The 57,307-nt window shown below is 58.2% G+C and overlaps 5 protein-coding genes across 6 annotated transcripts in view; 1 reads left to right on the top strand and 4 right to left on the bottom strand.

Moving 5' to 3' along the window:
- The window catches only part of SULT2B1 (sulfotransferase family 2B member 1), a 20,659-nt gene extending 3,112 nt beyond the window's left edge, over positions 1-17,547 (bottom strand). The window contains 5 exon segments of the mRNA XM_074302656.1: positions 437-772; positions 1,336-1,364; positions 1,367-1,543; positions 1,860-2,002; positions 17,361-17,547. Coding sequence (XP_074158757.1) covers positions 437-772; positions 1,336-1,364; positions 1,367-1,543; positions 1,860-2,002; positions 17,361-17,419 — 744 coding nt within the window. The 5' untranslated portion in view covers positions 17,420-17,547.
- An 8,820-nt stretch (positions 17,548-26,367) lies between these two features.
- On the top strand, positions 26,368-40,006 carry LMTK3 (lemur tyrosine kinase 3). Its single transcript, XM_074308132.1, is given in 19 exon segments — positions 26,368-26,739; positions 27,758-27,891; positions 28,056-28,206; positions 28,377-28,453; positions 29,219-29,337; positions 29,589-29,676; positions 29,931-30,079; positions 30,306-30,390; positions 30,688-30,809; positions 30,891-31,040; positions 31,510-31,615; positions 31,618-31,674; positions 31,677-32,357; positions 32,359-32,639; positions 32,671-33,998; positions 38,258-38,676; positions 38,972-39,101; positions 39,219-39,359; positions 39,841-40,006. Coding segments are annotated over 19 exon segments (4,305 nt in total). The 5' UTR covers positions 26,368-26,669; the 3' UTR covers positions 39,858-40,006.
- A 1,163-nt stretch (positions 40,007-41,169) lies between these two features.
- Positions 41,170-45,142, bottom strand: CYTH2 (cytohesin 2). 2 transcript variants are annotated; one of them, XM_074308131.1, is made up of 12 exons: positions 44,865-45,142; positions 44,264-44,411; positions 43,953-44,019; positions 43,761-43,879; positions 43,611-43,691; positions 43,373-43,485; positions 43,141-43,289; positions 42,693-42,804; positions 42,022-42,098; positions 41,857-41,928; positions 41,569-41,722; positions 41,170-41,501 (listed from the first exon to the last, which is right to left on the bottom strand). In XM_074308131.1, exons 1-12 carry the CDS (start codon positions 44,881-44,883, stop codon positions 41,413-41,415), a joined length of 1,200 nt encoding a protein of 399 aa, XP_074164232.1. In that variant the 5' UTR covers positions 44,884-45,142; the 3' UTR covers positions 41,170-41,412. The 2 variants fall into 2 exon arrangements, with proteins under 2 accessions (XP_074164232.1, XP_074164231.1); XM_074308130.1 differs by having other exon boundaries at positions 41,170-41,499; positions 41,568-41,722; positions 43,953-44,050; positions 44,238-44,411; positions 44,865-45,039.
- A 2,443-nt stretch (positions 45,143-47,585) lies between these two features.
- Positions 47,586-51,222, bottom strand: KCNJ14 (potassium inwardly rectifying channel subfamily J member 14). The gene is made up of 3 exons (XM_074307383.1): positions 51,140-51,222; positions 48,845-49,576; positions 47,586-48,308 (listed from the first exon to the last, which is right to left on the bottom strand). The coding sequence occupies exons 2-3, from the start codon at positions 49,550-49,552 to the stop codon at positions 47,706-47,708; spliced, it is 1,311 nt and encodes a 436-aa protein (XP_074163484.1). The 5' UTR covers positions 49,553-49,576; positions 51,140-51,222; the 3' UTR covers positions 47,586-47,705.
- A 740-nt stretch (positions 51,223-51,962) lies between these two features.
- GRWD1 (glutamate rich WD repeat containing 1) lies at positions 51,963-55,089 on the bottom strand. Its single transcript, XM_074307381.1, has 7 exons — positions 54,803-55,089; positions 54,566-54,683; positions 53,800-53,959; positions 53,496-53,709; positions 53,237-53,379; positions 52,794-52,994; positions 51,963-52,434 (listed from the first exon to the last, which is right to left on the bottom strand). Exons 1-7 carry the CDS (start codon positions 54,963-54,965, stop codon positions 52,114-52,116), a joined length of 1,320 nt encoding a protein of 439 aa, XP_074163482.1. The 5' UTR covers positions 54,966-55,089; the 3' UTR covers positions 51,963-52,113.
- Between the last annotated feature and the right edge of the window lie 2,218 nt (positions 55,090-57,307).

Genomic DNA, 57,307 nt, shown 5'->3' with positions numbered 1-57,307 from the left:
TCTCCTTCTCCTCCTTCTTCTTCTTCTTCTCCTCCTCCTTCTCCTCCTCCTCCTCCTCCTCCTCCTCCTCTTCCTCCTCCTCCTCCTACTCCTCCTCCTTCTTCTTCTCCTTCTTCTCCTTCTCCTTCTCCTCCTTCTTCTTCTTCTTTTCCTCCTCCTTCTCCTCCTCCTCTTCCTCTTCCTCCTCCTCCTCCTCCTCCTCCTCCTCCTCCTCCTCCTCTTTCTTCTTCTTCTTCTTCTTCTTCTTCTTCTTCTTCTTCTTCTTCTTCTTCTTCTTCTTCTTCTTCTTCTTCTTCTTCTTCTTCTTCTTCTTCTTCTTCTTCTTCTTCTTCTTCTTCTTCTTTTTCTTCTTCTTCTTTTTCTTTTTCTCCTTCTTTCTCCTCCCTCCCTCCTTCTCTTTCTTCCTCCCTCCCTCTCTTCTCTCTTTCTACCTCCTCCCTCCTTTCCACTTGTTTCCCCATCTTTCTCTTTTCTGGTCTCTGGGTACAGCTTTGTCTCTCTGAGGGGCCTGACCCACTTTTCCTCTCCGTTTTCCATCTCCTCCTCTGGGTCTCTCTGTCTTCCCGTGACTTTCCTCCCATCTCTGTGCCCAGTGGCTGCCCTCCAGCCTTCTGACCCACGTCCCCTGCCCTGTTAGTTCCTCACATTCTCCATTGAGAAAATTTTGCAGGAATTGGTCCAGGGTCCCCGGGTCCTTGAGGTGCCCAGCAATCTTGGAGTAGTGGTAGAGGGAGACCAGAACATCTCGGGGATTGCGACTTATGTAGATCACCTAAGGGAAGCAATGGGGCTGGGTCACAGAGCAGCCCCCACTCCCATCTCTGGAAGTTGTGGGAGTCGGGGGTGGGGCAACTTGGAGCAGTCAGATCTGGGGTCGGAGCCCTTCATCTTCACCTGCCCAATTGTCTCAGCCACCTCTAGCCATTATTGGGACTCCTACATGGGCCAGGGAAACAAAAACTCTTGTATCATTGGGATGAACTGGCATCCCCAGCCTGGAAGCCAGGGGAATAAGAATTAGGGCCCCCTGGGAAGACCGAGAAGGGAAGGAATGGAGCTCAAGATTGGGACGGCCACTGAGGAGATCGTGGGACCTTGGGGGATGGACCTTGGACTTCCTCCCCGGCTGCTTCAGACCCTCTCCAGGCTCCCCAGAGCACCCTGGCATTTTTGACGGACATGAGATGCTTCGCGGGCCCCTCACGACCCTCACAGTGCACCATGGAGGCCAGAGAACTGAAATGGCCCACTGCTAGTAAGGGTCTGAAGCAGACTTTGAATGTGGCTCTCTAGGATTCCACGGGGCTTCGCTTATGCTCGCTGGTCCGGGCTTACCTTGGCTTTGGAGTTGAAGAAGTCCCGGGGAAGAGCTGAATGGGAAGGTGGGAGCTGATGAGGCGAGGGTTGGTCATCTGCATAATGGACAAGGACCCTGGGATGGTCTCACACCAGGGCGCCCGCTCCCAGTTGGGGACTGTGCGAGCCCAGGAGGGATCCCCATCCTTCAGCATTATGCTCAGAATCTCAATCATCCAAGTGGTACCTACAGGGAAAAGATGGCGGCAGGATGGGTCAGGAAGAAAGGAAACAGAAGGGGGTCAGAGGAAAAGTCTAGGACAGTGAGGGAGGAGATCAAGGCTGGTCATAGGGGACACTGGGGGAGGTCAAAGAGGACATAGGGAACTCAGAAGGAACCCCAAGGGAAGTCAGAGGGGACATAGGGAACTTAGGGGGACCCTGAAGCAGGTCAGAGGGGACACAGGGAGGTCAGGGGACAAAGAGAGCAGATGAGTATGGAGCCTTTGGAGTCTGTGTCCTTACTCTGGAGGCCCAGGACAGGACCAAGTTCTTCTTCCTACCTGATTTGGGGTAGGTGACAATGAAGATGTCCTCATCCCTGACCTTGAAGTCCTTCTCAACATAGCTTATAGTCTCTGGAGAGTAGAGGCCCATGGGGAATTTGATGCCCTTGTATGTGAAGTATGCTCTGGTCATCTTCTCTCTGAAAGGAGAATTTGAGGGTGCTTCCTGTTGCCCCACCCAGCCCCCCTTCTACTGCCTTGGCCTCCGACTGGATGTGCAACTCTGGAAAAGTCATTTCTCTGCCCCCTGCATTCTGCCATCTCTGAAATAAAGGGCTTGAATCAGAGGGTCTCGAGGGACTCTTGGGAGTCTGAGTTTTGGGAGGTTTGTGAGGCTGCGGGAGGATGGGGGGGAGGGGCCAAAGGGCACAAGTCGAGGCTCGGACAGGGTAATGAGGGCCCCCAAGAAACAAAGCCCACGGAAGGGGCTCTTGGGCTGACCCACGGAGTGGGGTGGGCAGTGGGACCTTGGAGAGCTCCTTCTCTTCCCTCTGTCTCTCTGGTCTCCGCCAGAAGCTGAGCCCTTTTTGACTTGCCTTAGGGCCAAGTCATTCTTCAAGCCACAGGGGAGGGAGTAGGGCTCTATTCTGGATCAGGGTGAAGAGGGTGGGACGCCTTCCAGGGGGGACTCTGGGCATAGGGAAGGCAGAGAAATAAACGTTTGTTCAGCACCTACTATGTGTCAGCCGCCATGCTTTCTGATGATTACCTCATTTGATCCCCACAAGAACCCTGAGGAGGCCGGAGCTATTGTGATACCCATTTTACAGATAAAGAAATGGAGGCAACAGAAGCTAACTGACAGTGCTTCTAACTGCCTCTGAATAAGCTAACCTGAACACTTGATTTAGGAAAAAAAAATTCCAAAGATTCAGAGGAAAGAAAGATATGATTCCCAACTCTACAATGTGATGGGGAAGTCAGCTTAGGAGGGATGAGAAGTGCTCAAGAACGCCACTGGCAGGACAGAGGGAAATAATTCCCAGGAGGAGGAATCGTTACTCCTCACAAAACGTGGCATCTATCTGAAGAGATGTACGTGGATGAGCAGGGAATGCCCCAATCAACTGGATTTTAAACTGAAAAAATCAAATGACGGAAGCAAGATCGGGTGGTAACAGAAGATGACTATGAGGCCATGGCTTATATTTAATCTTACAAAAGTAGCATCCGAAGTAAAACCCACAACTAGCTGAAAATGCTAAGTGAAGCTGAGTCATTTTTTAAAATCTAAAAAAAAAAAAAAAAGCTACGTTAGTAGAAAAAGGAGGATTCAAAAAGGAACTTTATTTATGGTGGATGGGACTGCTCAATTCTTTATTTTTGTAAAGAAGAATGGCCTTGGCGGTGGAAAGACCAGGAAAAAAAAAAAAAAAAAGACTCAAAAGGAGATGATACCATAGAGATGTGAGGAGATAGCAAGAGAGTCCTTCGTTTCCTTTAAGGAACTCAAGTCTCAGCCCTGATGAGTTACATCCCCCTCATTCACCCCCCCTCCCCTCAAAATTGGTGTTATTTACTGAACTATTGATGGCGATAGTTGAAGGATCATGTATAATGAGGGAGAAACGACTGTTTCCAGAAGAAAGAGAGCAGAAGCTGCCAGTTTTAGGTCAATGAACTTGACTTCGAATTCTGACAAAATTCTGGAAGAGATGATCATTAGAGAGATGCTGCTAACCTTTGGAAAGGGAAGCAGTGATTTCAAAGAGTCAGCCCAGGGGGCAGCTAGATGGCGCTATAGTGGATACAGCACCAGCACTGAAGTCAGAGGACCTGAGTTCAAATGTACCTCAGAAACTTTTAACTCTTACTAGCTGTGTGACCTTAGGCAAGTTACTCAGCCCCACTTTGCCTAGCCAAAAAAAAAAAAAAAAAAAAAAAAAAGGTAAAGAAAAATAAACAAAGAGCCATCCTTGCTTCATCAAGCACAGGTTATGCTCAGCCAACCTCATTTCCTTTTTTGGGACTGAATTATTAACCTGACAAATGAGGAGAGTGCTATGAATACAGTTCATTTAGATTTTAATAAAGCTTTTGATATAGTGTCTTCAACCTATTCTTGTGAAAAAGATGGGGAAAAGTCAACAATAGATGGATTCAGCAATGGTTGGATAACCAGATTCAAAGAGCTTAATGGTTAATGATTAGTGGTTCACAGATTTTTCCAAGAGTGCCCCGGGGATGTCTATTTGTCTCTGTGCTGTTTAACAGTTATTGCTTACTTGGGAAAAGGTACAAGTGGAATATTCATCAAAATGGCAGATGGCACAAAACTGGAAGAAATATTTAGCAGATTGGATGACAAAGTCAGAATCAAAAGGGTCTTAAAACGAAATTCAATAGAAATCAGCAGATTTCAAAGTAGGAAGAAATCTCATAACTGCTCCAATAAAGCTTAAGGACAAAGTAGTGATTGGGAAATACAAGAAAACTGGTTGAAGAATCTCCCTTTAATAAATAATTTTTCTAGCCAAGGTCAGCAAAAGTATGTAGCCGGAGGCTTAGGATTAATGGGAAGAGTTCAGTCAGGAAGACACATATCTGCATGCTTCCATCCAGCATGGTGACTGGGCTGGGATCACTGATCCAGCACAGTGATCTAAGGCTGTGCAGCTGGGTCCGTTGACCCAGAAGCTGGGTCACTAGTATAAACTGCACTGAGAAAAAGGTCACAGATGAGTACAAATCAAGTACAAATACAATGAACAAAGAGCAGGAAAAGGAGGCAACTACTGCTGTTTGGTTCTGACTTCTGACGGGGTTTGCACATTCAGCCCGAAGGACCACAGCTGAGGAAGCAGGGGACCTAGCAAAGACGAAGACTAGCTTGGAATCTGTCACTTGCTCCTGAAAACCCTTCTAGCTAAGCTAGCAGAGCCTGGCCAGGGGCCAGCAGTAGCTTACTAGTGCTCCAGCTCTGGGCCAGGCTAAAGAAGTTTCAACCAGACCCAAAGTGGGAGCAAGAGTCTATAAAACTCAGTGGAGGAAAATAGCAATCAAACATTCAGGCTGCTTAGGGTGCCCTGAAAGCTTGAAGGTTTCTAAGCCACCCCTTTTATCCTTGGAAAATACAGAAATCAATACCTGGCAAAAGGATCCAAGAGAATAAATTTAGGATCCATCAAGGTTTAGACATTGCTTTCATAAAAGCTCAGAGTGTAGCCCTAACACAAACTCTCAATTCTGGAATTAAGGGTGAAAGAAAGGGTAACTAAAAAAGACACTCACTGTGGACCACAACATAGCATTTACACTTTTTCTGTTATTGTTTGCTCGCATTTTTTCTTCTCAGGTTATTTTTTTTAACCTTCTTTCTAAACCCAATTTTTTGTATATCAAGATAACTGTATAAATATGTGTACACATATTGTATTTAACATATACTTAAATAAATTTAACAGGTATGGGACTGCCTGCCATCTAGGGGACGGGGTGGAGGGAAGGGGGGGGGGAAGTTGGAAACAGAAGTTTTTGCAAGGGTCAGTGTTGAAAAATTACTCATGCATATATTTTATCAATAAAAAGCTATAATAAAAGAATAATAAAATAAAAAGACACTCATGTAAGAGCTGTTATGGAGCTAGGAATTCCCAATAAATGAAATGAGATCTCTTGTGGAAAAAATCTGAAAAGGAAGAATTACTCTGGAGGAAAGTCTTGGAAGGAAATTGAACAGTTTATGTACAAAATCTAAATCATGCAATAGATTTCCCCAAAATTTGAATGAATAAGACAAGTGAGTGGCTTCATGGACCTAGGATATATGTTAGAAGAAAGCCAAAAACCTTTTTTAAAAAGGAAAGAAAATATAAGATATTTTATATCAAAACAACTGATTTGGAAAACAGGTCACTGAGAAAAAAAGTTTTTTTAAATTATTGGACTACATGATAGCCAAAACCAAAAAAGTTTGTTTGGATGCCACATTTTAAGATATAATTGAAAGCTTCTCTGACCTATTAGAAACAGAAAGCCAAGTGAAAAATATGATTAATTCACCGATCAATTCCTGAAAGAAATTCTAAAATGAAAAGTTCTCAGAACATTATCACCAAAATCTAGACTTTCCAGGTCAAAGAAAAAAAAATGATGCAAGCATCCAGAAAAGAAAAAAATTAGGTCACATATCAAGAAGCTGTTTTCAGAATCACACAAGATTTGATGGCTTTTGTACTAAAAGAGAGAAGAGCTTGGAAAAACAATAGACCAAAGGCAGAACATATAGATTTAGAACAAAGACTATCTACCCAGGCAAACAAAAAGGCAAATACATTTGAGCCTATAGAAATAATTATTTACTTAATTTTTCTTTGTTCAGTTTCCCGCATCTGTAAAGTGGGGGAAATATTATCTTCTTCATAGAATTTTTATGATGATCAAATGAGATAAAATATAAAAACATCGCAAAATTTAAGGTGCTATGTAAATGCTAGTTAATAGTGTTTGGAGAAACAGCATAGATCATTGTGGTAGACATAAGATGGGGCTGGGAAATAGTTTATAATGTTCTGATGCTTTTAAAAGAAGAAAGAAAAGGGAAGGAAAAGGAATATTCTACATAAGGGTATGTATGTGTGTGTATGTTTATTTACAATTTCATATAATCTAGATGAACAAGTAGAAGACTATACAAAAAAAGGAGAAAGGAATTGGGGATAGGCTTTACTTGAACCTCGTATATGAACTTGTCAAAGGTCATAATATGTATACACATATACAGAGTATGGTGTAGAAATACAATTCAACGCAAAAATAGAGAAGATTGGGGTCGTGAAGAAGGGAAATGGGGACATTTCAGGGAAGATAAATTCAGAGACACATTAGTCATAACTAAAAACAGAAAACCTCCAGCCTTGGGAGGGCTTAAAGGAAAAGAAAGAAAAAGTAAGATATGTGATTAGTTGTTTGGGGGGAAAGGAGGTGCAAGAAGATTATAGCAAGCAAAATTCATTAGTGCTGCTCATTGCTCACCTCCCCTCTTCTTTATAAAGTTATAGCTGAGGGGAAAAGAGAGGAAAAGGTTTGAGAAAAGGCTAGAGGGTTGTATTATAACTATATGTGAGAGGGATTAACCCACCCATAAAATGGAAAGGGATATTAGAATAGATTAGAAATCAAAATATCATAATATATCATTTACAGGAAAGACATTGGAATCATAAAAATTCATACAGAGTTAAAATAAGGGGTTATTATTCCTCACCTCAATTGTTTAAAAAAGCCAGAAATAGTAATCATGATCTCAGATGAGGCAAATGTAAAACTTGGTTAAAAAGATGTAAACAAGAAAACTAGAGGTACCAAAGACAATAAATTAATATTGTTATATGACATACTAAATTATAATTGTTCTATTTCTCCCTGCAAATTTATTTAGCTTAAATACAGGATATCCCCAAAGTCTCCAGTTTTAAGTTTTGAATGACAGAAGTCTAGTGAGACTTTGGGGATATCAAGACTCAAAGAAAAAGTTAAATGAATTTCAGAGAAAAATAGACAGTAAAATGATAATAGTGGAAAATTGCAATATGTCCCTTTCTGACTTAGAGAAAACAAACAAAAAGCAACAAGAATGAAATTAAGGATCTGAACCGAAGTTTTAAAAAATAAAATATGAAGGATCTAGCCATATTTCTCAATTTCACATGACACCTTTACAAAAAATTGAATGGGTATTAGGGCATAAAAACACAAACAATTTCAGAAAAATTAAAAATTTCCTTTCCTACTTAAAGAGTAATAAAATTATATTTATGGGAAAAATATTAAAACTTATTAGAGAATAATAAGAGATGATGAAGTTAAAATTTTTGAGATGAAGCCAAAGCAGGGTATAAGAGAAATATAGAGAAACTCTCAATACAAAGGAAAAACAGATTAATGAATTGGGCATGCAACAAAAAAAAACCTAAAATTCACTAAACTAAAAAATCCCATTAAAAAAAAAAAAACAAACCTGAAATTGGAAGCAAAAGAACAAAAGAACAAAAAGAAAAATAAATAAAACTAAGAAAAAAAAATTGGAAACATCAATAAAATATGTAAATCATTAGTTAATTTGATATCCCATACTTAAGTTAAAAAAAATTTCAGAGAGAAATAGAAAAACTATAATTCAGTATGCTTAGTGTCAACATTAATTTATGTCTTTGATACATGTAACTTTCTTGTTTACATCTTTTAGCCAAGTCTAATTTTACATTTGCCTTGTCTGAGAACAAGAAAAACAAGATTACCAAAAAAAAAAAAAAGAAAGAAAGAAAAAAAAGGAGAATTCACAACAGCTGTCCACAGTAGAATACACAGTAGCTAAGAGTGCTGGTCCTGAAGTCAGAAAGAAGATCTGAGCTAAAATCCAGCCTCAGTTACATAAAAGCCATGTGACCCTGGGAAGATTGCTTACTTGTTGCTTGTCTCAGTTTCTTCAACTTAAAATGAGAGTAAAAATAGTGTCAATCATCTCCCATGTTTTTGTAAGAATTCTTAAAAAGAATTTAGCACACTTCCAGGGCCCACAGTAGATGCTATATAAATGCTTTCCCTCACAATACATGAAAAGGAGATTAAAAAAATTTAGAAACTATTCTACCCAAATATATATCAATAAAACCAACAACTTAAATGAAATGAAAATTTTTTTATAAAAATGCAAAATATCTAGAAAAACAGAGCAAAAACATATTTAGTTTATATAACCTAATTTTGGATGTGAGGGGAAGGGAAAGAGATTGCCCAATTCATAAGTAAACTCTCAATGAAGAAATCCCCCAAATAATTGAATTTACAAATAAATTATTGAAGATTCACAGAAAAATCTATTCCACTATTACAGAAACTTTTTTTTTTTTTTTTTTTTTTTTTTTTTTTTTTTTTTTTGCACTGAGGCAATTGGGATTAAGTGATTTGCCCAGGGTCACACAGCTAGGAAGTTTTAAGTGTCTGAGGCCAGATCAGATTTCAACTCAGGTCCTCCTGACTTCAGGGCTGGTGCTCTATCCTCTGTGTCACCTAGCTGCTCCCATTACAGAAACTATTTGCAAAAATGAGAATAAACATCACATATCAATAGATGCAGAAAAAAAAAAACTTTTGACAAAAATACAAGTTTAATACCTGTTTCTTTTCATAACATTAAAATACCCATGAATAAAAAGACCTTTCCTTAATAGAGTAAATACTATCTATTAAAAACTGAGCCTGTATCATATATAACTAGGAAAAACTAAAAACCTTTCTAAAAAGATCAGGGGTAAAGTCAAGATGTCCAATAACACAACTATCATTTGATACAGGACTAGATAGGCTATAGAAAAAAGACACGAAAAAGAAATTGAGGGGCTAGCAACTGGCAAGGGAGAACATGATCATTTTTTGTTGATGATGTTATGGCTTACTCAGAGAACCCTAAAAAATCAAATAAAATTCATTTAAATAATAACCAGTAAAATTAAAGGGTACAAAATAAATCAGAACACATTATCAACACTTCCATATATTATCAACAAAACTCAGAGGAAGGGACTAGAAAGAGAAATTCCATTTCATATAACTATAGAAATTATTTTTTAAAAATTTGGTTCTACTTACTAAAACATACAAGGATGACATGAAAACAATTAGAAAGTTTTATTTGGGGAAAAAGGCAAACCTAAATAACTGGAGAAATATTGTTTGTGTAAGCTGAGCCAATATAATAAAATGACAATATCATCTAAATTAATAGATTACTAATATACTACCAATCAAACTACCAAATGATTATATGACAGAACTAAAAAATATAATAAAATCCATATGGAGGCAAAAGTATTCAAGATATTCAAGATAAATAACAAAAAAGGGGGGGAATAAAGGGGATCTAGCTTTCAAACTATACTATAAAGTAGTAATCAAAATTAATTGGTACTGATCAAAAAATAAAAAGATGGACAATGGAGCAGATTAGGTACATGACATATAGAAGCAAATGTACCCAGTAATCTTGTGTTTGATGAATCCAAGGACTCCAAATCTTGAAGTAAATATTCACTATTTGACAGAAACTACTGGAAAAAATGGAAAGCAGTCTGGCAGAAATTAGAATTAGATCAACACTTCACACCAGATGCCAAGACAATCTACAAATAGATTAGTGACTTAGATATAAAAGGTCACATCATATGCAAGTTAGAGGAACAAGGAAGAAATTAACTTTCAGATATATGGATGAAAAAAGAGTTTGTAACCAAACAAGGAATAGAGAGAAGCACAGAAAATAATAGTTTTGATTTTGTAAAAATTGTTTGCACAAATAAAGTCAATTCATTTAAAAATAGAAGAGAAACAGTTAATTGGGGGGAGGGATCATTTGTGGTTTTTCTGAACTGAAAAAAAATCTAATTTCTTTTTATTTTTTTGCTGAGGCAATTGGGGTAAGTGACTGGCTGAAAGTCACACAGCTAGGAAGTGTTAAGTGTCTGAGGTCCTCCTGATTTCAGGGCTGGTGCTCTATCCATTGCACCACTTAGCTGCCCAAAAGTCTCTTTTCTAAGATAAAAATAACGGCTGGTTCAAGAACTAGAGTCACCCCCCAATTAATAAATGTCATAAGAATAAGAAAAGGTAGTGTGCTAAAGAAGAAATTCAAACTATCGATAGCTATCTTAAACATGATGCACCCAATTGCCTCAGCAAAAATAAATTAATAAACACAATTCAAATTACTAAAATTAGATAAATGCAAGTTAAAGCAACTCTCAGAAACTTACACCCATCAAATTGACAATGATGACAAAAAAGGAAAATGATTAATATTGGAGAGACTACAGGAACAGGCACATTGATGCACTATTGAAGGAGCTATGAATTGGTCTACATATTCTGAAAAGCAATGTGTAATTATGTCCTGCAAAGAATGGCTGAATAAATTGTTGGAATATTATTATGCTGCCAAAAATTATGAAAGGGTGATTTCAGAGAAACCTGCAAAGACTTGCATGAACTGATGCAAAGTGAAATAAGTGGAATAATTTATAACATGTCAACAAACAATTTGGAAAGGCTTCAGAACTTTATCCAAACCAATCTTCCAGATGATGAATGATGAACCATGTTGCCCACCTCCTAAAAAAGAGGGATGAAACACACATTTTTCAATATGGCCAATGTGTGATTTTTTTTTTCTTTTAATATAAACTTGGACTTCATTAGGAAGCTTCTAGGAATACGGAAGTGATAGTCCCACTGTACATGGGAGTCTTTCAACCTCTTTTGGAGTATTGCACTAAGTTCTGGGCGCCATGATTAATGAAGAACATTCATAAGCTGGGGAGTTCCAGAGGCAGGAAACCCATGGAGTGAAGGGTCTTAAGGCCTTATCTTGTGTGGAAGTGGAAGAAATTGGGGGTGAAGATTAGATAGGGATGGGCTGGGGCGTGGAGGATGTCGGCAGTTATGTGAAGAGGCCTTGAAGGGACAAAGTACATCTGGTTCCAAAAGGCAGAACCAGGAGCAAAAGCAGGAAGTTAGGAAGAGAAAAAATTAAGCTGACTCCAGGAAAATTTTCCTCATAATCAGAACTGTCCCAAGTGGACTGGGCCACTAGGGGCACCACAGTGCACAGAACATTGGTTCTGGAGTCAGGAAGACTCATCCTGACTGACTAAGCTTTGTGACCCTGCACAAGTCACTTCATCTAATTGCCTCATTTTCCTTATCTGTCAAATAAGCCGGAAAAAGAAAAGCAAACTATTCAGTCTCTTTGCCAAAAACCAAAAACAAACAAAAAATCCAAACCCCTAAATGGGGTCACCAAGAGCTGGACACAACTGAGAGATGACTGAGCAAGAGGGGCAGGTTAGGCGCCCCTCCTTATGGAGGCCGGGCTGCCACTTTTCAGACACAGCACAGTTAGTGCCTTTGCTGGAGGGGGAGGACCGGGGTCTGCCGAGGTCCCGCAGTCAGTGATGGTGAGCCCCAGATCCAGATTCAGAACCATCCTCTTCCGGAGCCAGGAGGACTCTGGGTACAAGCAAACGTTTGTCGGACTGCACTAAGCTGAGCTGGAAGGAGTCTCATCTGTGTGTTTAGATGGAGTGGGGAAACACACATTTTTCAATATGGCCAATGTGTGATTTTTTTTTTTTTTTTTTTTTTGCTTTTCACATAAACTTGGACTTCATTAGGAAGCTTCTAGGAATACGGAAGTGATAGTCCCACTGTACATGGGAGTCTTTCAACCTCTTTTGGAGTATTGTGCTAAGTTCTGGGCGCCATGATTGATGAAGGACATTCATAAGCTGGGGAGTTCCAGAGGCAGGAAACCCATGGAGTGAAGGGTCTTAAGGCCTTATCTTGTGTGGAAGTGGAAGAAATTGGGGGTGAAGATTAGATAGGGATGGGCTGGGGCGTGGAGGATGTCGGCAGTTATGTGAAGAGGCCTTGAAGGGACAAAGTACATCTGGTTCCAAAAGGCAGAACCAGGAGCAAAAGCAGGAAGTTAGGAAGAGAAAAAATTAAGCCGACTCCAGGAAAAATTTCCTCATAATCAGAACTGTCCCAAGTGGACTGGGCCACTAGGGGCACCACAGTGCACAGAACATTGGTTCTGGAGTCAGGAAGACTCATCCTGACTGACTAAGCTTTGTGACCCTGAACAAGTCACTTCATCTAATTGCCTCATTTTCCTTATCTGTCAAATAAGCCGGAAAAAGAAAAGCAAACTATTCAGTCTCTTTGCCAAAAACCAAAAACAAACAAAAAACCCAAACCCCTAAATGGGGTCACCAAGAGCTGGACACAACTGAGAGATGACTGAGCAAGAGGGGCAGGTTAGGCGCCCCTCCTTATGGAGGCCGGGCTGCCACTTTTCAGACACAGCACAGTTAGTGCCTTTGCTGGAGGGGGAGGACCGGGGCCTGCCGAGGTCCCGCAGTCAGTGATGGTGAGCCCCAGATCCAGATTCAGAACCATCCTCTTCCGGAGCCAGGAGGACTCTGGGTACAAGCAAACGTTTGTCGGACTGCACTAAGCTGAGCTGGAAGGAGTCTCATCTGTGTGTTTAGATGGAGTGGAGAGACTGCCCAGAAAGGGGAACAGTCCTGCTCAGTGTCCAGCGGCGAGTCCAAAATGCCTGGGAAAGGCTTTTCCTGACCTGAATCCAGCTGGACAAAGGAGGAAACTGAGGGAGTCGTGCACGGCCCCAAATGGCAAGACTGGAAGGGTGGCAGCAGACATCTCCAGCAATTGGGACAGAATGGGGCACTTGGGTCCCCGAGGTCCACTGTTCTCAACCTGCCCCCACTCCAGGCCCCCAATGCTCTGAAGAGGAATATTTAGGCCAGAACTGAAATCTGACATGCCAGGAACCTCTCCCAGGCAGAAGAGACTGGAAACAGAAATAACTTCAAAAAGGGTTCACCAGCAGCAGATTCAAAATGGGTTATTAAAGGGAACTGGGCTGCAGGGGGCCACTGGTCTCTTCCTGCCTCCTTCCCTTCCTCCCTGTGCCCCTCTGCCACCCTGCCCCCTCCCTGTGCCCCTCTGCCACCCTGCTCCCTCCCTGTGCCCCTCTGCCACCCTGCTCTCTCCCTATGCCCCTCTGCCATCCTGCCCCTCCCTGTGTCCCTCTTCCACTCTGCTCTCTCCCTGTGCCCCTTTGCCACCCAGCCTCCCACTGGGGCCTCCTCTGTCAAAGGAAGGGGTCAGCCTCCACTGTCTCTTAGGTCTTCTCCAACTCTAATCCCTAGGACACTGAGCCTTCAGACACCGGAGGGGTCTCAGTGGGCTCAGCTCGGGGTGCAGGATGGGTGAAGTGCTGGACCTGGAGTGGAAGGATGATGAGATGAGACATGAATTGTGTGACCCAGAGCAGGTCATTTCTTCTCTGTTTTCCTCATCTTCACAATGGGATAACAATAGCACCCACCTCCCAGGGTTGTCCTGAGGATTAAATGAGACAAGCCCGTGCTAAAGAAGAATTGCTGAGGGCAGGGATAACATGGCTGGCTTGGACCCAGGTCTTGGTGCAGTCAGCCCTCGAGGGAGGAGATTCTGACTGGGTCTGAGGGTAGATCGCTTAGCAATGGCCCATCAGTCCTTGGAACTGGAGATAGCTGGAAATTGCGTGCCCCAGGGTTTGTCCCCAGAGGGGCCAGGGCCCCCTTGTTGGGGGCCAGAGCAGAGTGGGCTTTGGGCGTGGCTGGCCAAGTCTTTGGACTTTTCGGAGCTGTCCCTTGCACATTTGAGCGTCCGAGGTAATGGGCCCCATTGTTGAGGATTAGCTACCAGCCCTTGGGCCCGGGACACCAGGAGACCGAATGTTTCTGGGCCCCGGAAACCAAAGTGACCTGAGGAAAATACAAGCAGCCAAGAAAGGGCTTAGGGAACGTCAGAAGGAGCTTGTTGGACAAAGGGGCTGGCCCACTGTGGGGTGCGGGAGCTGCCCTGGCCGGTGTGGTCCTGTTCCTCACTATCACCTTGGACCAATCCCGTCCTCTGGATCTCCCTCCAGGGTCCCAAAGAGTCAGGCTGGAGCAGGACCAAAGTGCCCTGCTTCCCGTGTAGAACCCGGGATGGGACTCGGTGGCCACTGAAGCTACTTAGAAGCATCCCCAGGTGGGTTGAACAAATGGCCCTGGCCCAGAATGGCCAAAACTCCAGGACAAAGGTAAGCCGTGAGAAAGCTTGCTGTCTTCCAGGCCCCGGAGCTTGGGCTCCCAGGATGCCACTGGTGGCCAGGCGGAAGTTGGTCAGGGTGCCCACAAATATGTTATTGCTGTTGTCGTGCACTTGCATCTAACTCTCCGTGACCCCATTTGGGGTTTTCTTGGCAAAGAGACCGTGGTTGGTCATTTCCTTCTCCAGCTCCCTTTACAGATGAAGAAACTGAGGCAAATGGGGGTAAGTGGTTGCCCAGGCTCAGATAAGTATAAGTGCCTGAGGTCAGATTTGAGCTCGGAAGATGAGCTCTTCCTGCCTGACTTTGGGGGCGAGCAGGAGGAGGACTGACTCCTGCAGAGCAGAAGCGGGGAGAAGCCTGGTTCTCTCTGCTCATTGAAGGAGCTGGACAGTACAGCCTGGAGGAAGGAAGGATGTGGGTTCAGGGGAGGGCTACCTGAAGCACTGAAGGATTTTCAGAGATGCAGAGTGGGAAGAGGACCGAGACTGTCTTTGACCTCTCTGTGTCCCCAGCACTTAGCCCAGGGCCTGGCACACAGTAGGTGCTTCATAAATGCTTCTTGACTGACAAAGCCTGAGGGAAGAAACTAAGAAATCACAAGTTAACAGATTTAAGGGAAAAATTAAAAAAAAAAAAAAATCACAGGGAGATTGTGAGGAAGAAATCAGAGATCCTGAAGGAAGAGATCACAGGTGGGAACTACAGATCACGGAAATCCGAGATGAGCAAGAGACAATAGAGAACAATGGAAGATGATATGAAGGTCAGAGTGGGAGACTTTCCAAGAGAACCGCAGATTTTCTCGGAGATTCGGGAGAGGGAGGTGTTATCATGGAGGGAGAGAGCAAAGGGGGAAAGCCCAGAGAGATCCCCCGAAATCAGAAGAGAGTCTGAGGAAAGGAAGAGATGGGAGTGGGGTAGGGGTGGGGAGGGAGGAAGGAAAGTTCATGGGAGAATGAAGTGGGAGGGAGGGAAGAACCAGAAATGCCACAGAGATAAGGGCAGGGATCATCATGACAAAGCAGACACAGAATGGGAGATAAAGAGTCCCAGGTTCTGGGGAAACTGGGGGAGGCCGCCCCATATGCGGAGGAGATCTGGGGAAGAAGAGCTTGGTTGCTACTTGCCTCCATCCCAGCTCTTTCCTCCGGTCCCCTTGTCCCTTACAGGTGCTGTCCCCGTCCATGCTCCATTACAGGTGGTGTCCCTGTCCTTCCTACAGTCCCCTTGTCCCTTATAGGTGTTGTCCCCATCCATGCTCCATTACAGGTGGTGTCCCTGTCCTTCCTACAGTCCCCTTGTCCCTTACAGGTGCTGTCCCCGTCCTTCCTCTGGCCCCTGTCCGAGCGGAAGCTCTCCGAGGGCAGGGACAGATGGGAGTTCTGTACTCTCGGTGCCTGAGAGCTGAGCGGGCATTTATAGTATTTGATTGAATAATTTGAGTTCATGGAAGAACTCTGGGGAGGTTTTAGAATCCAGAAAAGGCTGAGAGAAGGAACTGGAGTTGCCAAAGGGATCAGAAGGTGATGGCGGAGACTGGAGGTGAAGGCCAGGGAGAGACCATCCAAGACTGTGCTGGGAAATCATGGCTCAGGAGAGGATTGACGGCAGGAGTCAGAAGGCAAGGAAAGATCGTGTGGGAAGAAATCTGGTGATGGCGCTGGGGACGAGTGGAGAGAGTCCGCTATGGAGAGAGGAAAATGAGGCACCCAGAGCCAACAGAGGAGGACTCGGCAGTCACAGAGAGATTTAAAGCAGTCTAGAGTGGCTGGAAGTCAGGAGGTTCAAATCCTGCTCAGGACACCAGTTCCCACACGGGGCGAGCTTGCATCATACTCCTGTCACCTGCACGGTGAGAGGATTGCACTTAGAAGTCCTGGGAAATCTATCTCTTCCTATTATTTCTCAATTCTTAAATCTAAGATCTGGGAGGAACAATTAAGATTGAGGAGATAACAGAGGGAAAGAATCTGGGATGAGAGAACAACTTGAGAGAAATCAGAGGCCAAGAAAAGATCAGGAGCAGCCAGGTGGCCCGGTGGGTAGAGCACAGCCCTGAAGTCAGGAGGACCCGAGTTCAAATCTGATCTCAGACACTTGACACTTGCTAGCTGTGTGACCCTGGGCAAGTCACTTAACCTCAACTGCCTCAGGAAAAAGAAAAGACAAGAAAGATCAGAGGCAGGGAAGAAACCGCGGACAGATGATTGGAGGAGACCCTGGCGGGGTCTGGGCGCTTGGAGAGGCCGGAGAAGCAGCCAGGCCCCTGGGATGCGCTGGAAGAGCCCCAGGCTAGCTCCCTGCGCGACCTTGGGCCAGTCTGGCCCCTGAATTGGGTTCTCCTAAGCTGTGGAACAGCGGCCGGCCCTAGCTTCTCCCCAGAGTCCCTCGCGCCCCAAAGTCCTCGGTTTTCTGGAAGGAGCGGGGTGGGAGGGGCCGGTGGGGCGGGGGCAGGCCGGGAGCTTTGGGTCTCGGTGACCCACAGGCTCGGACTTCAGAGGCTGAGGAAAGAATGGAAGGCTCGGGGCCCGGGATGGGCGCGGGAGCTGAGGCGGGAGTGCCGGGCGCCCGGAGAGCGGGGAGCCGGCCGGGGCGCGAGGGGCGGGGGGCCCGGGATGGGCGCGGGAGCTGAGGCGGGAGTGCCGGGCGCCCGGAGAGCGGGGAGCCGGCCGGGGCGCGAGGGGCGGGGGGCCCGGAGAGCGGGGAGCCGGCCGGGGCGCGAGGGGCGGGGGGCCCGGGGGCCCGGGATGGCGCGGCAGGCTGAGGCGGGAGTGCCGGGAGCCCGGGGCGGATCTGACGCTGGACAGCGCCTCGGCCGCAGCCCCTCCCCCCCTCACCTTATATCGAGGGCCACCTCCGAATTCCCAGAGATCCAGGACGCCAGGGGCCCTTCCATGGCGGGGTCCCGGGGCAGGCTGACGGCGGCAGAGGGGCAGCGGGCGCCGGGCGGCACTCAGCACTGAGCACGAGCGAAGGCGGCCTCCCTCTCCGCGGGCTGCCCACTAGTGCCAGAACCCCAGCTGGGCGGGGTGGGGCTCAGCCGGTTCCTCTGGCTGCTACCCACGCCGTGCCCCGCCCCTCGGCTCCCCTGGGAGGGGCCGGGGCTGGGGATGGGGGGGAGGGGGCGGAGGCGGAGGGGGCGGAGGGGAGAGCCCGCATCCGGGCTCCGGGCGAGCCGGGACCGCGGGGGTCCAGCCTGCAGGAGCTTCCCCAAGCCCCCGGGCGTCTGCGCTAACCTCTCCAAAGACATCCCACCTTTGGAGCGCCCAGCTTGGACAAAGCCCCGGAGCTGAAGGCAAGACTGCCCTCAGATACTCTGTGACTCTGAACCTTGGTCTGCCTCAGTCTCCCCACCTGTCCAATGGGTATGATAATGGTTTCTACTTCCCAAGGCGGTTGTTGGGAGCACCGACTGAACTCACACTTGTTCAGCGCTCAGGGTCCATGTTGCTATTTGAAGGAAGCCCTGAGACCTCTTCTGGACACTTCTGGGAGCCTCGGAATCAAAGGGGCCCGTGGGTCACGGAGCAGGGTTGCCAGGCAGCCAACGCTCCCCTCCCTGGCCTGAGGCCTGGGCCCTGCTCCCGCTCCCTCTGAGTTAGTCAGCCGGCCTTCCTGCTCCCTTTCCCCGCTCTGGGCCTCTATCATCCTTCAGGTTTTTCCCATCCTCCCGGTCTGAAATCTGCTTCAGCAGCCAGTGGTGAGGAGGGGGGACCGGGTGCCAGGGGCACGTGGCTGCTGCCAGGAAGCTGTTGCCTCCCCTACCCAAGTCCTCTGGGAGGGCGGGGAACCTGTACTCTCACATGAGAGGGGGCTGGAGCCGGGAGTCTTCAGGATTTGGGAGGCACTGGGGAGCCTGCTGAGGAAACAGAGAGCCTGGGATCCCGGGGAGACTCATTAGGGTGGGGACGGGCTTCTAGCCCCGTGCACCCCAGTGAACAGCTCACCTCCTCCCACTGCGCCCTGCGGGCCAGCCTGAAACCCGAGTTGTGCAAAGGCCTGGGAGTGCATCTGTGGGGGAGGGCAGCTCCCCAATCCCTGCTCCCACATTGCTTTTCCCGGACCAGGCTCGCCTCCTGCGCATCTTTGGTCCTCTGCCCCACGTTACCCGCCACTAACTGTCCCCGCGGGGGGCGGCAGGAGGCTGGAGCCCGGACCTCCAGCGTTTGGGGGAGCTGGCGGCCTGGCTCCCGTGGGTGCCGGGAGTGGGGAGGCCTAAGGTAGGTCTGCTCCACCCTGGGCAGGCGGTCCTAATCAGCAAGAGCATCAAGGGGTGTGGGCCCTTGCAGAAACCTAGCATCCAGCTCCCCACCCCTTATTACTCCATCCTCCGTGGGGATCCTGCCTCAGGCCCGATACTGGGCCACCCGAGCCACACCCCAGATGCTGCTCTGCCTGCTGAGGGCCCGGACAGCGGGCGGGGAGGGGAGTGGCGCTCAGGAGGCGGCCAGGGAGGGAAGGGACACTCACCCGGTTCCCAGGGGGAGGGAAGCCTGCTCGCTTTGTCACTTCCCCTGTCCTGTCACCGCACCCTCCCACCGCCCTGTCCTCCTGACCTTCCGGGCCTGCAGTGCCAGGCTCCCGTCACCTCCTGGGAGCCACCGCAGCCCGGAAGTCACAAGTCTGGGCTCCGCGGGACCTTGGCCAGCCCCGCTCCCCGGCTTCTCCCTTCTGTCCTTGGGGAGCCGCCATGCTGACTCCAGTCCGGGGCTGCTGACTTCCAGTGGGCCGCCGGCTCATTCTTTCCGGCCTGGGGGAAGTTGTGCTCCGCAAGGGCCCAGCTTCAGTCTGCCTGATGTACAGGGACCCCCCAAGAGCGGGCTCCCAGTCTGGCCAAGCTGGGGAGCCCAAGTCCCGAGCACCAGCTCCTCCTGGGTTTTTGTTGTTCCCTCCCCTTCGAAGGGGCCACTGCAGGCTCTCTGTCACCTTCCCGGCCGATCCCTCCGCCGTACCTTTGCCTCCGCTCCCCTCCCCTGGGTCTTTGCAGCCTACACATCTGCTGCTGTCTTTGCCCAGACACACTGCGGGCTCTTCCTCCACGGCCTGGGGGCTTCCCTGTCCCAGAGCCCCCCGGGCGCGTGCTCCTTCCCTCCTCCCCTGCTGAGCGGCTCTGGGGGAGGACAGGGGGCTCGGCCCCGGGGGCTTCCCTCTCCCAGAGCCCCCCAGGCATGCGCTCCCTCGCTCTGTGGGGGGCAGGGGGCTCGGCTTTGGCCCCGGGCAGCCTGTGCTCCTCCGCTGACCCGGGCAGAGCGCCGGGCCCCTCCAAATGAGCGGTTTGGAAGGGAGGATCGCCGGCAGCTCCAAATCCCATAATAGCGCCGTTCCGGGGCTCGGTACAGACGTGACCTCATCCAGGACTGGGGGGGGCTGTTATTATCCTCGGGGCGTTACAGAGGAGGAAACCGAGGCTCCCAGGCTTGCCCAAAGTCGCGGTTAGGAGAGGTGGGGGCCGGGCCGCCGCAGCGCCTCCTCCCTCCGCCTGGGGCCTTGGGGGGTCTTAGGACCTGGGCAGCCCCAGAGGGGCGGGCGCCGACCCGGGTCACGGAGCCAGGTGGAAAAGAGAGCCTGCCGCGTCATGGCAACCCAACCAGCAGGACCGCCCCTCCCGCTGTGGGCCGAGCCCCGCTGTCACGGCCCCACGGGGCGGGGGGGAGGGGGGCAGTCTACAAGGAAGGACGCAGTTTGTTTGGGGGGGCCAGCTCCGCCCTCTCCTTTCATCTTTGGCGTGGGGATGACTTCCCTGCCAACCCCCTCCCCCAACACCCCTTTCTGGCCCCGTTCCCGTTTCGGAGCGAGGCTTGGAGAGCGCTTCTACCGCCAGCCCGGGCAGGGACAGAGGAGGAGGCCGAGGCTCCCAGAGGCCCCTGGCGTGGCCCTGTCCCGCCATGCACGCACCCGTGTACACCTCGTACATATGTACATACAATGCACAGTATGCACCAGCGCAGAACGCCCCTGCACACGCACCGTGTAAGCACGGTGTGCGCAACCATGTACCGAGCACACAGGTGGGCAACACGCACACTTACCCACAATGCACTGCCTAGTGAACACACACAACACGCACTTACCCACAATGCACTGCTTAGTACACAATACGCACACGCACATACATGTGCCTAGCGTGCACACACAACACGCACACCCTGCATGACACACATGACGCACTGTGGGTGCACACACACAGATCTGGGAGACGGGCCGCCAGGCTGTGCGGCTGCGGCCTGAGTCCCCGAGGTCTCCGGCAGGGCCAGCAGGGCAGCCTGGTGCTCAGGAAGGGGCCCCGGGCTCAGGCCTGGGAGCGCTCACTAAGGGCAGACTGCAGGCCGAGGTATAAAGGGCCGGTGCTCACCGCCATCCTGCCAGGCTATTATACGGATGGGCAAACTGAGGCAGGCGGAGGAGGGGTGACAGCTCCCGTCTGCCCCTGAAGGGAGGCCTCCTGGCTCGGGGGCTGGGCCCTGTGTTCTGGTCCCAGGTTGGGGGTGACCCCAGCCAAGGGCTTCCCTTCTCTGGGCTCCCCATCTTTCCACGTCCGACGGTTTGTTTCTAAAGGTCCGTGCCCGGTTCTGGGCCACCATGGACAAGCCTGCCGGCCTCCGGGGTCTGGGTGGAAGCCGAGAGGCCGGGGAGAGGGCGCCGATGGGACCGCTGCAGCTGAGTCACCAGCCTCCCTGACGCGACTGCCCGGTCTCAGGAGCGGGGGTCACACCAGCCCCTCCTCCCGCAAGGCTTAATGCGCTAGAGAAATGCCGCGTCTCTCCTTCTATCTCTCCCCCTCCCGTGCCCTCCCCTCCCCCCCTCCCCCGCTCCCCCCTCCTTCCGCTCTCTCCCCCTTTCTTTCATTCTCTCCCTGTCTAGATTTCCCATCCCTTGTGGAGGATTAGTACCCAGCAGGCCCCGCTCTCCCAGTATCCGTCCCCCCCCCCCCCTCCCGCAATGTCTTCTCCGGTCTGTTTCTGAGCCTCTCCCCCCCTCCTTCCCCCGGCTCAGGGCCCTGCCCCCCCGCACCCTGGGGCTCACGGGGTACAGTCTATACCGAGGGGGGGGGCGCTGAGGGAGGACTTTGGGCCGCATCGGCTGGAGCCTGCCCGGTGCCCGGTGACGTCACCGAGCCTCCACGGAGCTGATTGGTCCCGGCTCCTGCAGCTAACCGCAGGCAGGCAGCGGGGCCAGGCTGCGGATTTGGCGGGCCCGGGTCCCTGTCCTCTCGAGGGCCCGGGGCCGGGAGGCGCCGAGCGGCCGGTGGGAGGTGGGGGCAGGGGAGGTGGAAACGGCTTAGCCCGTCTCCTTTTCCGAAGTGAAAATGGAGTCCCGGCCGGCACGAAGGACTTTTCCAAGGTCACACGGGTTCTAGAATGAGAGGAGGCTGGGTTGCCGGAGAGGTTTGAGTTCCCTTAGGAGAAAGTCCAAGAGATTAATCAGGAGCGCACTGTGCGCTCCCAGCCAGCAGGAGGGGCCTGCCCAATGCGGGGTGATTGGTGGAGACAGAGCCCGGAGCTCCCCCTACAGAGCTTCCTGTCCCCCTCCCCCGAACCTCCTGGACCCCTGGCTCCTCAGGGGATGGCCAAAGGGCTTCCCAGCCCCACCTCCAGAAACTCAGGCCGGCTCCGGTTTGGAGCGAGCCCCCAGCGAGCGGCCCAGCTCCCGCTTCTGCCCCCGACGTCCCGGCATCCCCCGTGGGCATCCCTGGGAGACTGCCGGGAGGGCCGGCCGCGCCGGTGGGGGGCTTGTCGCTCCGCTCCCGCCGGCGGAAGCGGGGGGCTTCAGGCTGAGACAAGGCTCGGAGCCCTCCGTTCCTCTCCCGACTCCGGGGTCCCAGAGGGCACCTGGCTGATGTCACCACACGCAGTCCTGCTTCCCTCTCCCCTCAGCCCCTTTCCTCCGGGTCTCGAGTTTTAGAATCAGCAGCTCTCAAAAGGGTGGGTGTCCGTCTGTCCCAAGGGGGCCCACTTAGAAGGCCTCCAGGGCCCCCGGAGCCTCTGTCAGCCTGAAGACCCCGCTTCTGACCGGTATCCAAATGGCCCCTTACCGTCGGCCTCGCCCGCCCCCCCAGCAGTGTCCCAGCCCTTCAGGGCAGCTCTCAGTGCGCTCTGCTCCTGACATTCAGCCTGCATCCCGGCAACTTTTCCACGGCTCCCCTGCGGCTCCTAGGTCTGAGGGTCAAATAGAACAAAGCTGCCATCTCACGTGAGAGGGCCCATAGGGGGACGGGGGAGGACAGAGGGGAGGAGGGCGGGGAGGAGAGAATGACCTTTCTCCTGAAGAAACCGGGTTTGCTCTGAGCTGGAAGGAGCCGGGGAAGCTAGGAGGGACGGGGGCGAGAAACACCCTGGGCATGGGCACAGCCCGAGCAAGTGCCAGCAGCCAGGGACCAGAGTCAGGGCTCCCAGACCATCAGGGGAGGGGCCGGAAGGAGACTAGCTCAAGACCCAGAGGGCTGAGGGCCATGGCGCCCAGGGTTCCTTCTGCCTCTGACGTGGCCGTCTTGGCAAGAGCTGGCCTCCTGCCACCGAGCAGAGCTTGGGGCAACGGAGTCCCTGTTCCTCTCCGGCTGTTTCTCCTTGGGAAAATGAGTGGATGAGACTCCATGCTGCCTTCAGGTCCTGCCCAGCTCTGGAGAATCCACAGGAGGAGGATCTCCCTCAGACTAGAGGCCAAAAACCCTGGACAGAGTAGCTCCAGCCCTTCTTCCAGAATCTTACTAGAGGTAGAGGTCAGCAGCCTCTACTTCTTCTTCTTCTTCTTCTTCTTCTTCTTCTTCTTCTTCTTCTTCTTCTTCTTCTTCTTCTTCTTCTTCTTCTTCTTCTTCTTCTTCTTCTTCTTCTTCTTCTTCTTCTTCTTCTTCTTCTTCTTCTTCTTCTTCTTCTTCTTCTTCTTCTTCTTCTTCTTCTTCTTCTTCTTCTTCTTCTTCTTCTTCTTCTTCTTCTTCTTCTTCTTCTTCTTCTTCTTCTTCTTCTTCTTCTTCTTCTTCTTCTTCTTCTTCTTCTCTTCTTCTTCTTCTTCTTCTTCTTCTTCTTCTTCTTCTTCTTCTTCTTCTTCTTCTTCTTCTTCTTCTTCTTCTTCTTCTTCTTCTTCTTCTTCTCTTTCTCCTCCTCCTCCTTCTTCTTCTTCTTCTTCTTCTTCTTCTTCTTCTTCTTCTTCTTCTTCTTCTTCTTCTTCTTCTTCTTCTTCTTCTTCTTCTTCTTCTTCTTCTTCTTCTTCTTCTTCTCTTCTTCTTCTTCTTCTTCTTCTTCTTCTTCTTCTTCTTCTTCTTCTTCTTCTTCTTCTTCTTCTTCTTCTTTTTTTAATAGTTTTTATTTACCAGATATATGCAGGGTAATTTTCCATCATTGACAATTGCCAAACCTTTTGTTCCAATTTTCCCCTCTTTCCCCCCACCCCCTCCCCCAGAGGGCAGGTTGACCAACACATGTTCAATATGTTAAAGTATACATTAAATACAATATATGTATACTTATCCAAACAGTTGTTTTGCTGTACAAAAAGAATTGGACTTTGAAATAGTGTACAATTAGCTCGTGAAGGAGATCCAAAATGCAGGTGGACAAAAAGAGAGGGATTGCAACCTCCACTCCTTAAACTTCCCTCCCCTCTGGCCCAGCTGACTCCCTCCAATGAGAGCAGATTCTCCGGAGCCCATCCTCCTTCCCCACCTGCATCCGCTACTCGTTATGCCTCAGTTCCCGCAGTGAGCCCCTTGCAATTGGGGAGCTTTGGGTTTCTGGCCAATTAGCGGAAAGTTTCACCAAGGAAAGTAGAATGTGTCTCTGTTTACCTGCGTGTACGTGTGTATTTTCTGAGGGGTGTGTCCTGTCCATTACTCAGGAATTTGAGCGTCTACAACGCTGCCTAGGTCTGAGGTTGTGATGTTACCCACCAACAGAGCAATAAACATTTATTAAGCACCTACAGTATGCTAGGGAGTGTGCTGAGAAGCAAAAGAAGGTCCTGCCTCAAGAGCTTACAATCTGTTGGGAGCGACAACGGACAAATAAATATAGACAGAGAAAGCTATGTAAATGGCAAATGGGAAATAATTAACAGGACAAATATACTGGAATTAAGAGGACTTCCTGCAGAATGTGAGTCTTTAGTTAGGTCTTAAAAAAAAAAGCCAGGGAGGTAAGCAGGGGGCCAATGTCATCAGATCAAAAATTATGTATTGGGGGTAAGGTGTAAGAAAACTGGAAAGGGAGGCAGCAAAGTGGATAGAGCACCCGCCCTGAAGTCAGGTGGACCTGAGTTCAAATGTGGCCTCAGACACTTAACACTTGCTAGCTGTGTGTCACTTAAATCCAATTGCCTCAGCAAATATGTATATTTGAGCTTGGAGGCTATAGGGAGCTACTAGAGTTTCTTGAGTGTGGGGGGGTGACGTTTAAATTTATGAAAACTGATTTAGTGGCTGAATGGAAGATGTTTTAGGATGGGAAGAGGCTGGAGCAGCTGTTGAAATAATTCAAAGTGATGGGGATCTGCACCAGGATGAGAGGAGGGAAGGATATATATATATATATATATATATATATATATATATATATATACAAGAGATGTTATAAAGGCGAGATCGACAGGCCCCAACACCATATTGATTCTGGGGGTGAGAGTGAGGACAGTTCTGCCTGGGAGCCCAAGGGTGTCCTCCGTAGTAATAGCAAAGGTAGGAGGTAGGGGAGGGTTCAGGAGAAAGAGAATGAGTTCTGTTTGGGGCATGCTGAGTTTAGTGTCTACTGGATATTCAGTTCCAGCTATCTGAAAGGCAGTTGAAGGTCAGCAGAGACACTAGAGCAGGATGGGGAGATTTGAGAATCATTAGCATAGTGATAGTTATTCAATCCTAGGGAACTGGTGAGATCCCTAAGGGAAATAGAGGGAGAAGAGGAAAGGATCCAGGACATAGCACTGAGCTAAGGGCATGTCTGCATCTGTGGATGAAACATACACAGTCATGTCTGTGATGTGTGCAGTGTGAGTGGGAAACATGTTCTCTACTGGGTTATGTTTATGCGTGTGGGTCTGTGATGGGAGGGGAGCACTTATATGTTTGGGTCTGGATGTGGGGACATATGGAACAGATTTGTGCTGAGTCTGATATCTGATGTGTGTGTGTGTGTGTGAGAGAGAGAGAGAGAGAGAGAAGGGAAGAGAAAGAAAGAGAAAAGAGATAGAAGAAGAAAAAGAAGGGAAGGAAAAGAAGACAGAGAGGAGGAAGGGAGAGAGAGAAGGAGGTCGAGGATAAAAAAGAGGAGGAGGAGGAGAGGAAGAAGACTGAGAAGGAGGAGGAAGAGGAGAAGAAGAAGAAGAAGAGGAGAAAAAAAGGAGGAGAAAGAGAAAGAAGAAGAAGGAAGAGAGGGAGGAGAAGAAAAAGAGGAAGAAGGAGGAGGAGGAGGAGGAAGAAAAGAAGTTGAAGAAGAGGAAGAGACTGGAGGGAAGGAGGGAGATTGTCTGCAGCGTGTGCTTGGGCATGTCTGTGCTCCGGATGTGTGCCCTGTGGGAGTGTGCCCAAGTGCAGGGGCCCGGGGCACGCTCCTGGGCGGCTGCTGTGCGCGCAGGGATGTGTATTGGAGAGGTGTGTGTATCTGCATCTCCCTCTGTATCTGCATCTCCCTCTCTTCTGTATCTATCATTCTCTTCCCCTCCTTCCTCAGTCCCCTCCCCGCCCTGGTTGCTGATGCTACCCCGTGCTGGTTGTCATGACAACTCCTCCATCCTCCCTCCATCCTCCCGCCTCCTCCCCTCCTCCTGACGGGCTTTCAGCTTCCCCAATCCGGGCTGCTGTCGGGGGCGGGGCCCCCATCCTTCTGCCCCCCCACCCCCCCCACAATCCCACCCTCTCTCCCCCCAGCTCCCTGGCTCCTCTCCTCCGTAGGTCTTCTCCCTCCCCCTCATCCGGCTGTCCCTACAGAGAGGGGGGGCCTGTGGCGGCCTGGGCCCATCCATCGAGCCCTCCCTCCCCCAGTCCGGTCCCTCCTGTCCCCCTCCCCTGGGCCAGGGGGAGGCCAGGGACGCTTGAGTCCCCATGGCTGGGGGCTGAGGGACCCGTCTCCCCCCCTCCCCTTCCTCCCTCCCCAGAGCTCCGGGGACCCCCCTCCCTCCCCAGCCACCACCTCCTCCTCCTCCTCCTCCCTTCCATCTTAGACAAGATGCCTTCCCCCAGCCCCCTCGTTCTCCTGGCTCTCTCTGCTTCCTGCCTGGCCACCCCGGCCCACCCCGGTGAGTCCGCTCGGCCGCCCCCCACCCCGGCCCCTTCCCCATTGATCTATTTGTCTCCACCCCACCGTTCATCCCCAGCTCCTTCTCCCTCACTTGTTTGTCTCGGAGCCAGGGGCCTGGGGTGTGCGGGCAGAGCCTGAGGGGTGGGGGTGGGGTGGGGGCCCCAGCCTTTGGGAGGGCTCAAGGTGGGGGCCTTCCAGAGAATTCCGAGAACACAGAAAGCGGCCAGCCCAGCCCTCGGGCCGAGAGGCCTTTACGGGCCGGGGCCAGGACCTGGGGAAGGGATGTCTCAGTTTGGACGGAGATAGGCCTACCCTGCTCCCCTCTTTCCTTTCCCCATCGGTCCCCCCTTCCCTGCCCCGACACAAATGGATGCTAGACTAGGGTCTTAGGAAGGATGGAACCTGGGGCCCGGGATGGGGAACCTGAATGAAGATGAATGCCCCTTCCCCCCCCCCCCCCCAGCGCTGCCCCCAACCCAGCCACCTGGGGAGGCCCTAAACTACAATTCCCATGATGCCTTCTGCCTTATATAGGTTCTATTGAATGCTTACTGGCCCCATGGCACCATGGGAATCGTAGTCCTCAGATAGGCATCAGCTGGGAGGGTGGGAAAGCGAGCACAAGATGAAGGGGACAGGGTCAGAGGTTCCGGGGGCTAGCCTTGACCCCTCCCCCACCACTCCCCTCCCCCAGTACACTCCAGATTCAGCAGGAGAGGTGGTGTGTCGGGGGGAGGGGGAGCCCGGAGGACCCCCTGGCCCAGTGATCCAGTTGGGGAGCTATCTCTGCAACCCTGCCAACTATGAGACCCCAGACCCCAGCTCCCACAATACCCCGGCTGTTCTGCTGAAGGGCCACTGGCCCCACTGAAGCATGGGAGTTGTAGTTTTATCTGGGCAGCAGCTGGGGGGGGGCAGCACCAGTGAGAAGAGGGACCCCCCTTCCCCACTCCCCTCATGGGGGAGAAAGCTCTGGGTCTTACCTTTTCCTTCCTCCTCTCCTCCCTCCCTCCCAGATGGACTGTTCCCAGGCCAGGGTCCCTTGGCTCCCCCCTACGCTGTGGTCCTCATCTCCTGCTCTGGACTCTTGGCCTTTGTCTTCCTCCTCCTCACCTGTCTCTGCTGCAAACGGGGGGATGTTGGCTTCAAGGTGAAGGGGGGTGGAGAGGCCCCCTGCCCTTGCCCTTGTCCCTTCCCTGAGGACCTGGGGAGCCTGCGAAGGTCGCTCCTCCTGGAAGAGGGTGGGAGCACCCCAGGGGCCAGCCCGGGGTCACGGGCCCTCCTCGCTCACCTCTGCCCTCTGCTCGGACCCAGGAGTTTGAGAACCCCGAGGGAGAGGAGTGCTCGGGAGAGTACACACCCCCCGCGGAGGAGACTTCGTCCTCCCAGTCACTGCCCGATGTCTACATCCTGCCACTGGCCGAGGTCTCCCTGCCGATGCCCGCCCCCCAGCCTGCCCGGTCAGGTAACCGCCGGGGCAAGGGGCTAGGGGGCGGAAGGGACGGCTGGTCACAGTGGGGGAGGGGGCCGCAGAGGAGTCCTGGGACGAGGCAGGTTCCTTGTGCCCGTGTGATGGGAGGTAAGCAGTGAAGCCCTGGGGTGTCCAGAGCCCCTCATTCCCTGCCTTTCCCCTAGACATGGGCACCCCTCTGGGCCTGAGCCGGCAGCACCTCAGCTACCTGCAGGAGATCGGCAGCGGCTGGTTTGGGAAAGTGAGTGGGGCCGGCGAGGGCTGGGGTGGGGGGCCCTCCGAGCCCCCTCCGCTCACCCTCCTCTGCCCAGCAGCGGCCCCACCATCCCGCCTCTTGTCATCCCGCCTCCCACTCCTTACCATCTCTGTTCTGCCACGCTCCTCCACCTCCCTCCACCCTCCGTCCCGTCTCTCCACAACCCCTGATTTCCACTCTCGCTTCTCGATCTCTATCCACCTAGAGGACCCCAGGACTTTAGCGCTAGAAAGCCGGCCAATCCAGCCCCTCGAGTTAAAAAGCCGGCCAATCCAGCCCCTCGAGTTAAAAAAAAAAGAGAAACTGAGGCCAGAGAGGTTAAGGGATTTACCCGGGACCTTCTCCACGGCCCCCAGCTATCTCCCCCCACCTTCCAAGCTAGGGCCCAGCTTCCTTCTGTTCTTCCCCGTTCCTTCCCCTCGTCCCACCCCTCCATGCCCTCATCCCTCCGTCAGCGCCTCCCTTCATCCCTCCATCGGCTGCTCTGTCTCGCCGCCCAGCTGTCCACACGTCCGTGTACCCATCTCTCCATCAGTCCCTCCGTCCATCTGCCTCTCTGCTCGTGAGTGTCTGGCTGGGAGGTGGGAAGTGGGGGGCCCATCGAGCCAGTCCAAATCTCGAAGGCCCATTACGTGCCCACCGTGGGGATGGGCATGGAACGTGGGCCCCTTGAAAGAGAGGGGTTTAATGATGGCGGTGGGGGGGAGGGGAAAGGGAACCCAGGGTGATGGCTGCCCCCCTCCCACCCAGGTCATTCTAGGGGAGATCTTCTCAGATTTCAGCCCGGCCCAGGTGGTGGTGAAGGAGCTGAGGGTCAGCGCTGGCCCCCTGGAGCAGAGGAAATTTCTTTCTGAGGCTCAGCCTTACAGGTAAGCAGGCAGAGGGGCCACACTCGGGGCTCCTTGGAGTGAGGGCCCCGGGAGCCAGGGCTTACTCTCCCCAGGAGGGGGCGACAGAGCCGGGCCGGCCGTGGTCAGAGGCGGGACATTTGGGTCTTGGGATGGGAGCCAGGACCGGCCCGGAGCCGCGGAGGTCTGGGAGGGTACCGCCTCTCCTGCCCACGGGGCCGGGCTTGTGGGAGTGGCTGCAGAGGGCCCCTGACCCGCGGTCTGCCCCGCAGGAGCCTGCATCACCCCAACGTTCTGCAGTGCCTGGGGCTCTGTGCCGAGACCCTGCCCTTCCTTCTCATCATGGAGTTCTGCCAGCTGGTGGGTGCCCTCTGTGCCCCTCCGGGCCGTGCTTAAAACAGGGGGGGTCCCTGGGCTGGCGAGCGAGGGCAGCCCCTTCTTGGGATGGAGAGCGCCGGGGGTCCCAAGGGGCGGGAGAATGCCCCCCCCCTTCAAAAGAAAGGAGCGGGTAGAGTGTGATTGGCTGCCTGGGGAGGTGGGGCGGGGCGCTCGCGCCCGGGATGCAGGCGTCCAGCCCTGATTGGATGGCTCTGGGAGCCCTGCCTATTCCCCAGGGAGATCTGAAGCGCTACCTGAGGGCCCAGAGGCCCCCCGAGGGCCTGTCCCCCGAGCTGCCTCCCAGAGACCTGCGCACCCTGCAGCGAATGGGCCTGGAGATCGCCCGAGGCCTGGCCCACCTGCACGCCCACAACTATGTGCACAGGTGGGGGAGCGGGAATGGGGGGGGGAGAAGGGGAGAGCAGGGAGGGGATCCGAGGCGGGTCGCTTTCTGTGTGACCTCGGGCTGGGCCCTTTATCTGGTGCCTCCGCTGACCTGGAATCTTGCGGAGCGGAGCTCTCAAAGATGGGTGGGGGGCGCGGCAAGGGGGGGATGGGAAGAAGAATGGGGCAGAGGCGATCTCGTTCTTTTTTCCCTTCCCCCTTCGCAGTGACCTGGCTCTGAGGAACTGCCTTGTGACTTCTGACCTCACGGTGCGAATTGGGGACTACGGTCTTTCTCACAGCAATTACAAGGTGTGTGGGCAGGAGGGTTGGGGGAGCCCATCGGGTCCCCGCTTCAGGGTCTTGTTTCTTTGCACCGTGCTTGGTATATAGTAAGAGGCTGGTTGACTGACACACTGGCTGCTACTATTCCTGCGACCCTGGGCAGGGACTGGGCTCTTTGACCCGGCTCGCTGTCCCGGGACCCGACTTGTTGCCCCGGGACTCGGCTCGCTACCTCGGGACTCAGCTTGCTGCTCTGGGAAATGGGAGACGGACTTGGTGTTCTCCCTTGCCGCGTAGGAACTCCCCCTCCTCTTCCCTCTCCAGGAAGATTATTACCTGACCCCCGAACGCTTGTGGATCCCTTTGAGATGGGCCGCCCCCGAGCTTCTGGGGGAGATCCATGGGACCTTCATGGTGGTGGACCAGAGCAAGGAGAGCAACGTCTGGTGAGCGGGGTCCGCGGGCAGGCCGGGAGAGGGCACCGGAGGCCGCTGGGGGCCCGCTGACCTCGGCCTCCGGCCCCCCAGGTCTCTGGGGGTGACGCTGTGGGAGCTGTTCGAATTCGGGGCGCAGCCCTACCGCCACCTCTCCGATGAGGAGGTGCTGGCTTTCGTGATCCGCCAGCAGCACGTCAAGCTGGCTCGGCCCAGGCTGAAGCTGCCCTACGGGGACTACTGGTGAGTGGGGGGTGAGCCCGGGGGCCCAGCCCTGCCTGTCACGGATGGGGAGACGGGGGCGGGGCGCCCGGCCGGGGCTCTCTGATCCGAGGAGACACTCCTCCTCTGTCGACCCCTCCCTTCCTCCTGTCGGCCCTCCCTCTCTCGGGATTCTCGGGCCCCTCTCTGGCCTCGAGCCCCTCTGGCTCCGCCCCAGTTTCCCGGAGTCCCCACTCTGACCCGCTCATCTCTGGCTCTGCCTCAGTCTCCCCAGTTCCCCTTCCTTGACCCAGAGCCTCTCCGGCTCTGCCTCGGTTTCCCTGTCTCCTCTCTGACCCGCTCATCTCTCTGGCTCTGCCTCGGTTTCCCTCTCTGACCCGCTCATCTCTGTGACTGTGCCTCGGTTTCCCTCTCTGACCCGCTCATCTCTCTGGCTCTGCCTGGGTTTCCCCGGTTTCTTTCTCTGGCTCTGCTTCCGGCCCCCTCCCAGGTATGATGTCCTCCAGTCTTGCTGGCGCCCCCCCGGCCAGCGGCCCTCGGCCTCTGACTTGCAGCTGCAGCTAACCTACCTTCTCTCGGAGCGGCCCCCCCCGCCCTCCGCCCCCCCCGCCGCCCCCCCCCGCCCCGGGACGCGCCCTTCCCCTGGCCCTGGCCGGCCCCCCCCCGCCCCGCCCAGGCCCAGCGCCCCTCTCCTCCCCCTTCCCCCTCCTCGACGGCTTTCCGGGCTCCGATCCCGACGACGTCCTCACGGTCACCGAGAGCAGCCGCGGCCTCAACCTCGAGTGCCTGTGGGAAAAGGCGCGGCGGGGGGCCGGCCGGGGCGGGGGCGGCAGCTCGGCCCCCTGGCAGCCGGCCTCCGCTCCCCCCGCCCCCCAGGCCGTGCCCTCGAACCCCTTCTACGAGGCTCTGGCGACCCCCAGCGTCCTCCCGGTCATTAGCGCCCGCAGCCCCTCGGTGGGCAGCGAGTACTACATCCGCCTGGAGGATCACGGCTCGCCCCCGGAGCCCCTCTTCCCCAATGACTGGGACCCCTTGGACCCGGGCGCGGCCCCGCAGAGCGCCCCGGCCCCCGCCGACGTCCCGCAGCTCGTGGCGGAGACCTGGGCGTCGCCGCTGTTCCCCCCGCCCCGCTCCTTCCCCCCAAAGGCGTCGGGGAGCTTCCTGCTCAGCGGGTGGGACCCCGAGGGCCGGGGCGCGGGGGAGACCCTGGCCGGGGACCCCGCCGAGGTGCTGGGGGAGCGAGGCGCGGCGCCCTGGGGCGAGGAGGAGGAGGAGGAGGAGGAGGAGGAGGGGGAAGAGAGCTCGCTGGGGGAGGGGAGCAGCAGCGGGGGGGCGCCGCAGCCGCCGAGGCCCCCTCCCCTGCCCGCTCTGCAGCCACCAGGGGCCCTGCTCCTGCCTCCCTCTCCAGCGCGGGGAGATGGTGTCGGGCTGGGGCGGCCACCCGGCCCTGGGCTGCCCCAACCCCCCGGAGGACGACTCCTCGCTCAGGGCTGAGCGGGGGTCGGTAACTGACCTCCCCTTGCCCCCCCCCTCTTCGGCCCCCCCCGAGTTTCTGGACCCCCTGATGGGGGCGGCGGCGCCCCAGTACCCCGGGCGGGGGCCCCCCCCCGGCCCCCCCTCCTCTGCCGCCGCCGCCGCCGCCTCCCGCCCTGCCCCCCCCTCCCGCCCGGGCTCTCCCAGACCCAGCCGAATCACCCGATGCCCCCTCGGGACTTGGCAGCCCCGGATCCGGTCTCTCGTCTCCGGGCCCCAAGCCGGGGGACAGCGGCTACGAGACGGAGACCCCCTTCTCCCCCGAGGGGGCGTTCCCAGGTGGGGGGGCGGCCGAGGAGGAGGGGGTCCCTCGGCCACGGGCTCCCCCCGAACCGCCCGACCCGGGAGCCCCCAGGCCACCCCCCGACCCGGGCCCTCTCCCGGGCTTCCTGGTGCAGGTGAGCACGGAGCAGCTCCTGCTGTCCTTGAGGGAAGACGTGACCCGCAACGTGCTGGGAGAGAGGGCAGCCCCGGCCCAAGCGGGGAGGACCCCGCAGGGCCCCCAGACTGTAGGCCAGCCAGTCCCAGGAAACCGGGAGCAAGTCCCGGGCCCGCCCGCCAGGGCAGCCCCGGGGAACGGGGAGAACGTGGCGGAGAACGGGGAGCCCCCGTGCCCGCTGAGCAGGGAGAGAGTAGCGCCGCAGAACGGGGCGCAGAGGCCCCCAGGCAGCCAGGAGAAGCTCTTGGAGAACGGGGCGCAGACGCCCCCGGGAAGCAGAGCGACGGCAGCGGAGAACGGGGCGCAGACGCCCCCGGGAAGCAGAGCGAAGGCAGTGCAGAACGGGGCGCAGACGCCCCCGGGGAGCTCGGAGAGAGTGCCAGAGAGTGGGGACCAGAGGTCCCCAGGGCGCAGGGAGAGAGTGTCAGAGAGTGGGGCGCAGAGACCCCCAGGGAATGGGAAGAAAACCCCCGAGGGTGGGGATCCAGCCCCCGGGAGCCAGGAGGAGAGAGTCCTCGGGAATGGGGAGAGATGTCTGCAGAATGGGGAGCAGCAAGCCCCAGGGAGCAGGGAGAACACCCCCAGTCTGGGGAGCCTGGCCACGAGCCCGGGGAGCGACGAGCCAGTCCCCAGGAGTGGCGGGGAGCCTCGAGGGACCGGGAGGAGAGCCCCGCCAGAGCCTGGGAGGCCGGGCCCCGAGAATGGGCTCCAAGCTTTGGGGGGCCAAGGGAAGGCCCCCGACGCAGGACCCGGAGGCGGCGGGGACGCAGGAGCCGCGCCCCCCGGCGAGACGAGGCCGGAGCTGCGGAGGCCGGAGCCGGCTCTTCCCCTGGCCCGGGAGGTCCCGGCACCCGCGGGAGACGCCGGGGACCCAGGCGCCCTGGCAGACGGCGCCGCGGGAACCGGCGGAGACGGGGAGCCCCCCCATCTGGGGAAGAAGGGCCCCGAGATGCCTCGGCTCTTCCTGGACTTGGGCCCCCCACCGGGGAGCAGCGAGCAGATCAAAGGTGAGCCGGGACTGGGGGGTGACCTCGGCGGCCCTCACCTCGCGACTCGGGGTCTTAGAGACGCCCGGAACCGCCCCTGGCCCACCCCCGTTCTGAGGCTCTGGGCTCCAAGCTCTCCCGCCCTGGGAAAGCCCTTCAGCCTAAAGGGCCCCCAGGCTTCTCCGGAGCTGGGATGGACCCGGAAGTCCCGGAGGCCGGCCTCCCTTTTAGAGGGGAGTCTCCCAGCCACTGGCGGGCCAGCAGGGAGAGATGAGGCTCGGCCGCTCGGACTCCAGCTTACATCACACACTTCCCTTCCCTAGTCGGCCGCCCCCTCCTCAAGTTTCCCTTCCAGCCTTTCTTGTTCTGCCCCGAGGGTTGAGAAGAACGGGAGTGACCTCTTCTGCCTGGGATGGGCCTTCAGACCCCTCAGGCCAGGGGCAATGGCCCTGAGGCCTTTCCCACTGGGAGCAGAGGGCGGGGGCAGGGAGGGAACCTGAGGCCCAGGGAGGACGGAAGGCAGGACTGTGGAGGGGGCTGGGGGAGGGGGGGGGAAGGCTCCCGGGGATCAGCATTAGGACAGCTCGGAGAGACCCGGTCACTGTCCCGGATGTGGGAGACCAAAACCCCCTGAAAAGGCTCCATCAAGTATCCATATCAGTGCGTGTACAAGTCAATAGAGCTACTCATGAGTGGAGTACATACACTATTCATTTTAGTAGAAATAATTATTCATTTTAGTAGAAATAATATATACATAATAATTGGATCCGTACATGAGTGTATATAAAGTAGATCTGCTATATCCATATAGAGTACATGGGATGTACAAATACACACACATGTGCATATAAATGTATATAATCTACATGTAAGTAGATATAAATGTAAGTAATATAATATACATGTAAATACACATATGTGTGTACATGGACATATCATTAGAATATACATATATATGTACATGGACATATCATTAGAGCTACTAATGGTCATACACTAGTCATTTTAGTAGGCACAATATATACATAAAAATTGGATCCATACATGAGTGTATGTAAAGTAGATATGTTCTATCCATAAAAAGTACATGTCAGGTACAAATACATACACAGGTGGCATACAAATGTATATAATCTACATATAAGTAGATATAAACATAAATAATATAATCTATGTGTAAGTATATATATGTACGTGTACATATCATTAGAGCTACTCCTGAGTACATACTCTATTCATTTTAGTAGAAATAATATATACATAATAATTGGATCCGTACATGAGTGTATGTAAAATAGATCTGCTATATCCATATAAAGTACATGGGATGTACAAATACACACACATGTGCATATAAATGTATATAATCTACATATAAGTAGATATAAACATAAATAATATAATCTATGTGTAAGTATATATATGTACGTGTACATATCATTAGAGCTACTCCTGAGTACATACTCTATTCATTTTAGTAGAAATAATATATACATAATAATTGGATCCGTACATGAGTGTATATAAAGTAGGTCTGCTATATCCATATAAAGTACATGGGATGTACAAATACACACACATGTGCATATGAGTGTATATGGTATATCCATATAAGCACCTGTAATATAGTACAAGTATGTGTACGAATAATCAGAGCTACAAAGGAGCAATATGCATGTCAGTTAGCATATATGCGGTGTACACATAATTACATATGTGCATGTAAGTGTATATAATATTCACAAAATTAGATACGCCTATAAATAATAGAGTAACCCTGTAAATAGACATCCATATGAACACATATATGAAAGTAGAATCAGATCCACATACAAATACGTCTAATATGCCTGTGATTCACAAATAAGCACATATGTGCCCAGGAGTGAGTGAATATGAGTAGATGCACTATAACCATCTGTACAACCAGGGGTACACGGACCTGGAAGTTTACTATCTGGGCAAGGATTTACCCCCTACACACATCTCAGCTGAGCTCCCGAGGGACTGCCCCTGTTCTAAGATGCAGGGGGAGAAGGGAGCTTGAGCCAAGGCAGAGCAGTGGGAGAGCCACGATCGCGGCTAGGACCTGTAGGAAGGCCGGTTTGGCCGGGCCACTGGGGTGTCTTGGATAGTGGGGCTCGAAGGGTCCTCCAGCAGTTAGTCTTGGAGCTTAGTAACTCATTGATAAATGGTAGTTGATCGACTAACGATCCTAGAAGTGATCAGCAAATGTTGGAACTGGATCAGCTGTAGAGGAAGCAGCTAATCAAGGAGGAGACCGTGGGAGAAGTGTGGAGGAGACACACAGGAGAGATCTAAAAGAATAACTCTTAGAATGGTAGAAGGGACCATAGAGAGCACCCAGTCCATCATCATTATTTTATAGATGAGGAAACTGAGGCAGGCAGGGTGACTTGTCCAGGCCCACATGTTGGTGATGTGGAGCTGGTGTTTGGGAAAGAGACTGAGCCTCAATATACAGATCAAGGAGTTCTGAGAGACATGGTCGTTAAAATCACTAAGATAAAGTGTAGAGAGGGACAGAAAACGTGGAACATCTTGAGTTAAGGGCAGTGGGCCAGGCATTGGGCTGGGTAGTGAGCTGGGTGGTGAGCCGGGCGGTGGGCTGGGCGGTGGGCTGGGCGGTGAGCAGTGAGCTGGGCGGTGAGCTGGGCGTTGGGCTGGGCGGTGGGCTGGGCAGTGAGCTGGGTGGTGGGTTGGGTGGTGAGCTGGGCGGTGAGCTGGGCATTGGGCTGGGCGTTGGGCTGGGCGGTGGGCTGGGTGGTGGGTTGGGTGGTGAGCTGGGCGGTGGGCTGGGCGGTGGGCTGGGCAGTGAGCTGGGCGGTGGGCTGGGCGGTGGGCTGGGCAGTGAGCTGGGTGGTGGGTTGGGTGGTGAGCTGGGCAGTGGGTTGGGCAGTGAGCAGTGAGCTGGGCGGTGGGCTGGGCAGTGAGCTGGGCAGTGGGTTGGGCAGTGAGCAGTGAGCTGGGCGGTGGGCTGGGCAGTGGGTTGGGCAGTGAGCAGTGAGCTGGGCGTTGGGCTGGGCGTTGGGCTGGGCAGTGAGCTGGGTGGTGGGTTGGGTGGTGAGCTGGGCGGTGAGCTGGGCGTTGGGCTGGGCGTTGGGCTGGGCGGTGGGCTGGGTGGTGGGTTGGGTGGTGAGCTGGGCGGTGGGCTGGGCGGTGGGCTGGGCAGTGAGCTGGGCGGTGGGCTGGGCGGTGGGCTGGGCGGTGGGCTGGGCAGTGAGCTGGGTGGTGGGTTGGGTGGTGAGCTGGGCAGTGGGTTGGGCAGTGAGCAGTGAGCTGGGCGGTGGGCTGGGCAGTGAGCAGTGAGCTGGGCGGTGAGCTGGGCAGTGGGTTGGGCAGTGAGCAGTGAGCTGGGCGGTGGGCTGGGCGGTGGGCTGGGCGGTGCGCTGGGCGGTGCACTGGGCGGTGGCCAAACAGTTGGGTAGGGGGGAGAGCATTGCCCTTGGGCAGATGGGAAGAGAACAAGCATTTATGAAGCACCCCAAGCCCTGGGCCAAGCATCTTACATGTCTCATTTGGTCTTCCACCACCTGGGAGGCAGATGCTATTTTTGTCCCAGTTTACAGGGAAGGAAGCTGAGGGGGACAGGTTAGTGACTTGCCCAGGGTGACCCCGCCAGTGTCTGGGGCTGGGTTGAGGTCTTCCTGACCCGAGCTCTCTGCACTGTCCCAATCCACGGTGCCGGTTTGGAGATGACCGAGACCAGGCCCCCAGAGTAATGGAGAGCTGCTAAAGGAGCAGTTCCTTGTGTATGGGTCAGAGCGATCTGATCCCGCCTCCTGGGCCCCAGAGAGCTCTAGCCCTGGAGTCAGGAAGAGCGGAATTCGAATCCTGCTTAGCTTTCCTAAGTGGCTGGGGCAGTCACATCTGTAAAATGGGCTGATAGCAATGGTTCCTTCTACCCCACACATGGCTGGCCCACAAGCATTTTTAAGCATCTGCCCCGGCCTAGCCGTGTCCTCAAGTCTGGAGTCTCCAGGCAGATGCCGTGGGTGGGCAGCCTCCGAAGGCAGCGGAATCCCTGCGGAGCCCCAGGAGCAGCTTAGCCAGGAGGGCTGCCAGGCCCTGGGGGGGCGCCACAGAGGGATCTCGGACCCCCTTCCCCCCTCTTGTTTCTCCCGCTCGGGACTGGGTTGCTGCCCTGGGCAGGAAGAGGAGGTAGCCGGCGGGGGAGGAGAAAGCGAGCCGGGGCCCGGAGCTGAGGGGGCGGGCTTGGGGGGGGACCGTCAGTGACCCGCCTCCCTCTCTCCCAGCCAAGCTGTCTCGCCTGTCGCTGGCCCTGCCTCCGCTCTCCCTCACCCCGTTCCCGGGGCCGGGCCCTCGACGGCCCCCCTGGGAGGCTGGGGACGCCGGGGTCCTTGGCGCGGAGTCCGGCGGCCCGGGGGCCCTGGGGCTGGCGGAGGACGGGGAGGACGAGGAGGAGGAGGAGGAGGAGGACGACGGGGCGGCCGCGGGGGAGGGCGCGGAGGCGGCGGCCCGGGGCCCTGGGAGGGGCCGGGCAGCCCCGGTGCCCATCGTGGTGAGCAGTGCCGACGGGGACCGGAGCCGCCCGCTCCGGGGGCTGCTCAAATCGCCCCGAGGGGCCGACGAGGCCGAGGAGAGCCTGGAGCTGGAGCGGAAGCGCAAGATGGTCTCCTTTCATGGGGACGTGACCGTCTACCTCTTCGACCAGGTGCGCCGGGGGCGGAGTCAGGGGAGGGCGGGGGCGGGGCCCCCTGGCGCGGAGCCGACCGTCCGGGCCCGACTCCAGTCCCGCCCACCCCATCCCTGTCCGCTCGGACTAGTCTGGGAAGTCTGCCTCGGGCCCGGCTGCTCGCCGAGGGTGGTGTCCTCGGGCTCCCGTCCCCTCCCCCGCCCCGAGCGCATGACTGGGAAAGGGGGGCGCCCCTCGGGGAAACTGGCGGCGCGGGGGACCCGTGGAAGGGGGGGTCCTCGCTCCTTCTGACCCGGGCCCGCGGCTGTTCCAGGAGACCCCGACCAACGAGCTGAGCGTCCAGGCTCCCCCCGAGGGGGACCCGGAGCCTTCGACGCCCCCAGCCCCGCCGACACCTCCTCACCCCCCCAGCCCTGGAGATGGGTTCCCCGACAGCGGCTTCGGTGAGGGAAGAAGAGCGCGGTGGGGGACAGAAGGGAGGGGCGAGCTGTGTGCGGGGGGGGGAGGGGGGACGCCGGCTTCCAGGTTGAGAAGACCGGATTCCTTTCTCCACAATCCAGGAGGCAGTTTCGAGTGGGGGGAGGATTTCCCCCTGCTCCCCCCGCCAGGCCCCCCGCTCTGCTTCTCCCGCTTCTCCGTCTCACGTGCACTGGAGACCCCCGGGGCCCCGGCCAGGCCCCCAGACGCCGTCTGCCCCGCAGGTACTTTGCCCTGGGGTCGCAGGCTGACTGGCAAAGGGGCTGGGGGCTGGGCCCGGGACGGCAGGGAGGGCGCAGGTGCGGAGAAGGGAGGAGGGGGATTGGAGAATGGGCCGGAGCCGGTCCGGGCCTGACCAGTGACGGTGAAGACGGGGCCTCCAGGTGGGAAGGGGGGGGATGGGACAGAGACCGAGGAGGCTCCTGGGGGGGGGGGAGAGCCAGGGAAGAGTGCAAGGTGAATTTTGGAGTCGGGGAGGATGCTGGGAGTTACGGGGAACAGCAGCCAGCCTCAGCCGGGGAAAAGGAGGCCCAGCGAGTACCAAAGCCCGGCCCCTGGAGGCCTCACATGGTGGAGCCCGGGCTCACTGAGGCAGGGGGATGTCCACAGGTAGGAAGGGGCCGGAGCTCCGGGGGTGAGTGGCGGAGAGGGCCAAGGCCCCCGGGCTGAATCCCGGGCCCCACTCACCCAGCCTTCCTCCCTCAGGCCCCGTGGAGAACTGATGCCCCGAGGCCCTCACCTCCCGGGCCCCCCCCCCAGCAGGCCCCCCAGAAGAGGGGCCAAGAGGAGCCGGAGACAGACTCAGCGAGTTGGGAGAGGCTCCCGAGGCCGGGCCCCAGCCCTCATCACCTGGATGCCAAGCAGGGGGCCGGGGCCCACTCTCCCCCAGCCCCCCAGAACTCGTTCCGCCACCCAGCGTGCCTCAGCCCCCCGGAGCTGAGTGAGAGGAAGAGGAGACCCCCCCCCAGCCCCGACCCCCGCCCTCAGGACTCCCCTGGGCCCAGCCCCAGCTCCACCCAGGGATCACAGACCGACCCAGCGGGGCACCTCAGGACTCGGGGACCCCCTGCCCTACCTCCCCTCGGGGCACGGAGGGGCCCAGGCCCCTGCTCCCCCTTGCCCCACCCCCTCCCCGGCCCAAGGCCAGAGATGTCCGTTTTCATGTTATTTAAAAAGACAGACAACTTTTTGGAGCTAAGGCTGAGCTCTTGTGTGTGTGGGCCTGGGGGGTGGGGGGGCCTGGGGGGCTGGCTCATTTGTCCTCTCTTTGGGGGCTCCCTCCTTCCTTTTCCTGTCTCCCCATCTCAGCACGTGCATTTTGAAGGGGCTGACATGCGCCAGGCATTTTGTGGGGTGCCCGCCATTCAACACTCACTAAGTGCCTCGTGTTCAAGGTGCCGGGCTCGGCCCACAAGCCAAGGCCCTGACCTTGGCACGCTAGCCAGCCAGGGCCGGGGGGCGGCAGCGGGTGAGCTCTCTGGGGGCCCCCAGGGGGCTACTTGCGTCTGACTTCGCCCTTGGGTCTCCCCCGTTCTCACGAGAACAGCCGTGAAGTCAGGGGCCTGGTTCCCAGAGCGCAGCGCCAGGAGCTGCTGCCAGGTCTCCTCGCTTTCCAGTGACCCCCGTGGTCCTCCGGGCCACTTCCCTCACTGCAGACTGAGGAGGGGGCGCTGAGACGAGGTCGGGGGTCCCTCTGCTTCATGTGCATACCCAAAGAGAAGCCGGGACCTCAGCAGGGGGGAGGCGGGGAGCTCCCTGAGGGGGTGGGAGCACAGAGGGGGCCATGGGGTCACCCCGGCCGACGTGGGAAGTTTCCCAGCATACACCTGGGACCACCTTCTGCTGATCCTCAGAGAAGAGTGCTGGGGGGGAGGGGGCGGCGAAGGACTCCCGCTTCCCACAGCCCAGGAGGCCCGACCTGCCAGATTCCCAGGGGCTCCTGGGTCTCCCCAGCCCTCCAGGCTCTCCAGCCCCTCCCACCACACACCGGCCCAGGCTGCCTCCCCCATCAGACAATAACAGTGGCGACCGTCATCATATTAATAATAATAATAATGAATTAATTACAAATAAATGAAGAGAAACCACGTGTAGAAAATTCTCCTTTGCCCCGAGAGAGGGCGTTGGGCACCCAGGGGTCCGGCCCCTCAGCCCCCAATAAATAAGTGGAAGGCAGGGCCAGGGGCCAGGTCGGGGTCAGTGGGGTTATTGCCTCTGGGAAAGAAGGGGGGTCAGGGCCGGGCTGGGCAGGGGAGGCAGGCCAGGCCCCCGCCCGGGTCAAGCCTGCTCCTGCTTCTTCTTGACCGAAATCCTCTTCTTCCGGGCCGCCAGCATCTCGTAGAAGGGGTCCACGCTGACAGCGGCCTGGGAGGGGAGGCAGAGGTCAGCACGGGCCCGGCCCCTCCCCCGCCCCTCCCCCCACGGAACCTTACTTGATGGATTTGATCCACTCGTCCTTCTCCTCCTGCGTGGGGGCCGAGATCCGGTAGACCATGTGGTTGCCCTCCACCACGCGCCCGTCGGCCTCGGTCTTACAGGCCTTGATCAGCTGCCCCTTGTTGTTTGGGATGTAGAGCTCAAAGCAGTTCTGGGGGAGACACGGAGCTCAGAGGAGTCCCGGGGAGGGGGAGGGGGGACAGAGAGGGGAGCCCCAGGGAGAGACCCACAGAGAAGGAGCCACGGGGGCACAGATGCAGGAAGCAGAGGCTGCTGGGTGCTCACCGGCTTCCGAGGATCCTCCACTTCCCGGATGCTCAGATTCTCCAAGGGGATGATCCCCCGGGGTTCCTTGTCCTGCGGAGCCAGGGGTGTCTTAGGCCCAGCCCCCCCCTCCCCATCTGGCCTTCTCCCCCCCCCAGCCCTCCCTCCCGCTGCGGCCCCCCTCACCGTCGTGTACTCAAAGTAGTAGAGACAGTTGTCGGTGAGGATGAACCAGCGCCGTTTCCAGGTCTTCACCCGGCCCCCTGTAAGGGAAGGAGGGGGCGGGGGCGGGCTCAGCAGGGGGGGCCGGGTCAGGCCCAACGACGACGAGGGGGGGGCCGGAGGGGTCTGGGAGGGGGCGGGCAAAGGGCAGAAGAGCAGAGCCCTGAAGAGGAGGCAGGGAGAGCGAGGGGGGACCCGCTACCCAGCCCCCCCCGGCTCCGCCTTCTCCTGGGGACCCCGACAGCGCGCCCACCCCCAGTCTCCAAAGCCGGGTCCGGGCCCGTCTCCCCGGGGGCCAAGGGCAGGGGAGCGAGGAGCAGACAGGTACCTACCTCCTGGGGGAGAGGGCAGAACAAGCAGGACCAGGCAGCAAGGAGAAGGAGGCCAAGGGAGGGGGGCGCCCCCCAAGAGACACAGAGAGAAGCAAAGACCGAGAGACAGACAGCCATGGACACACGGAGCGAGGCGGGTGGGGGAGCGCAGAAGGCCCGGGAGGGAGCAACATGGCGGGGGAGGGGAGGGGGAGAGAGAGATGGAGAAAACTAGTTATGTCCAGATGAGGAGGGGCCGCCCAGACCCCCTTCCCGCCCCGCCCCGCGCTCCCCCCCCAGGGCCGCCCCTCCGCGGCGCCATACCCAGCTTGAGGAGCCAGCCCTCCCGGTCGGGGTTGAAGAAGGTGTGGGTGAGGTCGTTGCCGTCGTCCTCGGGGATCTTGAAGGGCTCATTGCGGATGCTGTCGTACAAGTTCTGAGGGAAGGGGGGGCTGCGTGAGGGCCCCCCAGCTGAGAGGGGGACCCCAAGGGAGGCCAAGGAGAGGACTTATCCTTGGATAAGAGGGGACACCCTGAGGAGAAGGCCCAGGCTGGGAGCTCCCGCGTTATGGGGGGCAGGCAGGGGAGGGTACCCGGGCCCAGGCTGGGGGCTCCCGGGGCCCCCTGAGGAGAAGGACCAGGCTGGGAGCTCCCGCGTTATGGGGGGCACGCAGGGGAGGGTACCCGGGCCCAGGCTGGGAGCTCCCGCATTACGGGGGGCACGCAGGGGCAGGTACCCGGGCCCAGGCTGGGAGCTCCCGGGCAGCCTCACCCTGAGCAGCTCCTCGGGCAGGTCCCCCCCGTTGTTGATGCCCCGGTTCATGGTGATGAACCTCTCGACGCCCGGCTTGTCCCGCACGTTGGGGTTGTGGAGGCTGGTGTTCAGCATGATCACGGCGAAGGAGAGCACGTAGCAGGTGTCTGCGCGAGAGGGGGGGACTCAGGGCTGGGCGGGCCCAAGCCGCCCCTCCCCCCGGCAGCCCCGGCCCGAGGCTGGAGCCCACCTGTGGACTGGAAGACGCCCGGGTTGCACAGGCAGTAGCGCTGGGCGAAAGCCTCCATCATGCGGTCGATCTTCTGGGCCTCCCCGGGAAGGCGGAAGCTCCACAGGAACTGTCTGAGGTGGAGGAGGGCCGTGAGGGGGGACGCTGGGGGAGGGGCAGCCGCAGTAGCCCCCCACCCCCACCCCCAGGGCATAAGGGAGGGAACTGGGGCCCGGAGGGGGCGGGGTCCCGGGGTCACCTAAGCGCCTGCACCAGGTTGAGGTCCGTGAACTCGTGCAGGTCCACGAAGGCGTGGAGGACGGCCAGGTTCAGCTCCTCCCTGGGGGGAGAAAGGGGACCCGTGAGCCCCGGGAGGGGAGCCCCGCCCCCCGCCCCGGGCTGCCCTTACCGCTCGCCCAGGTAGTCGCCGATGGCCGTCTTGTTGAGGCCCTCGCCCTTGTACAGGAAGCGGGAGATCTCCTCCGGGGTGTTCTGGAGCAGCTCGTTTTCCACCAGGAACTGTATTCCCTGGGGAGGCACTGGGAGTGAGGGGGGGTCCCAGGGCTCTCCCCCCCCCACGCCCACCACCGCACCCCGGCACCTTCTTGGGATCCATGTTGAACTTCTTCCTCCCCATGGCCATCTTGCGGTTCCTCTGCAGGGTCTTACTGCCAAGGGGAGAGCGGGAGCCGTGAGCGGCTGGGGCGCCCGGGCGCCCGGGCGCCCCCCCCCCCCCCCCCCCCGCTGGGGCTCCCGCGGGGCTGGAGTCAGGCTCTGGGCCCCTCCCCCCATTCTCCCCTGGGGCTGGGGCCCGGTTCCCAGAGAGGTCAGCAGGCATTGATTAAGCGCCGGCTGTATGCCGGACGGTGCTGAGTTGGGGGGACACCAGGGCGGGGGCGGCCGCGCTCCCACCTGCCCTCGTTGGCTTCCAGCCCCTCGACCTCGCTCATGGCCTCGCTGAGCTCATCGCGGAGGCGCTGGATCTCCACCAGCAGCTCCTGTTTGCGCCGGCGGATGCTCTCCAGCTCCAGGCGCTCCTCGGGGGTCAGGTCCGGGGGCACTGCGGGACACGGGGGGCTGAGGGCCGGGCGGGGGGCACGCGGCGCCATGCGAGCGCGCGGGGGTGACACTCCTTGAGTGCCCAAGGTCTCCGGGGGAAACTGAGGCAGAGCGGCCTAACGCTAAAACTACGTCTGGGAATGGGAAGAGAGGGCACCGATCTTCGCGCTGGTCCCCACGTGTTTGTCTCCCTCTCCTAACTCCTCCCTGGCCTTCATCTTTCCTGGATGATTCCCCCTTCCAAGATGAATAGTCTCTCCCGAGCCAAAGGCAACGCCCCACGAGAGCCCGGGATAGTACGTTCCAAAGGCAGGGAAATGGACTCGCCCAGGAATGGTTTCGACCACGGCCCCCCTGCGCCGGCCGGAAATGGTATCGTCCTGAACAATGGAATGGAACGTCCCGTCCCCTCCCGGCCCCCCGGCCCCCGGAGCTAGCTCCGAGCTCGCCTCACCATAGACTCCGTCCTCCATGGTGGCTGAGGCAGCCCGGAGCGGGCCCGCAGCGTGACTCGGGCCGCCGGTTCTCCGGCGGGTCCTTGGGGCTACGCTCAGCCCCTTCGGCCCGCTCCCGGGGCCGCCGCCGCCACCGCCTCCGCTCTCGTGTGAGGCCGCCCCCCGGCCAATGGGAAACCTGAGCTCGGCTTCTGTGCGCCCAATGGCCGTCGAGGGGCGGGTCTCCTGGACCAATGAAGCCGAAAGGAGGCGGGGCGTGAGGCGGCCGCGTTGCCTCGGTGGACAAGGGGCGGGTGGGTCGAGCGACCCAATAGAAACTCGATGGAAGGGTCTCATGGCCACGCCTCCACGTCAGACCCCAATGAAAGTTGGGGGCCCCCCCTTAGGTGGGCGGTTGCACAAAGGAGCTAAAGGTTCCGCCCCCGAAAAAAGTGACAGGGAGCTGACAAGAGAAAGCTTTGGCTTGAGACGGACAAAGGCAACTGCGCCTGCGTGAGAAGGCCTCGAGACAAACGAAGGGGGCGTGTCTTCCTCTTAAAGCTCGAGTGTTGTGGGGGGGAATCACAGCTTCGGTTCGGAAAGGGGGGGGAGAGAGAGAGAGAACTTCTGTTGCTTAGCAACAGCTGAAGGCTGTGGAGGAGGGCGTGGTCTCTGCCCTTTCCCTTCTCTTGTAGACTCCACCCATTCTCCGGCCCCTCCCCTTCTCCTCCAACTTCTATTTGCTGAGCTCCGTCTCTTCTCAATCAAGCTCCTCCCCTCCTGGAGCTGTCCTCGCCTCCTTCCCCTCCCTTCTCCCTCCTGCCCCCGGCTCACTACTTTCCCACGTCATCCTCAGCACAGGTTGAACTTCCAACCTGCCCGGGAGCCCCGAGCAGCCCACATTTCCGAGACTCAGTTTCCCCGGTCCAAAATAAGGGAGTGGGCCCAGACCACCTCCTCAGACCCCTGCCCTTCTCAGGCCCCACGCTCGCGGGCAGGAGCCGCGGAGGCTCCCCATGGGAATCTCGGGCCATCTAATCCAATTCCCTTGTGTATAAATGAGGAAACAGGACCAGGAAGCGTGGGACTTGAACTCGGTCCTCTGAATTAGTGTTCTTTTCTGTGGGAGGGAAAAAAGAGGCAAGGAGCGGGCTGTGCCCCGCCCCTCCTCGCCCCAGATGACTGGCCTGAAAGCCTGGGGGGGTCAGCTTCCCCCGGGGATTAGTGGTGGAAACTGTCCCTGCTTCTTAATCCCTTTTCTGTCCCCGTTCTGACCTTCAGCACGTCGGAAGCCCTCGGCCCCCGTCCCTGTCCCCAAAAGGGGGTCCCAGCCCTCCTTCGGCGCCCTCCCCACCTCAGGCCAGCTCCTGACCCCGCCCGGGCATCCTCAGAGACCCCCACCCATCGCAAAGCCCTCCCTCCCACCTTCCCTCCCCCTACAATCCTGAGGCCACCTGACTAATTAATTCCATCCGGTCCTTATCGGGGTTACTGGTGGATAAAGGCCACAGGCCAGGGGGGGGAGGGGAGGTCGGGGACAGGGCTTCCCAGGGATCAAAGGGACCTCAGGAGGTTGGGGAGAGGGGGGATGGGGAAGGCAGACTGCGCCCTTTGGGCCCTGGGATGGGTGGTGGGATAGAAAAGAGCGGAGACCTGAGGCAGGGGGGAAGGGAGCCCCAAGGTCTGAGCGGCAGGGGGAGGGGGCTTCCTCCCTCTGCCCTGGCTCCCGCCTCTCCTGCAGGCTGGCACCTCTCCCTGGGCACACTCAGGGAAATGAGGCACTGGGCCAGCGGGCGGGACTGTGCCCCTCCCACCCAAGCACACACACGTTAATGGCTTCATAACTCTTTATTGGGGGGGAGGGGGGAGGAGGTTCCCTCCACCCCCCAAACAATGGTGGGAAAGACCCCGGGATCCTTCAGCGTCCCCCACACTTGTCCCAGAGCCTGGGCAGGGGCAAGGCAGGGCGGGCCAGCCGGGGCCTGGGCCCTGCGCAGCAGCTCGGGCTGGGGTGACTCATGCTGCAGCCTTCCCGGTGGCCAGAGGCCACGCCAGGTCCTCCCAGGAGCGCCAGCTGCTTTGCTCCGGGCCTTCCAGAACAGTCCCTGCGAGCCCGGGATCCCGGGGCGCCCAGCTGGCACAGCCCCGGGGGGAACACATCCCAACCCCCTCGGGTTAACAGGCAAAAGCAGCAGGAAGGGGGCGGCCGTGCCCGGCCTGCCCCGGGCGCCCTCCCTCCTGGGCCAGGGCGCCCGCCCAGCCCTTCTGCAGCAGTCGGGGGAACGAGGGAGAATATTCTCTATATACTTATGTGGAGGTGGGTGTATAAGCACAGCACTCTGGGGACAGACACCTGCTCCTTTGGGTGGCCCCGGCTCGGCCTGGAGGCCAGGCCCGCCTCCTCGTGGGCCTCCTCTCCCCACACTGGGCCTGAGTCAGTGGGCTTCCTGGGCCCCCTTCTCTTCCTGAGGGTGTGGGGGTGTCTGGAACAATCCTGGCCAGTCCCAGCCTCTTGGACTCCAGGCAGGATTGAGCCCAGAAGGGAAGGGCTGGAAGGAGAAAGAGGAGGGAGGGTCGAGGGATGTGGGGGGGGCTCACCCCCCATGCTGGGAAAGTGGGGAGAAGGGGCTGCCAATTAGTCCAGAAGGTTCTACCCCCAAGGCCGCCCCGCCTTTCCTCCGGTCCAGGGTCCAGGCACCATGCACTGCTTCCCCATCCATCCTAGCCTAGGCCCCAGGGAAGGGGTTCTGGGCCTCTCGGGGAGACCCTGGGCCTCCATTCCAGCGCCTCCCCCGCCAGGGACTACATGCCAAGCTCCATGACATGGGGAATTGCCGTCCCCCAGCCCCGCCTGCTGTCCCTCAAGGAGGGGAGGCCAGTTCGGGGGATGGGGGCAGAGGCGGGGTGGGGGCCCGGGGGCTGGCCTCCGCCTGGCCGTCCCCCCTCTCCTCCTCCACCTCCTCCTCCTCCTGGCAGCAGCTGAGGGCCACCTCGTTCTCGTAGCAGAAGGCAGCCAGGGCTCCGGGCAGGCCCCCCTTGGGCCCGGGGCTGTCGCTGTCCCCCAGGGCCCGCCTCTCATCCAGCTCCCGGGCACTGCACACGGGGGTCCCCGGCACCTCATAGGTTCGGTGAAAGTGGCGGTAGTCCACCTCGTAGTGGGCCCCTCTCTGGAAGAGCACGGGCTCGAAGAGGTGGCCCCACAGGAGCTCCCCCGGCAGGTAGGAGGAGCGGCACTGCGTGGTCATGGCCGTGGCTTCCACCATGCCCTCCAGGATGACCACCAGCTCGAAGTCCGCCTGCGCCAGCTCCGCCCGGCCCATCTCGTACAGGGGGCTGGACGCGTCGATCTCGTGCACGATGGTGATGGGGGACACCAGGAAGATGCGGTCCGTGCCCCCGTCGAATCCCACGTCCACGTCCTGGTGATCCAGGGGGATGTACTCGCCTTCTGGGGTGACCCGAGGCTGGGGAGGCAGGCGGGGCGGGATCAGAGACCGGAGATGGGGGGGGGCACACACGGGGCGTCGGGGAGGCCCGCCGGGATCAGAGACCGAAACCGAGATGGAGGGGGGGAGGGGCACACACGGGGCGTCGGGGAGGCAGGCGGGGCGGGATCAGAGACCGGAGATGGGGGGGGACACACTCCGGGGCGCCAGACAGAGGAGCGGCACCGTGGGGGCGGCCGCCTCCCCCGGACTCCCAGGGAAGGTCTCTTTCCCCAGCCTCACAATGCCTCCGGCCGGAGGCGGGCCCGCGCCCTGCAGCTGGTGACCCCGGACCCAGAGGACCCGGGACACTAGACTATGGCCAAGCAGCGGAGGGCTGCTTCCATACCGGGAGAACCAGCAGCATCGGGACCCCCCAAGGAGGCCTAGGCCTAGAGCCCCAGCGCTCCAGGGCGGGCTCCAGCCAAGGGGCCCGGGGCAGCCCCAGCCTGGCGCCCCGGTCCCGCCCCTCGGCCCCCGCCCCAGGGCGCGGCCCGCTCCCCCAGCGCGCTCACCTGCAGCAGCTGCGCGCGCACGTGGGCCTCCACCAGGTGGCTGCGCCGCAGGTTGCCCACGCGCCACATGAGGCAGAGGCGGTGGTCGCGCAGGGCCACGACGGCGTTCTCGCTGAACACCAGCGTCTCGTTGCGCTTCTTGGGCTTGGCGATCTTGGCCATGATGGCGCCCACCACGAAGGCGTCCAGCACGCAGCCCGCGATGCACTGCAGCACCACGGCCACCACGGCGGCCGGGCACTCCTCCGTCACGCTGCGCACGCCGTAGCCGATGGACGTCTGCGTCTCGAGCGCGAAGAGGAAGGCGGCCAGGAAGCTGCCCACCTGCGAGAAGCAGGGCGCGGGCGGCGGCGGCGCCGAGAGGTCCCCGTGCAGGGACGCGATGAGCCAGAAGGCCAGGCCGAACAGCAGCCAGGACAGCACGAAGGAGCACGAGAAGAGGAGGCACATCCAGCGCCAGCGCACGTCCACGCAGGTGGTGAACAGGTCGCTGAGGTAGCGCGCGCCGTGCTCCCCCAGGTGGACGAAGCGCACGTTGCAGTGGCCGTCCTTCTTGACGAAGCGGCCCCGGCGCCGGGAGCCCAGGCCCGCCTCAGCGCCCCCGGGGGAGCGCCCGTTGCGGCAGGCCAGGCCGCCTTCCTCCCCCAGGACGTCCTCGGCCGAGTGCGGGACGCCGCTCAGGCGCCTCAGGACGCCGGACACCCCCATGGGGGCTAGCGGGCGGCAGGGCACCTGTGGGGGCAGGAGGCGCGTGAAGACCGCCGACCCCCAAGCCCATGACCCCCCGGGGCTCCGGGCCCCTTCTGCCACCCGGCCTCCGGGCTCTGCCACTGGCACAGAGGGCCTCCCTCCCTGCCACGTGGTGCCGGACGGGGCGGCCCTGGGCCTGACGTCCGGTGCCCCCGACCCCCCCACCCAGCGGCGGGAGCAGCTTATGTTTCCATATTCGGCCGAGACTCGGCTTAGGGGATGACAATTTCATGTCAAAGTCAATATCTAATCTGGGGACAGGTAGGCCTGCCCCTCCCCCCCCCCCCAGCAAGGCAGAGATGGGCAGAGACAAGAGGGCCGGGGATGCAGGGGGCAGGTGTAACACAGGGGGGGGGGGCAGGGATGCAGGGGGCAGGTGTAACACAGCGGGGAGGGGGGGGGGACAGGGATGCAGGGGGCAGGTGTAACACAGCGGGGGGGGGGGGGGGACAGGGATGCAGGGGGCAGGTGTAACACAGCGGGGAGGGGGGGGGGACAGGGATGCAGGGGGCAGGTGTAACACAGCGGGGAGGGGGGGGGGACAGGGATGCAGGGGGCAGGTGTAACACAGCGGGGAGGGGGGGGGGGACAGGGATGCAGGGGGCAGGTGTAACACAGCGGGGAGGGGGGGGACAGGGATGCAGGGGGCAGGTGTAACACAGTGGGGAGGGGGGGGACAGGGATGCAGGGGGCAGGTGTAACACAGCGGGGAGGGGGGGGGGACAGGGATGCAGGGGGCAGGTGTAACACAGCGGGGAGGGGGGGGACAGGGATGCAGGGGGCAGGTGTAACACAGTGGGGAGGGGGGGGACAGGGATGCAGGGGGCAGGTGTAACACAGTGGGGAGGGGGGGGACAGGGATGCAGGGGGCAGGTGTAACACAGCGGGGAGGGGGGGGGGACAGGGATGCAGGGGGCAGGTGTAAGACAGCCGGGGGGACAGGGAGACAGGGGTCAGATGTCACACAGCCAAGGGAACAGGGATGCAGGGGGCAGATGTCACACAGCCGGGGAGATGGGGAGACAGATGTAACACACCAAGGAAGCTAGGGATGATGAAGACAGATGTATGACAGCCAGCCAGGAGGCCAGGGATGCGGGGGACATGTCAGCCAGCTAGGGAGACAGATGTCACCCAGCCGGGGGGACAGGGATGAAGGGGATATGACAGTCAGGGGGCCAGGGAGACATATGGCACACAGCAAGGGGGCTAAGGATGCAGGGGACAGATGTCACCCCGTGAGGGACAGAGGATGAGCTCTCACAGAGGCAGAGATGCAGAGGCCAGGCTGGCGAGATGCGGAGAGGCAACAGGAAGCCCAGTGCCAACAGGGAGCCGCTGGGAGACCGGCTCGCCCACAGCCAGCAGGGGAGAGCCAGAATTACCCCCGGGAGGAAGAGGAACCTCGAGGGCCCCTCCAGGGTGGGCAGAGCCACCCCCCATGGCGAGGCAGAGGAAGGAGCAGAAGGGATGCGGGCAAAGACAAACAGGTGGGTACAGAGCCAGCCAGGCGAGCAGACGCCCCCGAGCCTGAGCCCCCCTTACCTGCCGGGGCCGGCGGCCCCCATCCCACTCGGCAGGATCTCCTCTGCGCCCCGTGTCATGGGCCCAGCTCCCTGGACAGAGAACATCTGTGGGGCAGGGGGGGGAGGGGGGAGTGTCCGAGCGAGCTCTGGGTGACTCTCAGGCAGGGATCAAAGCAGCCTTAGGAGGATGGGGGGGCGGGGCCAGCTCAGGGAGCCGCAGAGGGGGAGCCAGGCCGGGGGAGGGGAGTCGGAGCTGGCCCCGAGCCTGGCTCTGGAGAAAGTTGGAAGGGACGGAAATGATACCCAGGAGCCAAGAAAAGGACCCGGTCAGAGGTGGGGGGGAGGGGGGAGAGGAGGCGGCTGTCCGGGCTGGAGCCAGCGGGAGAGACTTGGAAATGGGGAGGGAGCCACCTAGGAAGATGGGGGCGGGGACACTCAGAGACACAGAAACGCTGGAGACAAACACCCAGGGACAGAGACAGAAGAGAGATGCTGAGACAGGAAGGAAGAGGGGAACAGAAAGGGAGGGAGGGAGGGAAGGAAGAGGGGAGAGAGAGGAAAAGGAAGGGGAGAGGCAGACAGGGGGGAGACACAGAGACAGACATATACAGAAACAGGAAGAGAAGGAGGGAGGGGAAAACAGGGAGACACAGAGAGATACACAGAGATGGAAAGAGGAAGAGAGCACAGAGACAGAGAGGGAGAAGAAAAGGGGCTAGAGGGACAGCAAGGATTGGGGGCTCGGGGAGAGGAACAGGAGAGGAGGCCAGAAACAGGATGGGGGGGAGGTCAGGAGCAGAAATGGAGACTAGGCCCTGGGCCACAATCACTGCAGACCAAGCCTTCGTTCTCTGACTTTATTGATCACGTGTGCACCATTTCCGGACCCCTCTCAGCACCCCCCCCAGCCCAGGAAGCCAAGCGCCATCTCAGCTGGTGGGAGTTGGGGAGCAGTCCACCCTGAATGCCCTGAGCTGCATGGGGGCCTCAGGCTCAGACACTGATGGTGCGGAAGACGGTGAACCCCGACAGGGCCGTGCTGATGAGGACGCCCGGGCACTGGGGGTGCCAGTGCAGCTCCTTGATGTCCGTCTCGCCCTGGTGAACGAAGAGCAGCTGCTGGGGGAGCCCAGCCACCAGGGGGTCTGCCTCCTCTGTGTCGCCCACCTCCGGGTCCCGTTCCACCGCCAAATCCCACTGAGTCAGCTGGTCGTCCGCCCCGGCCGCCGCAAAGACCCCGCCGTCCTGTGGGTGCCACTCAACAGAAGTCACGGGCGCCACGTGCTGCTTGAAGGTGGCCACGGGGGCACCGGCCTGCAGGGCGAGGGGGGGTCCGTCAGGCCGGGGGCTCCCTCCTGCCCGGGTCGAGCGAGGCAAAGGCCCCGTGGGCAACTTCCCAGAAGCCTCGGGTCCGGCAGACCAACGCACCGCCGAGTCCCAGAGGGGATGGGAGCGACTGGTCCAAAGTCACCCACAAAGTCACCCAGGCCGGCCCCCGAGGCACATACGCCACGCTAGCACACACACACACATGCATACATCACATGTCTGCACCACACCAGCGTGCACACATATATGCACCACATGTATACACCGGCACACGCCAAAATCAGAGCATCGGAGCCGCCCTCAGCGAAGGCCCTCCCGGCAGCGCCCGTACCCCGGGGACTCACCGTGAACTGCCTGAGATCCCAGACCTTGAGGGCGCCATCGTCGCCCCCGCTGAGCAGGAAGGACGTCTCCCTCCGGCTCCAGCTGATGACGTTGACGTCCGCGTCGTGGGCGGCGGGGGCCGTGAGCATGCAGGCCCGGCTCGGCGCTGCCCGGACGTCCCATATTCGGATGGAGGCATCCGCGGAGCACGACGCGAAGACCTGGGGGGAAGGGGGGCCTTTAGGACTCTGTCTCTTCCCCGAGGCCATGAGGGGGCGCCACAGTGTACAGAACCTCAGATGCTTTCCAGCTGTGGAATCCCCGGCAAGTCAATTCACCTCTCCTGCCTCAGTTTCCTCGACTGTCAAACGTGAATCTCACTAGTGTCTTTGTGAGGATCCCGTGAGAGTAAAGCATGGCCCACCGCAGGTACCAGACGAGTGCGTGCTCCCCGCCCCCTCACCGTGTCCTCGGTCGGCGACCACTGCAGATCCTCCACCGAGCGGGAGTGGGCGGCGAAGGGCCGCTGGTCCACGTGCCAGGAGCCCCCGTCCGTGGGCGTCCAGAGGTGAATGTTTTTCTGACAATCCCCCGTCAGCAGGCGACCTGCGGTCCAGAGAGTCCCATCGTACGGCCCCCCAAAGACTCTCCTTGGCTGTCACCCCCTTATTGCTCCCACTTTTCTCCGACCCCCCCTCCCCGCGTCCTGCTCAGGGTCTCACCGGGCACCCGGGGAGACCAGTCCAGGGCAAAGCCCTCGGCCATGTGGCCGGCGAAGGCGAACAGGGGCCGGGTGTGGGCCTGCTCCTCCCTCAGGAAGGCTGCCAGCACGTGGGGGTCATCCACCGCCTCCAGGGGCCTGCGAAGGGAAAACACCTCCACCTGGCCCTTCTCAGACCACACCCCCGCCACAGGGGTCTCCCCGAGCCATGCAACCTGAGGGGAGGGGAGGGGAGAAGGGTTAGGTGGCCCGGCCGCCCACGAGGACCCCAGCAAGCCCCTCGGCCAGCCCCAGAAGCGGCTTACCCGGACTCGGTTAATGGCTCCGTAGTGGGGGACCATGGCCAGCTCCAGCTGGGGCTTCTTCTCCTCCTCCTCGTCCTCGTCCTCGCTTTCGCTCTCACTGTCCTCCGAGGCCTCCCTTTTGGGGGTCCCGTGCAGGTTGTGCATCCTCATTACCATCAGCCTGGGGGGGGGTCGGGAGTCAAGGCCAGTCCTGGACGGAGGGGTCTGACCCACGTGCAGGAGCATGGGGGGGGCTTCCCATGCACGGGCATCCCTGGGGGGCTCCCAAACCACACGAGGGGGCATGGGGGGGCATCCCTGGGGGGCTCCCAAACCACACGAGGGGGCATGGGGGGGCATCCCTGGGGGGCTCCCAAACCACACGAGGGGGCATGGGGGGGCATCCCTGGGGGGCTCCCAAACCACACGAGGGGGCATGGGGGGGCATCCCTGGGGGGCTCCCAAACCACACGAGGGGGCATGGGGGTGCATCCCTGGGGGGCTCCCAAACCACACGAGGGGGCATGGGGGGGGCATCCCTGGGGTCTCCCAAACCACACGAGGGGGCATGGGGGGCTTCCCATGCACGGGCATCCCTGGGGGGGGGGCTCCCAAACCACACGCAGGGCCGCCCCCCCCACGGGGGTGTCTGACCCACACGCGCGGGGGCATCCCTGGGGGGCTCCCAAACCACACGCGGGGGCGTGGGGGGGCTTCCCATGCACGGGCATCCCTGGGGGGGGGGCTCCCAAACCACACGCGGGGGCGTGGGGGGCTCCCCACCCACCGATTGCTCTGAGCGCTGGGCGCCTGGGTCCCCGCGCACAAGTACAGGCTCAGGGGGAAGTCGCTGCGGGAGTCCCCCAGCTGGTCCCGGACCACGTCGAAGCTGAGGCATGGCGAGCCTGCCAGGAGGGAGAAGGGGCTCAGGGCCGAGGACCCCGCCCGCCCCTCCCCCTCCGCCCGTCTCCGCCCTCCCCAGCGCTCCCCACGTCCCCCCCTCCCTCCGCCCCCCTGGCCGCACCGGTCTGGGCGCGGTGGTACAGCACGTAGGCCTCCTGGTCCCGCACCAGCTCCTCGTCTTCCTGCAGCGGCGGACCCCGACCCGGGAGGTAGACACGCGGCGGACTGCTCGGCGTCTTGGCCTTCCCTTTACACGTGCGACCGGAACCCTTGCGCGCCGCCATCTTGGAGTCTGCGCGGCAGATACCCGAGCTCCGCCTCCTCTCGCGTCACCATGGCGACGGTCGCGCGCAGCATGCCGGGCGTCGTAGTTCGGAGGGAGAGAGGAGCCACGGAAGCCCGCTTTCTTTTCCCCGCCTCCGCCCCTCCTCGAGTACAGGCAGAAAGCCCGGGGGTTTCCCAGGTGCAGGGCGGCCTGGAGCACGTCTTCCAGCTCCCTTCTTTTTGGGGAGCCCCATTAGTGCCTCCATTTTGTCCTCTCCCAAGCTGACTTCTGACCTCATCCTTTCCCCTAAGCTGCCCCCGCGGCCTCGGACGCCGCGGTCCGGCTCTCCCCCAGGTTCCCGCCACCTCTCCCTCTCCGGCCGGCTCAGCTGGCGCCCTCCCACGTCCCTCCGATCGGCCCGGACCCTCCCTCCTCCTCCCTCAGGCCGGCCTCCCTGGGGTGCCCCCACCTCCGGCCCGGGGCTCCCCTGCTGCGCCGGGCTCGTGGCCGCCTGACCCGCGCGCGCCCCGAACGTGACGCCCGCCCCCAGCCCCCCTGCCCGAGCTTCCCGCACTCTGCCCCCACCCGAGCCCACGGGGGCGGGGCTTGCGGCTCACCTCTGGGCCCCGCCCCCAGCCTTTTCAGTCCGCCGGGTATCCCCTGTGCCCGGGACCTTTGGGTGCCGCAGTCCTCAGCGGGCGCCATCGCCCCCGCCGCGCTGCTGCGGGCCCGCCTTCCACAGGAGCCCCCTCCCCCAGGCCCTGGGGCAAGTTTCTGGGGCACTCCGGACGATTCCCGAGGTCCCACAGGGGCGCGTGTGTCCCAGCTCCCCGCCCCCCCTCGCTCCTCCTCTTTGTCTTTCTCTCACCCTCCCTCCCTCTGTGCTGTCTCTCCCCCTGTCTCTGCCTCTCTCCCCCTTTATCTCTCCCTGTCTGTCTCTGCCTCTCTCCCCCTTTATCTCTCCCTGTCTCTGTCTCTGAATCTCTCCCTCTCTTTGTCTCTCTCCCCGTCTCTGTCTCTGTCCCTCTCTCTGTCTCTCCCCCTGTCTCTGTGTCTCTCTCTGTGTCTCTCCCCCTGTCTCTGTCTCTGTGTCTCTCTCCCTCTCTCTGTGTCTCTCCCTGTCTCTCTGTCTCTCCCCCCCCGTCTCTGTGTCTCTCTCTCTGTCTCTGAATCTCTCCCTCTCTCTGTCTCTCCCCCTGTCTCTGTCTCTCTCCCCCCGTCTCTGTCTCTCTGTCTCTCTCCCTCTCTCTGTCTCTCCCCCTGTCTCTGTCTCTCTCTGTCTCTCCCCCTGTCTCTGTCTCTGTGTCTCTCTCTCTCTCTCTCCCCCTGTCTCTGTCTCTCTCCCCCCGTCTCTGTCTCTCTGTCTCTCTCCCTCTCTCTGTCTCTCCCCCTGTCTCTGTGTCTCTCTCTGTCTCTCTGTGTCTCTCCCCCTGTCTCTGTCTCTGCCTCTCTCCCCCTTTATCTCTCCCTGTCTCTGCCTCTCTCCCCCTTTATCTCTCCCTGTCTCTGAATCTCTCCCTCTCTTTGTCTCTCTCCCTGTCTCTGTCTCTGTGTCTCTCTCCCTGTCTCTGAATCTCTCCCTCTCTCTGTCTCTCCCCGTCTCTGTCTCTGTCCCTCTCTCTGTCTCTCCCCCTGTCTCTGTGTCTCTCTCTGTCTCTCTGTGTCTCTCCCCCTGTCTCTGTGTCTCTCTCCCTCTGTCTCTCCCCCTGTCTCTGTGTCTCTCTGTGTCTCTGTCTCTGTCCTCTGTCCTGTCTCTGTCTCTCTCCCTCTCTCTGTCTCTGTCTCTCTCCCTCTCTCTGTATCTCTCAGTCTCTGTGTCTCTCTCTGTCTCTCTGTGTCTCTCTCTGTCTCTCCCCCGTCTCTGTCTCTCTGTCTCTGTGTCTCTCTCTCTCTCTCCCCCTGTCTCTGTCTCTCCCCCTGTCTCTGTCTCTGTGTCTCTCTCTCTCTGTCTCTCCCCCTGTCTCTGTCTCTCCCCCTGTCTCTGTCTCTGTGTGTCTCTCTCTGTCTCTCTGTGTCTCTCTCTCTGTCTCTCCCCCCGTCTCTGTCTCTCCCTCCATTCTCTGTCCCCGTCTCCTCCTGACCTCCCTGTCTGCCCCTCGGGCCGCTCCCTTTGGCTTTGGCTGTCCAGTGCACAAGAGGAGGAGTCCAGGGCTCTGGGTTGAGGAGGCATAAAAACTCGATTTATTCCGTTGGGGTTGGACCCCTGAGCCCCCCCCCCCCCCGGCCCGGTCCCTCCCCTGCTGCAGGGTGGGGCTGGGTGGGCTTTCTGGGCCCAGGCCTGGGGGTTGTGAGGTTGGACACTGGAGGTCAGTCACTGGGAGGGGAGGGGCCGCGTGGTCTGGGAGGATGTCCGGGATTACA

The sequence above is a fragment of the Sminthopsis crassicaudata genome, chromosome 3 (assembly GCF_048593235.1).
Source record: "Sminthopsis crassicaudata isolate SCR6 chromosome 3, ASM4859323v1, whole genome shotgun sequence".
In the NCBI taxonomy this organism is placed as follows: Eukaryota; Metazoa; Chordata; class Mammalia; order Dasyuromorphia; family Dasyuridae; genus Sminthopsis; species Sminthopsis crassicaudata.
The sequence above is the reverse complement of the archived record's forward strand: the minus strand, read 5'-3'. Positions and strand labels throughout refer to the sequence as shown.

Excerpts from the sequence above, each read along its gene's own strand:
- CYTH2 (XM_074308130.1), bottom strand. Across the intron at positions 43,880-43,952 it reads TCAACATGGATCCCAAGAAG|GGAATACAGTTCCTGGTGGA; the intron begins GTGCCGGGGTGC and ends GTGCCTCCCCAG. Across the intron at positions 43,692-43,760 it reads GGCGACTACCTGGGCGAGCG|GGAGGAGCTGAACCTGGCCG; the intron begins GTAAGGGCAGCC and ends TTCTCCCCCCAG.
- KCNJ14 (XM_074307383.1), bottom strand. The coding sequence starts at position 49,552 with ATGGGGGTGTCCGGCGTCCTGAGGCGCCTGAGCGGCGTCCCGCACTCG. Across the intron at positions 48,309-48,844 it reads TGCGCGCGCAGCTGCTGCAG|CCTCGGGTCACCCCAGAAGG; the intron begins GTGAGCGCGCTG and ends CTGCCTCCCCAG.
- GRWD1 (XM_074307381.1), bottom strand. The coding sequence starts at position 54,965 with ATGGCGGCGCGCAAGGGTTCCGGTCGCACGTGTAAAGGGAAGGCCAAG. Across the intron at positions 53,960-54,565 it reads CCCAGCGCTCAGAGCAATCG|GCTGATGGTAATGAGGATGC; the intron begins GTGGGTGGGGAG and ends ACCCCCCCCCAG. Across the intron at positions 52,435-52,793 it reads GGGATCTCAGGCAGTTCACG|GCCGGTGCCCCCGTGGCCAC; the intron begins GTGAGTCCCCGG and ends CTCGCCCTGCAG.